The sequence below is a fragment of the Achroia grisella genome, unplaced genomic scaffold (assembly GCF_030625045.1).
Source record: "Achroia grisella isolate CSIRO2021 unplaced genomic scaffold, CSIRO_AGI_Agris_v1 utg821, whole genome shotgun sequence".
Taxonomy (NCBI): Eukaryota; Metazoa; Arthropoda; class Insecta; order Lepidoptera; family Pyralidae; genus Achroia; species Achroia grisella.
The window spans coordinates 1,787,174-1,859,262 of NW_026713035.1; the positions used below are offsets into that span (position 1 = coordinate 1,787,174).

Below are 72,089 nucleotides of genomic sequence, written 5' to 3' on the forward strand. Positions count from 1 at the left end.
CAATAATTATATAATTTATTTATACCAAGCTATTAAAAAATGCTCATGAAATGTCTCTATACATTATGGCAAAAAATAAAATAAAATTTTTATTTCCATACTTACATCTATTTTTTACAAGTGTTAGCCTAATACAATAGTGCAACTAACATTATTTTTTTTTAATTAATTAACTTTAATAAATAAAGCGATCTTCGTGAACTTAGTGACTTTTATAATAAATGCATGGTGGAATCTATCTTCCCAGAACAATTCAAACGAGCCAAGATTACGCCCATTCATAAAAAAGATTCAAAACTTGACACCAAAATGTATAGGCCTAATTCTCTCCTACTCAAATATTTTTGCAAGTGATGACTTGCAAAAATATTTTAATTTAATTATTAAAATCAAGATTAGTCACCCATTTAAATAATAACAAAGTTTTGAACCATAGACAGTATGGCTATCAGTTGAATGTCAGTACGTCGGAGGCTATTGACTCACTGATCCAGGACGTTACTAGTAAAATTAATAATAGGAAGACAGTGGCTGGCCTCTTCTTAGACTCAAGTTCTGCATTTGATATGGTAAGCCATGAATTGTTGCTAAAAAAAACTGCATCATTATGGTATAAGAGGCAGTTCATTGAAACTCTTCGAATCGTATCTCCATAATCGAAAAATGTTTGTACAGATCAAATCTTTGGATGACAGAATGATGGAAAAAGTGCATAAGTCAAAGTTGGTAAGTGTGAAGTCTGGTGTACCACAAGGAAGTACGCTAGGACCGATTTTCTTCACAATATTTATCAATGACTTAATTGACTTTATACGTAATAACCTAACCTAGATTAGGGGTTGTTAAACACAGTGCACGTTATCAGTCTGTAAAACTATTTAATAGATTGCCTAGTGATTTAAAAGATGCTATTTATAAAAACAATTAAAAATTAAACTTAAAAAATATTTATTAAAAAAATGTTTTTACTCCGTAGACGAATTTTTTGATGAATGACCGTTACTGTAGCTCATTTTGGAAATTATTATTGGTATTACTATTATTGATTTTATTGTTATTGGTATTATTATTTTGACATTGTTATTTTAGATTTACATTTAATTTTGTATTTTGAAATTCGACACAATAATTATTGTTATGAATAAATAAATAATAATAATTCTAAACTCATTCAGAGAATAAGAAAATAGATCTATTTGCTCCGTTATATGGTTTAATGTACGCAGTGCTCTTGTGACCGGTGCTTTGCCTAGTAAGTGCGTGGCTCCGCGCGGCACAGCCAGCTGTTGCGGTCGGCAACGACACCATACAATTTTTTCCGGAACACAGAACTCCAAACAACTCAACACCTGGCTATTGTTAATTTTATAATATAATTATAAAATAATATAATTATATAATAATTATAAAACAAATTGAATCGCTGAATGTGTTGGTAAGCGCTAATCTCGAGAACTACTGAACCGATTTCGATAATTCTTTTTTTAGAATATTCCTTGAGGTACTAGGATGGTTCTTACGGAGAGAAAAAATTGAAATTTTGCCTAAAATGCCTAAAAATTGTAGAATATATATTAATAATATATTACTACAAATCTCAAAAATTATATATAATAATATAATTTTTGAGATTTGTAGTAATATTATAGATGCACATCAATGAGACATTTACATTTCAAGTGACATATTATCACTGACAACGTTTTTGACTAATATTGACACATGCCTTCCCGGAACCTATCTACTTACACTTGAACTTTATGTATGGTATTAAAGTTCAAATTGACCTTTAAATATCATTACGAATCGTATGGATGGAATTCTTCCTGGAACCTCTCTACTAATATTTGAATTTTATGGTATGGTATTTGTTAATTTTATATATATTAGTGGTATTCGGTGGTAATAATTTCGTCACCTTTTCTTCACCCCGCGTTAAAGTCGCTGGTTCAGGGCGTTTACAAATATACCTCTGCCGATGCCTATTATCTAATCACTTTTGTGTACACGAAATAATAAATAAAATATAAAATTGTCCCTATACTCACCCCAAATACACCAAAAATCCGCCAATTTGCACCAAGTTTCTAATATGACCGCCGTAACCGCTGTTCGTTCCCGCGATCGAATGTGTCACTAGTGTTGCGCGCCGCGTCCGCCAGAGGGCAGGATTTTTTTCATATCCCCAACATTAAGACTTTATAGGGACGTATATATACATTTATAGTGTAGGTGTGTTGTGGTATGTTGAAGGTGTAGTGCCGCGAAAAATGACAATAATTGCAGGAAAATTACACAGTATTAAGGTTCAAATTTACTTTTAAGTATCATTACGAATCGCTTGTATGTGATTATAGAAAAGTACTGTTTTTAGGTATGTTTAGGCAATTTTTAAAATTTTTCTCTCCGTAAGAACCACCCTTGTACTTCAAGGAATATTCTAAAAAAAGAATTAGCGAAATCAATTCAGTAGACATCGAGATTTGCGCTTACTTACTTAATAGAATTAATTGAAACTAAGAGCTTAGCCTGCACCTGAAAGATGGATTGTCACCGTTAGAGTAGTGTAGCAGTTTTTATGTATCTGAAAAGATAAACTCCTTGACGACCAGCATGATGACTAGTGGACTAGTCACCTATAGACATGAACATACAAACGATATCACGCTTATAGTACCTTTCATCCGTTATCACTATGGAAGAATACTGTGCCATACCGTGATTTCACGGCTATTGTGGCTTGGCTGCTGAAAGACAGAGGTACTTATTACACTACCTCGGTGAGTCGTGGTACTGCTGAGGGTAGTTGTGTGGGTAGGGTTAGAATCCGATGTGTCTCACACACTCTACTATGAGATGATCTTTATAAAGTCTGTGTGTGAGAAACATCGGACTATAAAGGAATTAAAGAATCTCGTGATCGGCTTAACAGAATACAAATTGTTTTATTTAATTAACGTAGGATTAAAAATAACTGACAATAATACAATAAAAGAAATGCAATATTGAATACCAAAAGAATACAATTTTTTGCTATTTACTTAAAAGTAAGAAATGAGTAAGTTGGTAGTTGTTAAATTTATACAAAATGTAATATTGATGAACAGGTACTACAATACCAAGAATATTATATGAAGCATAATTCTGTCATCTCTATGGCCATACTTCGCTCCCCATATCCTACGTGCTTGATAAGAAAATCCGTTATGGGCAAACGATTAACAGTATCAACTATACTTATGTCAGTGTATCCCCACTTCGTAGAGTCAACAGATTCCTTGCAAAGAAAACGAAATCAAAATATAGTACAGTTATAGGTCATTAAAATGTTAAATGACAAATATCCTGTAACGTAAGAAATAATTATATTCTTTATCGTGTAAATATTATTAAAGTCTGATTTGTAAAGATGGATATTATCATTCAATGACTGGTTTGTAATATACAGACTAAAAGCTACAAAATACAGCTCAATCATCAATTTAATAGCAACATTTGTAAACCGAGTTATAAAGAGAAGTCAAAGTTAATTATTAATAAAGATATTGTTATTTTCTGTCAAATTATATAATTTCGCTGTTAAATACGATAATTTTAATTATTTAAACTGGTGCATTAAACTAAAACTATTTAAATTGAATAACCTAAACTCTAATACACATTTTGTAAAAATTTCATCCCATTTCCTTCATAGATTTTATGATTCTACAATATGTAAGGAAAAGAAGATAATAACTATAAATATAATATATATAAAGAAAAATATAAATAATTATACTATATTGAACAGTAATAAAATATGGAAAACATACCGAACAGCCATCATGTACTATAATGTAATGGGAAGGCGAATTTACTGTAGCTGAGGGCCCGATTAATTTATCATTCCAAGTTAATAAAGCCAATGCATCATCCGGTGCATCACGTGGCAATACCGGCGAATTTTTACAATGGTATCTTATCTTTTGATACACATACGACGACTGACTATTAAGCCATGCCAATTGTTGTAATGTTATCTGAAAGGAAAGAAAATATATTATTGTGCAAAACAATATGTTGTTATCACAATATGTTAACGTGATGCTCTTAATGTTAACATTTATATTTCTAAATAACTAAGATCTAATGACTTTTATATTTTAATTTCACTACCTAATCGCACCTTACATCTGAAACACACCTTAGAAGTTCCTTGAATATTGAAACAATTGAATACCGTACCCACGTAAATGACTTACTAGTAATGAACTAGGTAAAATCCAGTCCAATCCAGTAGAGATAATTCTATAACACAACATACACATAGACTGCCTGATTCACATATATGTTTACTTTGATCTGAAATAACCATACACCGACTCACTCAGAGCAGGACCTAGTTTGGTTTACAGACGAGTACAAAATAGGAGATGATGTAGGATGTGGAATATGCGGTGTAAAACCCAAAATCAGCAACTATATAGGCTTAGGTAAATACGCCTCAATCTTTCAGGCACAGACTTACGCCTTAATTAGATGTTTGGAAGTAATCCTAAACCTTAACTACATCAATCAGAACATATACATTTATTCGGACAGTCAAGCTGCTCTACTAGCACTTCACTCGTATGAAATCCGTTCTAAACTTATTAGAAACTATATCTTGCTACTAAATGAAGTAGGTAGCAAAAATAATATTATACTGAGATGGGTCCCCGGGCATTCAAATATCGAAGGCAATGAAAATGCCCGCCATCTAGCAAAGTTAGGGACAAAAACCGTCCTACTGGGCCCCGAACCCTTCTGTGGTGTGCCTCGTTGCCTAAAACTGGGACATCTCAAATTAATAACCAAACGAGAAGCACTGAATCCCTGGCAAGAAATGCCAGGATTAACATATCCAAAAGCCCTAATATCGGGTTACTCGAACAAATACTCCAATAGACTACTGGTATTGAGTAAAAACAACATATGCATGATGACTAGGGCCCTCACAGGACACTGCAAATTAAACAAGCATATGACTAAACTAGGCCTATGCACGACAAGAATCTGCAGATTCTGCCAAACTGAAGAGGAAACGCCGCTACACATCCTATGTGATTGTAGCCCATTCATGCATAAACGAAATATCTCCTTTGGAAAGTTTACACTCTTTCCCGAGGAGATAAAAACCATCGCTCCTAAGAATATCCTTCAATTTCTTGTCCCTGACGGGTCTAGGTAGCGAACTTTGAAAAAGGGCGAGCACATGTAGGTCGCAGTGCTACAGGTGCTACAAACAACTGACAACAGCCCAAACAACCCAATAAAAAAATAAAAATTACTTTGATCTCTCCTATTTTATTTCACGTATTTAACTCCAGTAATTACCTAATACTAATAAGTGTCAAAAAGTACTATAATTTTCAGATCTCCACTCAGCCAATATGCCAATATCCAGATTCTATCACTTCTTTAATCATAAAATTGATGGAGATATTCAGTGGATTACAGCATTGAATATAATTTATTCTTGATTTCATTATAATATGAACACATATTTTAAACGTGATAGGATTATACTTTTTATTCCACAATGAATGTGCGTAATGCGGTCCCTTAAACCTACATTTAATACACTTTACATCTAAATAATATACATAATATAAAACGATACATAAAAGAGTAACCAATAGTAGCAAAAAACATATCCAAAATATTTTTTGTCAAAATACTAATTATTAACTATAATTGAATTTATGAGTGGCAAAAGGTTACAACAACTATGCCTAGTATCGCAGGCGTTCATGTTTTGAAGTGCATTATTTGATACTTACATTATAATACTGATATATTTCATGATATTCGCTCAACCAAAATGGTTGTTTATTCTCTGTATAATCTATATAATTCAGATCACGCGATGGTGCTTTTAAGTCCTCTATTTTATTCAATATTAGACAAGTATGATGATCTTTCTTGCAGATAATTTTAAAGGGATCCAAAGGCATCACCGTCAAAATTCTGCCTGTAAAAATAATAAGGATTTGCATTACAACAAAAAATGTGAGTTTAGGATTCAGTAAGAAGATGTACAAACTAATACTTGTAGATAACTATTTCTAGTTACATTCAGTGCTATCTATATATTATAGTTTTTAGATTTATTATTAAATATTTTTATGAAATACAAATATATATTTTTATTATTGTTTAACATATAAATTTATCTTACCACAGTGTTTGTGTTTTGTTTCACAAAACTCCTCCGAAACAGTTTCACCGATTCTTATTACATTTTGTTAGTATTAGACATTAGGTCTATCAGTTTTATACCCCTAAGTAATAAGGGTCGTCCACCCCATAATTTATTTTATATTCATTGGACAATTTTGTTAATTTTGTCCAGAAAATGAAAATATATTTTAATGTCTTTTGAATTTTTTGTATTGTATTATTTTAATTCTTCAATAATTTTCATTAAAAAACACATACCACTCAAAATTTCGCCCTATTATCAACCCTTATTTTTTAATAGCGATATTAGTACTTTAATATTTTTGTTTCTTGGCGGTCAATAACTAAAAAGTTCAAATGATTACTACCCAACATCCAACGAAGTAGCCACAGGTCAGCTAGTATATATGTATATATATAAAAGAAATAGAAATATAGAAACAGAAATAGAAATAATCTTTATTCAAATAAACCTAATATAAGCACTTTTGACTTGAGTGTTGATCTTTTAAATAATAGTTGTTTTATGTGAATTTACATTAACAATGATTAGTCATGTGACAATCAACACAGAAACCGCTACGCACTTAGTCTCTTTTCAATCATATAGCATTGTCAGCGCTATGAATTTTTAGTTAGATATTTACTACACAAATATTATTATCATTTATATATTCTTCAATTTTATAATAAACTTTTTTACAAAGAAACTAACAGACTGACTGACTAGAAACACTACTTCTCTTCGACTAATACCTTAGTCGGAGATTTAGTTTGTCATACATATAAACATATCATGTTATAATAACTAAATGTAATAATAACTCAAAATAATATTCTCATTTATTGCAACAATAACTAAAGTAAACAAAATACCTTCACCGACACTTTTATAAGCTTTGCAAAGACCTGGCAATACAGTATTTCTCCTTCCTTCAGGTTTCTCTGTGAATGAAAATGAACAAAGGTATATAATAATAGTAATAACATAGTTAAAAATAATAATAGCCCAATTGTTACAGCGCCATGTAGGTACAAGCTAAGCTGTACCCGTCAGGCGGGAATTGGTCTTCAACCACTCCATAAGTCCTTCCATGGGGGTAATAATATATGGACTACCGTAAAATAACACCTAATTCGATTAAATATAAAGTAGTATTATTTATTACAAAGAACTGGCAACTGTATTCTTTGGTATTCAGTAAAAAATAACTGCGGTTCTTGAATAGTGGAATGTTAAGTAAACAAAAAAAAATACCATGATATTAGCGCTGTCTTTTGTCGTCATTGTATTTTTGTTTAACAACTATGAAGCCATTTTTCTCGAAGAAACTATATGGTTTCAGGGAAAGTTCTAGAACAAAAGTTCATTACCATGGTTACTATTATATACCCGTCCGACTATCCGTGACGATGTTTACCTTGTACCCTACCTCTTCTGTACTAAAAAGATATCAGTTGCCTAGTAAATAAACTTTATTTTAGATATTTGTTTTTAGGCTACATAGTTACTTTTGTATTATAATTTTAATATAACTTAGACATCATTATATTCAAATTTCAATTCAGTTCATAATAAAAACAAAAAATCGTCATACCATCTTCTAAATTATCGTCATTGGAGCAACGTTTTATGCAGACTCCTGGTGCGCCTGGAAGTCCAATAGGTCCCTGTAATGAAATTGTTGTCAGCAATATAAATATATATATATCGCCGTTAGAATAATTAAAATAAATATTATACACATACCTATTCTCTTTAGTTAAAAAGAAAATGCAAGTAGTATATAGAGCTTATTATGTTTACTAAACAACTGAAAGATTACTATCGTCTATGATTCTTCATCATACTATATATAGTATAATGAAGAATCATAGACGAAGTATACTTCATCTACACAAACTTTAATCCTTTATTTCACCTACTTCCATAATATTTTTTTAAGAAACAGTAGTCTATGTTCGTCGACTTGATAAAATCGTAGGTACTTTTATTTTATCGTTAGCTACCGACAGCATTAATTTGTATTTCCATACATTATTTACTTAATCGAGGTATAATGGTTTACTATACTGAATTACATCCAAGAGGTACACAGATAAAATCTTGTCGAAGCAAAAAAAAAATTGCTACAATTTATATTTCTGACATTCAATCTTTTAATAAAAGATGGATATGTGAATATCCATAAGATTTTTGTTCTAATTAAATTAGTCTTTAAATTTCAAAATTTATTTAATGATAATGAAACAGATAAGTAATAAGTATAAAAAAAATAACAACTTATTAGAAAGATACAGCATTTGTTAAGTGGTACAGATACGTAAAATCTTTTAACCTAATTTAACTAAATCTTCAGAGTTGAAAATTACAACAGTTTTATTTTATAACGTAAGATACCGAAATAAAGTATTTTTTTTTAATTTCAACTTCACGTCACTACGTGTGCAAAATTTTGGGCAGCAAATATTAGTTATAATAATATAGATACTGACCATAATTCCAGGCAATCCAAAGATACCTTGCTCGCCCTGAATAAAAATTAATTATTTTCCAGTAACAAATATTTAACATAGTTTAAATTAAAACATAATTTAAACAAAGTTTAAATATTTGTTAAGTCGACATTACATTATTGTGTTATTCCTTAGTAATGAAGTAAAGAAATAATTATATACCATTTTAAGTATTAGCTGCACACGACAGGCGAAATCGCATTGGAATAATGAATAAAAAAAATTCTTAAATCTTTTTTTTTATGAGAACCTACCCCTGACAGTAACAAGAACAACAAAAAAAATTATGAAATTTGGAACACATATTTATCTCGCAAGTCTCAATATATGAACCAAATTTGACAGGTTTATGTGAAAGAATTTTTGAGTTATGAGGGAGTCAAAAGTGGCTCCAAATGGTTCGGGTAAATATACACACGGTGCTGCTCGCCAGTTGTCTTACTTGAAACTCGGCTTGACACGCTACCACGTGTCTAGATAATTATTTGGCAATTCTTTTGTGGACTCCCGCGTTACAGGTTTGCCTAGTACAGATAGATAGATAGATAGATAGATAAGTTCTTTATTCAACCATTACAAACACATAGCATACATGAGATACATTTTATAAATAGAAATAAAGTTTACAGATTAAATAATACAGAAATATAATATTACAAAATAAAATAAAAATGGAGGTGGCTTTATGTGTCGCAATGATGAAGAGGCAACCAACTCAGCATGAAGCTACAGATAAGTCTGCAGCGCTGATATTCTGTTGGCTCCTATAATTAAATACATACTTACATACATATATACGTGAATGTTTATATATTACACTTCGAGCTCTTAAAAAATTATACTATTACAAAACATTATACAATATACAAATAGATTAAAAATGAAGTGGTGTGTTATGTATACATATATTGTTAACCTATAGATACATACTACGTACATAAATAATAGTTGTTGCATATACAAGGTCGCTGGCTAAACGCGCCGTGAGTCAGACATTATTGTTCCTGACCATGCTTACCGACTTCGGTCGTTGAAAAAAAGACTCCTCAGATAAAGGACCTCCTATTTAAAGTCAGTTGTTCAGACAATAAGTGTTTTTTTAAAAGGTTTTTAAAATTCACTTTAGTTTTTATATTACGAATAGGAGGAGGTAAGTTATTCCAACACTTGGAGGCCATATATCTGAAACTGCCTCTGAAGGCAGTAGTCCGATGTGCTGGAGTCACTAGTCGATACAACGAAGCCCTGGTTTTAAAAGCATGCTGATTGCCAGACCACACAAGTTTTCTATAAAGGTAATCAGGCATTTTGGATTCAATCACATCAAACAACAAAGTCGCAAAATAAAGGTTGTAACGTGAAGACATAACCAAAAATAAATAAAAATACTGTATATTTCAATTAATATTTAGTAGTTTAGCATTATTGAGATAAGGAGAGACATGACTACGCGGTGGTATACGGAAGCAAAAACGGGCGCATGCATTTTGTACACGTTGGATAAGCCGCCGTGATCTAGCTAGTGTACATGAACCGAAAACAGCTAAACCGTAACTCAGCTTGGACAATATCAGAGAATCGCACAGTCGAACACGTAGATCAGTTGAAAGATAATTTCGAATTTTGTATAATATCTTTAGTCTGTAGAAGCAATTCCCCACACAATCTAGGACATGGTTTTCGAATTTAAGACCAGAGTCCATTAGTAGACCCAGATTGCGCGTTTCAGTTACTTGCAACAGAGGTGTACCTTCTACTGTTATAACTGGTGTTTGATTTTTAATTTTTTGTACCTGCAATTTAGAACCCAATATCATGAATTTCGACTTAGCCGGATTCAAAACAAGAGAATTTTTATTACACCAGTTCGATATACGGAAAAGTGTTGAGTTCAATATTCTAACCGCCATGTTTGTATCTTGAGGATTTATAGACATGTAAACTTGTAAGTCATCCGCATATTGGTGATATAAACATCCTTCACAGTATCTAGCAATGTCAGCACTATACAGAATGAATAAGAGGGGACCCAGAATTGATCCCTGCGGGACTCCTCGCGTCAATAGTCTAGGTTTGGAATATAGTAGAGTGCCGTTGTTCTGTGTTACCTTTACGAGCTGATGACGATTACTGAGGTAACTATCAAACCAGAGTATTGTTTGCCCATCAAATCCATAGTATCTAAGTTTTGAAAGTAAGAGGTTTATATTTAAACATTCGAAAGCCCTCGAAAAATCGAGCAAAGTAAGCAAGGTACCATTTCCCTTATCCATAGCCGCCAAAACATTGTCCACAACATCCAATAATGCAGTGATCGTACCTCTTCGTTTTCTAAATCCAGATTGAAAAGGTGGTAATATGTTATTGGCTTCCAAGTAATAGGACACTTGTAGATGGACAATCCTTTCCAGGACTTTAGACAAAAAAGGTAATATGCTAATCGGTCGCAAATCTGATAAATTTAATGGGTTGGTAACCTTAGGGATAGGACATACCACCGCTGTTTTCCATATTGCAGGGAATGTTGAAGACTCTATAGACTTATTAAAATGAAAGTAATAATGTCCAGTGTCCTAGGGAGTGTTAAAAGCATCATATCTTTAGATATATTATCAATGCCCAAAGCATTTGATTTTATTTGTAGCATAATTTTACCCACTGTAAGTGAGTCAACAGGTTTTAAATTGAAAGTAGATGAACCACACCTATGATGCTCAAAGTAAGTCAGATCGGATATGCGAACTTCGTCAATACCTGGAGTTTTTAAAAAATGATCGTTAATTTTATCCGGATCGTTTACAGACAAGGGCAAGCTGTTCACCTTTGTATTAGGTAAAGCAGTCTTTTTTAAGTTTGACCATAAAGATTTGGAATCCTTAATTTTTTTATTAATGTTATATTCGAAATAAGCATTCTTTTCAAAATGCGTACCGACATTAACAAGATGTTTTAATCTTTTATATTCGTCCCGCAGTACCACATTGTCATGCTTTTTAGACTTTGCATGAGCTGAATTGTAATTTCATCATGAGCCGTACATTGCTTGTCAGCCACGGTTTATGTTTATCCCTACATAAGACTTTTTTTTACCGGAGCGTGGCAATTAAAGAGCTCAGTTACATATGCATTGAAGCAGGTCACCATATCAGTCACTGTATCTAAGTAGCGGATTGAATCCGATATGGAATTGCATCTAAATCTTTATTGAACGATGTCATATCTATATTTTTTATTGGCCTATATAACTTATAAAGTGGCGATTGTTTCTTTTTTGTTATTTTAAATTGCGCATAAACCATTGCATGGCCGCCGAGCTCAGGTATATGATCAATGCAGATATTTATAACAGGAGTATCAGTACAAATAAGGTCAATGAGAGACTCACTAGTCTGTGTAAAGTGTGTAGGCTGAGTGATGTAATTTTGTAAACCCAAGGATTGCAAAAAAGAGTTTAATTTATGCGAATTCTGTTCCGAGTTATTCAGCAAGTTGATATTAAAATCTCCCAATAACGCAATGTGATCATAGCTTGAGATGGATGATATACTCTCAGTTAACGCATCGAAAAACAAGTCGACATCCAGCCACGGGGGTCGATAAGCCGTTCCAATGATTATCCGTAAGGATTTGATCGTTAGGGATAGCCACATTTGTTCCACTGAGGGTGTATATTTACATTGCGGAGCACTCTGACATTTACTCCCTGACGCACATAAAAACCAACACCACCACCACGGCCTCGGATTGTTCTGGGACGGGGAACATGACGTAAAGTGTACCCAGGTAATGACGGAGCACGTCCCTCTTCTCCGGGCCGAAGCCACGTCTCGTTTATAGCTAATATATCAGGGGAATGTCGCCCTACTGCAACCTCTATCTCGTCATGCTTTGTACCCAAGGATCCGGCATTAAAGAGACCAATCTTTGAGGTATCTTTGTTTAAACACGTTGAAGATAAACATAATGTATAAATAAATATATGTTTTGATTGTATGATGTGATGCCCAAGAATAGAAATATTAATTTATAAATACTATTGAGGCGAACTAACAAAGTATGTCTTGCAAAATAATTAGCATTGGATATTTGATCTCGATTGATGTATGTTTGTGTTACGTGTCGTGATGAAAAACTAATGTAAAAGACCGATAAATTATGTGATAAGTATATGGACATAAAACTTAAGTAAATTAGTTCAGTTAATTTAAATTCACACAAACTAACAGAGAGACACAAAGCCACCCAAGGAACAAGTACAAAATTAAGAAGTCTGTAAAAAATAGAGATGCAATGTAATGATGAAGAACACAATTCATTTAAAACATTATTGAATGTATACAGGTGAGGCATCGGTACTAAAAATGCGATCTATATCTGCCTGCTGACGAATCGTGTGAACAGGAGAAAGTACATCGCGCCTAACATATACCCGGCCATTCCTGGTCCAGACAAATCGCCATCTCTGTCGCCTGGTAGCCTCGCGCGCCCTCCCAAATAAGCTGCGGTTTGTTTTTGTAAGTCGTTCATTGACATATAGGCGCTGCGGTTCATGCTGGGGCAAACCCATATCAGCAGTAGACGCATGTCTGCACCCGTGCGGCTCGCAGGTGCTGATCTCGAAGGAGACGTCGTGTTAGTCTGACGGCAAGCGGGCGCGCCGCGTGGCACCCTTCAGTTGCGTCACCGCCGGTAGATGTACCCCGTCGTAGACCCACGCGCGAGGCACTGACGATGTCACGCTCGTCCATGCTTATACCCAATTTGGCAGCCACCGTGATGATAATATGTTCCACCGACTAAGCTTCGAATTAGGGACCCCAGATATTTCTATATATTGAGATATATCGCTTCTTTCTTTTTCAGCAATCTCTTCCTGTAACTGTACTATAGTACTCTGTAAACCAGTCATATCGATAACAGCTGTCTCTCCACTCTTTTCTCCAAACTCAGAACCCTGGCTTCGATAGAATCCATTCTGCTATTACATTGGCTAATAGTGTTCTTCAATTCAGTAATTTCCTGTCGAAGTACCTGCATCTCCGATCTCGCAGCTTGCATCTCTGTACGGAACAATCTAAATTCAAGTGCCCATTCCTGAGTTGTAAACTCCTCTGTAATATTGTGAGCGGTGTCGTCTAGTGACATATTGTGTGATAGCAGGTCATCACTTCTCGACGTGCAATCCGCATGTATACCACGTACAGGGGTGGCCAGATTACTTTGTCTCGGCTCCTTAGCTTTACATTCTGGACAAACCCAGGTAAGCGCCACCTGTCCGACGGCAGGCAAACCCACGCATGCGCGGTGGTGAATAGCAGAGCACCTGTGACACGCAACGCTATCTGAAGTAGCCATGAATTTGCCACAAGCAGCGCACTTGACCATGTTGAAATAGTATTCTGAATAACCACTAGAGGGCTCACGTTTGAGTACCTGCTATTCGCCGTGAGATGTCGCTGTAGTGATCCAGATCAATACTTTGCCAACAGTGTCTACGATTTTCATATACCCTCTTCCACGAAAAAGAGTATGGTAATTCACAGTTTATAAAAGTTAAATTAATCGAAATTTCGCGAGCACTTGTTTACACCAACAACACCGGACACGAAGACGATCACACTAAACACTTTAAAGCGCTAGCAAACTTTGAACAGTAGGTTTTTATAGGTTAAAACGAAAAATAACTGAGAGCTCGATGTGTACGTTGGAAGTTATTACTATATATCAATATACAGGGTCCAATGTTTAATCAATATTGTAATATTTGTATGTTTGAAAATGAATAAATAAATAAAATAAAATAATAAAGGAAGAATAATTACAATATATGAGAATGTCTACAATTTTTTTGGTAGTATTTAAATTTATTAATGTTAATAACAACTTATTAGTTACAGAATCTGGTTTAGCACTAGTAATAAACCATTCACCAATGATCTCTCTATGGTCTAAAGTTAGACGTTTCAGTGGTCTAAATGAGTCTTAGTTGCCTTATGTAAACTCTGTATGTTTCTTGTTAAGAAGTGGTATATTTATATAAAATATTCTATACTGACTTAATATAAACGCACAAGCAAAATAACTAAATCTTTAGAGTTGGAACTTAGAACAGTTTTATTTTGTTACGTAAGATATCGTAATATATATATTTTTTTAATTTCAACTTCACGTCACTACGTGTGCAATTTTTGGGCAGCAATTATTAGTTATAATAATATAGATACTCACAGAAGATCCTGGTGGTCCAGGTAATCCTCTTACACCTTTATTTCCCTGAATAGAAATTTAAAAATTTTCAATAACATAAACTTTTACACATTAGTCGATATTGCATTATGAAATGATTCGTATATAATACAGCAGAGAAAGAATATACTAGCTGATACGACAAATGTTAGCCTGACTTCAATACATGTTGAAATCTCATTGGTTATAACATTGCACTTACTTGACATTTATTATTGGATGTTAAATAATATATTTTTAAATTATTGCCTATATGTTATTCTGATGTACTAGCTGTAAAGTTTCATCAAAATCCGTTCAGTAGTTTTTGTGAAAGAGTAACAAACAAAAATCCATCCATACTCAGAAACTTTCGCGTTTATAATATGGTAATAAAGTAAGATAAAATATGACTATATTATACTAAGTTATTAATATACAATAATAATTTATTTGGGATTTACTTACTTTCTCTCCTGCCATACCTGGGAAACCCTGGACCAATAGGAAATAATTAATTAGTATTGAGGAATCAAACATCAAATTTCTTAATTTCTAAGTAATTAATATACAATAACAATTTATTTGGCATTTACTTACTTTCTCTCCTGGCATACCTGGGAAACCCTAAACCAATAGGAAATAATTAATTAGTATTGAGGAATCAAACATCAAATTTCTTAATTTCTAAGTAATTAATATACAATAACAATTTATTTGGCATTTACTTACTTTCTCTCCTGGCATACCTGGGAAACCCTAAACCAATAGGAAATAATTAATTAGTATTGAGGAATCAAACATCAAATTTCTTAATTTCTAAGTAATTAATATAAAATAACAATTTATTTGGCATTTACTTACATTCTCTCCTGGCGATCCTCGCATACCTGGGAAACCCTAGACCAATAGGGAATAATTAATTAGTATTGAGGAATCAACCATCAAATTTCTTAATTGTATACATATAATTTTTTTATTTCGTTTTATTTTCTAAAAAGTCGTTTGTATGGCGCCTTATGCTCATCGATTTCTGTTTTATAACTCATGGAGATCAGAGATAAAATATATCGGCTAATTTATATTATTTTTATTGTGACGAATTCAATTAATGGGTTGCGATATGCAGCTAAAACTCACTAGCGTTCCTTGTAAACCTGCTGCGCCTGTATTCCCCATATATTAAATAGAATAGCATAGAAAATTCTTTACTCATATAATTATTTGAATAGTCATACTTATTTTTTTTATCTACCACTTATTCGGAAAGCTATATCACAATCATCACAAGAAGAATGAGCAAGAAAGTTTTGACGCTCTCTAAATATAGTAACGTAATTAAACAAAACAAAATATTCTACCCAACGAAAACAGGAATCAAAACGTAAAAGTCTTGAAATTATCAAAAAACCTCTAACTATTTACAATTTATTTCATTTTTAATTAAAATTTACATATTAAAACAATATTTTACTCACAGTTTTAAAAGAACCTTGACCTGAAAGGAAATATTACACAGTTTTAATATATAGTGTATGTATAAGTTTAAGATAATTATTGTAATTAGTATAACAAAATAGCGAATCATTAAGACCTGCATTTAGTTGTTTAAGTTAAGTTAAGGTTGTGATTAAGTTGTGATTGGCTAATCACAACTTAAGAACTTTGGTTTCTAGTAAATATTTATGAAAGACCAAATCTATCTCTGGATCTTATAACTATAATAAATAAATGCCACCAAGTCTTGCAAATGGTATTTTTTTATTAAGTTGTACTTCTCAGAAATTAATGCTGAAAGAGCCCTTGAAATTTGCGTTTAATTTCTAAGGCTATTAATGTAACTGAAAAAGTCAACCTTAAACTTGGCCTGTACCAGGTACCTGTAATTCTATTAGTATTTCTATATTTCAGCAACATATCATCGTATTACAACAACCTTATTAAAAAGAAGAAAGAAAGAAGAAACTGAAATCAAAACTGTCTCCGGTTATTTTACTTGTATCAATATTTATATTGTTTACTTACTTAATTTTACAGTACATGTATCCTTATCCAATTCAGCAGTCTACAAAACATAAATTTTAATATGTAATTAGAAATACTAATGACGAAAGTAACATTTTTATATAATTGGAATCCTGACTTAAGATTGATCGAAATATCGCGTATATACATGAATAACTACGTACGTTTAATCACGTTATCATATGACACTCTTGAAACCACAAATGCGTTGACATTCCAGAACTCCTATAATTTCACTGCCTAATCTACACCCAATTTCGATCATGAGTAGGTAAAAAGTAGTAGTAGTAGTTTATATATACAACTGATATTATACATACATTATTGTTCATTAGTGTCCGGTATTATTATTATTATTATTTACGTACCGTGAACACAGGTCCCACATAGTCGCTTGATATTGTATCTGAAACTGAAACCGAAAATTAAAATAATAAATTAAACCACTTAGCAGTAGATAGTCGTTTATAAATTAAGTAGGTGTGTTTCTTTACTAGAAAAAAAATAATATTTTTTCTAATGTGTAAACAACAACTTCTACCAACTCTTACCAGTAACCAATAAAGTAAGAAGCATTTTATAGTACAAATATTTTTATGCAACTGTAATAACATATCTACAGATTGTTGGCTCACCTTGTGGTAACCGTGTGGTATACATCACTAATAACATAATAATGCCTTTTTGTATGTACAATAATATTACAAAATTAAAAAAAGGCAATATCAAATGGTAGAAAGTTGCGAAATATAATATGAGAACCCTAATAACAGAGTCTCCATAGTACATCTATAGGTATCAGTACTCTCTTATAGCATGTACCTTAAATAATATCTGTAAGTTGTGTCGAAATAGATATTTAAGTAAAGTGTAATTAAATTAGAATATGGATTCGTGAATATATATGAGAAATATGAATATTGTTTTAAATAATAAGTGCTAGATGTATGTAATAGGTGACCAAGTGACTTCCGCGTGATACCGCACATACGTCACTATTGACTTATTAATTTTATCCTGTAATTTCATTACCACTTCTAATCCTATAATCAAAACACATCTTAAAAAAAAGGCATTTCAACTGAAAAAGACTGAGGTAGTAGAAAGAGGTAGTTACATTTTTACAGTCTATCTTTGTCCATATATATCCATAATTTATCTACACAGTAGGTATTATAAATAGAAAAGATTTAATTGTTTGAATATTTTTAATGAACACGCATTAACTAAACTCAAGAAGTACTCGACAGATTTGAAAAAATCTTCTACCTTTAGAAAGTTAAATTATAATTATTAGCGTGAGACATATTAGGTATATTGTATTCTTATTATTTAAAACTATATTAACTGTAACTTGGGTATATTAAACGTTGCAATAACTGCAGTGAATTAAAAGATTAGACAATTTGTTAAATATTTCGAAGGTAGTACATAAATAATATGTTGAATTTAAAATTAAAATAATAAAATGTACATACCCACGTAAATTAAAATTAAAATTAACAGTTTTAATGCTTTATCTGCCATTATGTCAGAGGACGTGCGATATATAAAGTATAATATTGTATTATGTTTAATTTACTAATGTATACAAGTAATTATTATTTACATCTATATATTTTTAGTCTCAATTTCCTCATATATTTATATTAATCTTAAGGACACGACACATGAGACTTGAGGAAAATTAATAATTAATACCACTAAATGTTATTGAAATTACGGGCCACTGTCCCTTAAACAATCACTTGTACACAATAGATGCTACAGACAGTCCACTTAGTCGGCGATGCTTTAAAGCCAAAGAAACTGCCGCTCACGTAATTCTGAAGAGCTTGCAGTGGCCACGCAACGATAACAAACCTCAGAATGGTGAGGGTGCTCCATGAAACCTGTGAAAATACCTCCATCACCAGGTTCTGCGCTTCTGGGAGGAGCTCGGCTGGCTACTTTGGTAATTTCTGGTCTACACGCGCAACGGCACAGAGGAGAGGTTTAATGCGGAGAATAGTACACATTATATTACATTGTATTGCCTTACCTACATGGCATTACGTTGCAATATATTGCATTATATTGCGTTATATTGCATTATATTGCATTATATTGCGTTATATTGCATTATATTGCATTATATTGCATTATATTACATTACATTGCATTCTATTATATTACATTGCATTGTATAACATTACATGGTTTATTATTGGTGGTATTGGAGCTACCTGGCCTAACTTCGTCAGAATATCGCCCTCGACTGTTTTCTAATTTCAATAAATAACGTGTGTTTATAAATACGATGAATATAATGTACCTATCTACTACAATTTACTGAATAATAACAAACCAAGCTGCCACCTACTTGCAAAAATAAGCGCTATATACATTAACAGTACCATGGACACACGTCATCATATGAGGATTTCACATTTTCATCACATTAGGAATATACAAGATGATAATAATAATAATAATTGGTAGGTATGGCATTATTTTAAACACAAAAGGATATATGATAAGGAACAGTGTTGTGACTACATGTTGCCAATTAGTGTATAGAATAATTAAGGAATGTAATATTGAATAAAGTAAACATCTAAATTTATAAACAGGCAAAATTAGCCGATTTTAAAATTCTTTTATTATAAACTATATAAACTTATATAGCTGCATGATAATTTAAAATTCTTTAATATAGTCCACAACCAAGGCAACTACTGCAGTCATTCACTAGAACGTCATCACCTATTTCAGATGACAAACAGCTTGCTTTGTCTTGGTTGTAGGGTGCGGTTAGGCAATCAAATTACAACATGCATGAGAGGTCCTTTTGAATGACAACAGGTGATTAGTATCGTTTGTGTAACATTATAATGTAATGTTTGCAGTGCTGTTCATGTTTTATATAGACGATGATTACACGTTACCACACAGGTGGCCGTCAGCATCATTGACATACCTTTATAAAATATATTTAATGAAGGAAATTTAAAGAAATATTATAATTTATCTTTTAATAGCAGAATGATTGACAATGAATACTTTTTATTTTAATTAATCAACCAAAACTAAAGCATGTGTGACTTTCATAACGTTTGAAGTTAAAATGTAGTGAATAATTAGTCTGTTCAATTTTTAGTCAATGTCAACTTTTGCTATTAATTTCTTTTAAATTAAATTATTTATTGGCGAGTACTTATTTATTATTTAATTAACATTTATTAGACGCGAAAACGTGTTCTTGTGGTAATATTTATATAAAAATATCGCGTTATCATTATACCCTGCGTTGTCATTCCGGAAGACTGAGATGTCTAGCTTCTTATATCACTTTACAATAGATACACACCTTAGTATGATAGCTGCTTGACGATTGAGGTAGGCGATACTAAAGTACTTGCGCAGACGACTTTTTACAAAGTTCACATATACCTAAACTGGCTATTCGCTCCGACTTCGCCCGAGTGTATATGTTTTATGCATATAAACAATCCTCTTGAATCACTCTGTCTATTAAAGAAAACCGCTTCAAAATCCATTGCATAGTTTTAAAGATTTAAGCATACATAGGGAAGGACAGACAGCGACAGCGACTTTATTTTATACTACGTACTGATACACCTAAAAATAATGTCAGATATTATAAAGCTTTTATTATCAGTCACCTAACACAATAACTCTCGTCTGTTTGTGAAATTTAATTGAATAATCACTTCCCATAAACAATGGTCTTATATGCGATTAATCTGACAAGCACACACCTAATGAAAACAAATGAATATCGTACGCCACTCGTTTCATTTACGAGAACTCTTTTATTCCAATAAATGCCCAGGGGACTGGGGTACACGATGTTTCGAATATGATCCGTAACCTTGTAGCTCATGAAGTATCAATCAGTAAACGAAATTAAAAGGAAACGTAATAGAAATAATAGTGTAGTAGGACCTAGCAAACCTACCTGGTTAGCTTCATAAATAGAAGTGTTAAGGACATTTTTAAGGTATTAAACAATTTTTTTTATATAATTCGAATAGCAAAAAAGCTGGATACCAATCTGATGGTAAACGGTAACCAACACTTCTATGGATGATATTACGTTATCATATGACACCCGTGAAATTATTCATATGGTCCCCTCCGATCGATCCCCCGTCCAATTCAAACGGGGATCGACATTACGGCGCCCTGAGCCGAGGTTCGAACCCCTAGTGGAGCCCTCAGACTAAAGTCATATCCGTCAGACAGGAGTTGGCCTTCAGCCGCACCATAAATCATTTCGCGGGTTTGGAGTGCCATCTGCACTCGTCCCCTAACGCCCGGTGAAGCTGTAAAGGCCAGCTGCGGCAAACAGCATTAGAGTAGTCCGAAAAATGAAAAAAAAAAGAAATCATTCATACGTTTCCATTTCAGAGGATGAAAATCATGCCCCTTATCCCGTAATTTCACGATCTAATCACACCTACAACCGAAACACACTTTACATGGTAAGTTGTTTGGCGGCTGAATTAAGAGAAACTGTGTTATCCACGTAGGCGATTTAAAACTCATTGCTCGTTCACTTGAGTTTTCATTGTGTAAACGGAGAAAGTATATAAAGAGTGCTGTATTGCTGTATGATGTCTATAGTCACAGAATTATAACGGATAACCTCTTACATTGCAGCAATCCATATAACTATTTGGAATAGAATTAATTGAAACTAGGAGCTTAGTCTGCACCTGAAAGATGGATAGTCATCGGTATAGTAGTATAATATTTTTTATGTATCTGGAAAGATAAACTCCTTGATGACCAGCATGATGACTAGTGTATTAGTAGTTGTGTAGTAGTTGTACCTTTCATCCGTTATCACTATGGAAGAATACTGTGCCATACCGTGATTTCACTGCTATTATGGCTTGGCTGCTGAGGTACACATTACAGAGGTACTTATTATACTACCACCGTGAGTCGTGGTACTGCAGAGGGTAGTTGTGTGGGTAGGGTTAGAATCCGATGTGTCTCACACACTCTACTATGAGATGATCTCGATAAAATCTGTGTGTGAGAAACATCGGAATATAAAGGAATTAAAGAATCTCGTGATCGCCTTAACAGAATACAACTTGTTTTGCTTAATTAACGTAGGATTAAAAATAATTTATATTAATACAATTTTTAATACAAAATGAATACAATTTTTTTGCTTAAAAGTAAAAAATGGGTAACTTGGTAGTTGTTATATGAAGCATAATTCTGTCATCTCTATGGCCATACTTTGATTCCCATCTCGTATGTGCTTGATAAGGAAATCCGTTATGGGCAAACGATTAACGGTATCAACTATACTTATGTCAGTGTATCCCCACTCTGTAGAGTCACCAGGTTCCTTGCAAAGAAAAAGAAATCAAAATATGGTACAGTTACAGGTCATTAAACTATTAAATGACAAATATCCTGTAATGTAAGAAATAATTATATTATTTATCGTGTAAATATTATTAAAGTCTAATTTGTAAAGATGGATATTATCATTCAATGACCGGTTTTGAGCGAAATGTAGTATACAGACTAAAAGCTACAAAATACAGCTCAATCATCAATTTAATAGCAACATTTGTAAACCGAGTTATAAAGAGAAGTCAAAGTTAATTATTAATTAAGATGTTATTATTTTCTGTGAAATTATATAATTTCGCTGTTAAATATGATAATTTTAATTATTTAAACTGGTGCATTAAACTAAAACTATTTAAATTGAATAACCTAAACTCTAATACATATTTTGTAAAAATTTCATCCCATTTCCTTCATAGATTTTATGATTCTATAATATGTAAGGAAAAGAAGATAATAACTATAAAGATAATATATATAAAGAAAAATATAAATAATTATACTATATTGAACAGTAATAAAATATGGAAAACATACCGAACATCCATCATGTACTATAGTGTAATGGGAAGGCGAATTTACTGTAGCTGAGGGCCCGATTAATTTATCATTCCAAGTTAATAAAGCCAATGCATCATCCGGTGCATCACGTGGCAATACCGGCGAATTTTTACAATGGTATCTTATCTTTTGATACACATACGACGACTGACTATTAAGCCATGCCAATTGTTGTAATGTTATCTGAAAGGAAAGAAAATATATTACTGTGCAAAACAATATCTGGCAAAGTTAGGGGCAAAAACCGGCCAACTGGGCCCCGAGCCCTTCTGTGGTGTGCCTAAAACTGGGACATCTCAAATTAATGACCAAACGAGAAGCACTGAATCACTGGCTAGAAATGCCACGATTAACACATTAGACTATTGCTATTGAGTAAAAACAACATATGCATGATGACTAGGGCCCTCACAGGACACTGCATATTAAACAAGCATATGGCTAAACTAGGCCTATGCACGACAAGAATCTGCAGATTCTGCCAAACTGAAGAGGAAACGCCGCTACACATCCTATGTGGTTGTAACCCACTCATGCATAAACGAAATATCTCGTTTGGAAAGTTTACACTCTTTCCCGAGGAGAATAAAAACCATCGCTCCTAAGAATATCCTTCAATTCTTGTCCCTGACGGGTCTAGGTGGCGAATTTTGAAAAAGGGCGAGCACAATAGATCTATGTACGTCGCAGTGCTACAGGTGCTACAAACATCCTATAAATTGCTATAAACATAGGTGCTAAAAACAAAAAAAATACCATGATATTAGAGCCGTCTTTTGTTGTTATTGTATTTTTGTTGAACAACTTTGAAGCCATTTTTCTCGAAGAAACTATATGGTCTAGCGAACTTTGAAAAGGGGCGAGCACAATAGATCTATGTAGGTCGCAGTGATACAGGTGCTACAAACATCTGACAATAGCCCAAACAACCTAATAAAAAAATAAAAATTACTTTGATCTCTCCTTTTTTATCTCATGTATTAACTCCAGTAATTATTACTTAATACTAATAAGTTTCAAAAAGTACAATAATTTTCAGTTCTCCACTCAGCCAATATGTGCGTCATTGATTACAATGCGCTTGTTATCATTACCTCTAGGTAATTGTACATTTAGACTACAAACCATTCATAATTCATTAACATATTAAATAAGTAACAATAGTTGGTGTTTCTTTAGTGGGTATGTACAGATTCTATCACTTCATTAATCATAAAATTGATGGAGATATTCAGTGGATTTATTTATTTATTTATTAGCATACAAAACAGATTACAGTCATACATACATAATATAAAACGATACATAAAAGAGTAACCAATAGTAGCAAAAAACACATCCAAAATATTTTTTGTCAAAATACTAATTATTAACTATAATAGAACTTATGAGTGGCAAAAGGTTACAACAACTATGCCTAGTATCGCAGGCGTTCATGTTTTGAAGTGCATTATTTGATACTTACATTATAATACTGATATATTTCATGATATTCGCTCAACCAAAATGGTTGTTTATTCTCTGTATAATCTATATAATTCAGATCACGAGATGGTGCTTTTAAGTCCTCTGTTTTATTCAATATTAGACAAGTACGATGCTCTTTCTCACAGATAATTTTAAAGGGATCCAAAGGCATCACTTCTATAGTCCTGCCTGTAAAAATAATAAGGATTTGCATTACAACACAAAATGTGAGTTTAGCTTTCAGTAAGAAGATGTACAAACTAATACTTGTAGATAACTGTTTCTAGTTACAATTAGATATCTATATGATATCTATATATTGTAGTTTTTACATTCATTAATTAATATTTTTATGAAATACAAATATATATTTTTATTATTGTTTAATACATAAATTTATCGTATCACAGTGATTGTAACAATACTCCTCCGAAACCGTTTCACCGATTCTTATTCAATATATCTAGGTCTGAGTATAGGATGTAAATTATTTTTCATACCCCAAAGTAATAAGGGTGGTCTACCCCATAATTTATTTTATATTCAATGGACAAAATTTTGTCCAGATAATATATTTTAATTTTTTGTATTGTAGATATTTTATACGCAAACATTATTATCATTTATAAATTCTTCAATTTTAAAGTAAGCTTTTTTATAAAGACTGTAACAGAACTGATTTGAAACACTACTTCTCTTCGACTAATACCTTAGTCGAAGGTTTAGTTTGTCATACATATAAACATATAATGTTATAATAATTAAATGTAATAATAAATCAAAATAATTCTCATTTATAGCAACAATAACTGAAGTAAGCAAAATACCTTCACCGATACTTTTGTAACTTTTGCAAAGACCTGGCAATACAGTATCTTTCCTTCCTTCAGGTTCCTCTGTGAATGAAAATAAACAAAGGTACAGTTAAGAATAATAATAACCCAATTGTTACTAAGCGCCATTTACATTTAGGAGATAAAAACTCTCCTTCTAAAAATCTCCTTCTCTTTCAATTCTTGTCCCTAACGAGTCTAGGTGGCGAATTTTGAAAAAGGGCGAGCACAATAGATCTATGTACGTCGCAGTGCTACAGGTGCTACAAACATCCTATAAATTGCTATAAACATAGGTGCTAAAAACAAAAAAAATACCATGATATTAGAGCTGTCTTTTGTTGTTATTGTATTTTTGTTGAACAACTTTGAAGCCATTTTTCTCGAAGAAACTATATGGTTTCAGGGAAAGTTCTAGAACAAAAGTTCGTTACCATGGTTACTCTCATATACCCATTCCGACTAACCGTGACGAAGTTTACCTTGTACGAGAGGTACAAGGTACCTCTTCTGTACTAAAAAGATATCAGTTGCCTAGTAAAAAAATATTATTTTAGATATTTATTTTTAGACTACTTAGTTACTTTGGTATAATAATTTTAATATAACTTAGACATTATTATATTCAAATTTCAATTCAATTCTTTATAAAAACAAAGAATCGTCATACCATCGTCTAAATCATCGTCGTTGGAACAAGATTTTATGCAGACTCCTGGTACGCCTGGAGGTCCTCTAGGTCCCTATAATTAAATTGTTGTTAGCAACATGAAAATATATATATCCCCTTTAAATAATTAAAAAAAAATGTTATACACAGACCGTACTTTAGTACAAAAGAAAATGCAAGTAGTATATAGAGCTTATTATATTCACTAAATAACTGATAGATTACTATCGTCTATGATTCTTCATCATACTATATACTTCATCTACATACACTTTAAACCTTTATTTCACCTACTTCCATAATATTTTTTAAGATACAGTAGTCTATCTCCGTCGACTTAATGTAGGTACTTTGAATTTTTTTAATGAATTGTAGGTATATATACAATATTCATTTGTAAATTATTATTGTATATATACATATATTACTTACTTAATCGAGAGAGAAAGCGACGTGGTATAAAGATTTACTATACTGAATTACATCTAAGAGGTACTCAGATAAAATCTTGTCGAAGCAAAAAAACTTGTTACAAATCATATTTCTAATTGACTCCCCTGATGACACCAATATTAAACCAAAAATCAAAATCCGAGGAATCTCATGTAGGATAACAGTCGGTAGTTTATGTTTATTCTTAGTATTTGACATTTTAATTATACTTCTAACGTGCACTATTATTACTCAATACTTTCTATTCCACACACTATTATGTTGACAATTGACATGAGATATTAATAACCCAATGTAATGTAACAAACGCGTCCACATTTGCTATACCGTTTCTAATTATTATTATTATTTTTTAGTTTAATAAATTATAATAAATTAATAATAAATAAATAATACCTTTTTGCCATCTCTGCCATCTCTGCCAGGTTTCTGAAATTGTAAATAATTATTTTGTATATTGGCATACTGCTCGAAATCTTGTACTTAACCCCTCTCCAATACAAGGAGGGGGACATGATTATTAGTAACCTGGGTAAATGACCTCATTGCCAGCAATATACCATATCAGCTTGACGTGCTGCTTTTTCCATTGTAAACCATCATGATATTTTTTTCTATATTTATTTATAACCTCGTATTTCGTATATAAACATTTTGTGTGACGATGTGTGTCCGAGACAAACTCACAAACCACCTAATCAATTTCTGTTAGGTTTCATCCACTGCGTTTAAATGGGTGTAACTTAAAAGATAGCACTCATTTATGGTCCTCGTGGTTCGATTAAAGAGTGAGTTAAATATAGGGTTATAGGCTTGACTTCTTAGTCCTCTGAAATGTTAATACAAATGCGGTATCACAGACGTTACACGTGTTAATAACATGATGTCCGTGATGCTGTTCTTTTCATTCAAGCCGACAGCTTGTTTACTATTTTAATAATAAAAATTAGAACAACTGAGCTGATTCTACTGTTTATATTCGTACAATAAATGCTTTCTGAACTAAGAATGTAATTTATATAATAAAAATTCATATACTTACACCAGCTACGCCTTCTGATCCTGGAGGGCCCTATAAACATAAGTTATTGACAATATCTATATGTGAAATGCTTATGACATTCAATCTTTTAATAAAAGAAAGATATATGAATAATTATAATTTTTGCGTTGTAAATTAGTCTTTAAATTTCAGAGTTTATTTAATGTTAATAAAACAGATAAGTAATAGGTATAAAAGAAATAACAACTTATTAGAAAGAGATAGCGTCTTAGTTGCATTTAAAATCTGTAGGTAGGTATTTGTTAAGAAGTGGTATATATCGTAAAATCTTTTATAACCTTTCATAACTAAGTCTTCAGAGTAGAAAATTACAAGTTTTATTTTATGATGTAAGTTTCAATTTCACATCACTTTTTTTTTATTTAAGAGCTACGCTCTTGTCGGTGGAGCTCTTGCCACTAAAAATTCACATCACTACGTGTGCAAAATTTTGGACAGCAATTATTATAATTAATAATTACTGTCCATAATAATATCTGTATATACTCACCTCAACTCCTGGTAGTCCACTTTCACCTTGATTTCCCTGAATAAAACAATATTGTGTTCCAGTAACATAAATATTAAAACATCCGTCGGCATTGCATTATCGATAAATCTTCTTTTCATGAGAACCTACCCCTGACGATACTGATAATAACAGTCAGTAGTTTATGTTTATTCTTAGTATTTGACATTTTAATTATACTTCTAACGTGCACTATTATTACTCAATACTTTCTATTCCACACACTATTATGTTGACAATTGACATGAGATATTAATAACCCAATGTAATGTAATAAACGCGTCCACTTTTACTATACCGTTTCTAATTACTATTATTATTTTTTAGTTCAATAAAGAATATAATTATACCTTTTTGCCATCTGTGCCATCTCTGCCAGGTTTCTGAAATTGTAAATAATTATTTTGTTTTGGTATATTGGCATACCGTTCGAAATCTTGTACTTAACACCTCTCCAATACAGGGAGGGGGACACGATTATCAGTAACTTGGATAAATGACCTCATTGCTAGCAATATACTATATCAGCTTGACGTGCTGCTTTTTCCATTGTAAACCATCATTATATATTTTTTTATATTTATTTATAACCTTGTATTTTCTATATAAAAATTCGTGTGACGATGTGTGTCCCAGACAAACTCACAAACTACCTTATCAGTTTCTGTTAGATTTCATCCACTGCGACTTAAAAGATAGATTTGACAGCCTCGGTGGTCTAGTAGTTTAGCACACCGCTTTACTATCCGATGGTCGTGGGTTCGATTTCTCGCACGGTACAAAAATTAGTATTCATGAGTATGATTGTTTGTATCGGTCTGGGAGTTTTCTATGTATAATATGTATTTATTTCCAAAAAAAATTGTAGCCATGTATTTATATCAGCTGTCTAGTACACATAACACAAGCTCTGCTTAGCTTGGGGCTAGACGACACTGTGTGAATTATCCTGAGAAATTATTAATTATTATTTATTATAGATAGCTCACATTTATGATCCTAGTGGTTCGATTAAAGAGTGAGTTAAATATAGGATTATAGGCCTGAATTCTAAGACCACTAGAATGTTAATACAAGTGCGGTATCACAGACGTTACATGTATTAATAACAAGATGTCTCTAATGCTGTTACCTTCATCAAGCTGACAGCTTGTTTACCATTTTGATAATAAAAATTAGAACAACTGAGCCGATTCTACTATTTATATTCGTACAATACGTTTTGAACTAAGAATGTAATTTATATAATAAAAATTCATATACTTACACCAGCTACACCTTCTGATCCTGGAGGGCCCTATAAACATAAATTTTTGACATCGTCAGATTGTATGAAAATACCCATAAAAGTTGGACTCGTGTCATATTAATATTTAATGAGAAAGACATGAGAAATGGCATGAGCCCCATCAACAAAACATCGGCTCTAAAATTCTGACCGAAGCAGGACAGACAGGCAGGAAGTTCTACTTAAGTCAGCAATGGATAAACTACGGAAAATTGTTGCAATATTTATATTTTTTATTTTTTTTTGTGAAATGTTGATGACATTCAATCTTTTAATAAAAGAAAGATATGTGAATAGTTATAATTTTTGCGTTGTAAATTAGTCTTTCAAATTTCAGAGATTACTTAATATTAATAAAACAGATAAGTAATAGGTACAAAAGAAATAACCACTTATTAGAAAGAGACAGTATCTTAGTTGCATTTAAAATCTGTAGGTAGATATTTGACTTTTAACTTTATATAACTAAGTCCCCAGAGTTGAAAATTACAACAGTTTTATTTTATGACGTATGCGTCACTTAGTAATAAGGTATTTTTTAAAATTTAAAATTCACGTTACAAATTTTGCACATGTAAATTTTGGGCAGCAAATATTAGTTATAATAATATAGATACTCACCATAATACCTTGTATTCCAGGCAATCCATCGTAACCTGGATATCCCTGAATAAAAATGAATTAATTTCCAGTAACATAAATATTTAAACATCAGTCACCATTGCATTATCGTATTATTCCTATGTAATGAAGCAAAGAGGGTACATATTAAGTACTAGCTGACACGACAGGCGAACTCGTATTGGAATAATGAATAAAAAAATATTTCTTAAATTTACTTTTCATGAGAACCTACCCCTGACAGTAACATAAACAACAAGAAAGGAATTTATCAAATGATAAAAAGACATAGTATTATTTTTTATATATACTAGTGGTCTCCTAGTGGTTGAAACTCGACCATAATAAAAAAATCAAAAAGATCTTTGAACCAGTAATAACAATTAAAAAAAAAAAGCTTATATATGCGTGTGTCTAATACATTGTACTGTTTTTATTTTATTTTTTACTGATTCATTGTATTTTTTTTATTTGCATAAATTAAAAAATAATATTAGAATTCTATACTCCTTATTTACATAAACTATAAGGAGTCACAAGACAAGAGTTGAAGAATATACCCACAATACATCTTTCAACTGTTGTCTTGTGACTTCTGTCGGGTCTAGGTAGCGAACAGCTACAGGTCTAAGAACCTGATCAACCCCTTCAAGAAAAAAAAAACTCCAGACAAGTACAAATATAACCGAGACCATAAATAAATAAAAATATTTTAAATTTCAATTAATATTTCTGATGGAATCTCCGATACTGGAAATCATTTGATTTGACTTACTAAATGCATAAGTAAAACAATTAAGTGTTTAGCGATGAATATTAGAATAGTTTTACGTTAGAACGTAAGCGTCCATAATAAATATACTTTATTAAATTTCAATTCCGTGTACCAATTTGCGGGTAACAATTAGTAGTTACAATCATACAGATACTCACCCTATCTCCTTTTTTTCCAGCATGTCCAGACTCACCTCTATCTCCCTGAATAAAAAATAAATATTTTTCACCAAAATAAACATTTAAACATCAGTCGATATTGCATTATGAAATGATTCCTATATAATACAGCAAAAAAGAATATACTAGCTGACACGATAGACTTAAATAAATACGAATACTGAAATCTCATTGGTATAATTAATTAAAATAATATTGTTTACTAATTTAATTTTTTTCATAAGAACTTTCTCTTGACAGTGACATACACAGCAAAAAATAATTTGCCGGTCTAGCCGTTCAGGTATGATTCTCACTTTGTGGTTGCATTATTTTTGAGTACTTGGAATAGCAAACAAACTGACGATTCATCTACTGGCAAGCGGCAACCGTTGCCTATACAAATAAGGAAATGAAGAGCAATGTGGACATAACTAAGTAAATTTAGTCCTATTAGTGCATGAATGATACTTAAGATTGTATTGATTCATGTTTTATGTTAATATATTTGCCATAGTGGAAAATAAATAACGAATTGTAATAATAAATAAGAATAAACTCACCAGCCATTCAAAAACTAGATGACTTTAACATCATTGTTTTTTTTTAAACTTTTGTAAATACGTTGCACAAAATTTATTATATAATCGGAATGGTAAATTGTCTGTCTATTGTCGTCTATTACATAAATGGACATATGGCAGGGTAATAAACATAGTGACCACTAAGTTTACTATCCTGATTTAATCTGAGATTTCTTTTAATTTCGTGTCGGATATACATATTCAAAAAGTAATTCCACATTCCACACCACTTCGTTTGCATCGCACTTACTTGATATTTATTATTGGCTCTGAAATAATATCTTTTTAAATTATTGCCTATGTGTTGTATATATGTATAAGCTGTAAATTTTCTTCAAAATCCGTTCAGTAGTTTTTGTGTGAAAGAGTAACCGATATCCATCCATCCATACTCACAAACTTTCGCGTTTATAATGTAGTACATACTACATATATTATTCTAAGTAATTAATATACAATAATAATTTATTTGGCATTTACTTACTTTCTCTCCTGGCAATCCCCGCATACCTGGGATACCCTGGACCAATAGGAAACAATTAATTACTATTGGGTATACACATAATTCTTTTATATAATCTTACCTAGGTAGACTTTCTAAAAAGTCGTCTGTATGGCACCTTAGTCTCATCGATTTCTATTTTATAACTCATGGAGGCCAGAGATTTAATATATTGGCTAATCTATATGAGTTGTGTTGTGAGGAATTCAATTAATAGGTTGCGATATATATCTATAACTAGTGAGTTATAATAGTAATCCTTGTAAACCTTTCCTATTTTCCATATATTAAATAGAAAAGCATAGAAAATTATTTAGTCATATAAATATTTGAATAGTCATACTTATTTTTTTTATCTACCACTCATTCGGAAAGCTATATCACAATCATCACAAGAAGAATGAACAAGAACATTGCTTGACGCTCTCTAAATATAGTAACGTAATTAAACAAAACAATATCTTCTACCAAACGAATACAGGAATCAAAACATTACCTTTTGATATTAAAAGTATTGGTTTTAAAACAAACAAAACAGAAAACCTCTAACTATTTATAATTTATTTCATTTTTGACCGTAAGTACAAAAAAAATTTACGAAAACCTTATATATTAAAAAAACATTTTACTCACAGTTTTAAAAGTACATTGACCTGAAAGATAAATACTAGTTTTAATATATAGTGTACATATAACTTTAAGATAATTTTTGCAATTATTATAACAAAATAGCGAATCATTAACACCTGCATTTCCTTAGTTGTGATTAGTCATGATTTCTCGAAAATATGTATAGGAGACCAAATCTATATCTGGATCTTATAACTATAATAAATAAATGCCACCAAGTCTTGCATATGGTATTTTTTAAGTTGTACCTCTCAGAAATTAATGCAATTCTAAAGGAGCCCTTGAAATTTGCGTTTAATTTCCAAGGCTGTAATTGAAATGGTCAGATACAGACTCAACGTAGTTTTTTTGGCGTAGAATAATTCCGTAGTCTACTTTAAAAATATAATATCCGAGAAGTGTAAATCTATTTTTTTGGAGTTATAGAAGTTTATTTTTAAACTTTAAACATATTATTACATTATATTATATATTTTAGCTACATATCATCGTATTACAACAACCCTATTAAAAAGAAGAAAGAAAGAAGAAACTGAAATCAAAACTGTCTCCGGTTATTTTACTTGTATCAATATTTATATTGTTTACTTACTTAGTTTTACAACACATGTATCCTTTTCCAATTCAGCAGTCTACAAAACATAAATTTTAATCTGTAATTAAAAATATCAATAACGAATGTATTTTTTTATGTTATTGGAATCCTGACTTATGATTGAACGAGACGTCGTGTACATACATGAATAACTACGTACGTTTAATGACGTTATCATGTGACACTCTTGAAACCACAAATGCGTTGACATTCCAGAACTCCTATAATTTCACTGCCTAATCTACACCCAATCTCTATCCTGAGTAGGTAAAAAGCATCGCTCCTAAGAATATCCGTCAATTCTTGTTGACAATTCTTGACAAAGGTAAGTTGAAAACTTTAAAATATAAGTATTACATAATGTATATTTATAAGTATTTATATCAGTTGTTTAAGCTCATTACTTATTTCAGCTGCTTAGCTTGGGACTTTATGTGAAATGTCCGGTATTATTATTATTATTATTTACGTACCATGGATACAGGTTCCACAAAGTCGCTTGATATAATACCTGAAAAAAAAAAAACCGAAAATAATAATTTAAATCAGTTAGTACTACCTAGTCGTTTGTAAATTAAGTGGGTGTAAACAAGTAACCAATAAAGTAAGAAGCATTTTATAGTACAAATATTATTATGCAACGGGAATGACATACAGATTGACGGCCCACCTTATGGTAACCGTGTGATATACATCACTAACAACATAATAATGCCTTTTTTGTATATACAATAATATTACAAAATTTTAAAAAGCAATATGATAATTGTAGTTAGTTCGATATAATTAAATAGTAGAAAGTTGCGTAATACAATATGACGACCCTGATAACAGGGTATCCATGGTAACCCTAGGTTACATCTATAGGTATCAGTGCTGTCTTAGTGCTGTTGTATTTTAAATAACATCTGAAAGTTATTTTGGTATAGATATTTAAGTAAATTAGAACATGGATCCGTGAATTTAATAAAATGAATGTATGAGTATTGTTTTAAATAATAAGTACTAGATGTATGTAATAGGTGACCATGTGACTTCCGCGTGATACCGCACATGCGTCAGTGTTGACTTATTAATTTTATTCTGTAATTTCATGACCATTTATAATCCTATAACCAAAACACAACTGAGGTTGTTGGTATATATATATCCATATCTACAGAGCATTATAAATATAAAAGATTTAATTGTGTCAATATTTTTAACTAAAGCAAAGCATTAACTAAACTCAAGAAGTACTTGACAGATTAAAATCTTCTAACTTTAGAAAGTTAAATTATAATTACTAGCGTGACACATATTAGGTACATTGTATTTATATTATTTAAAACTATACTAATTGTAACTTGGGTATATTAAACGTTGCAATATCTGCAGTGAAATAAGAGATTTGATAATTTGTTAAATATTTCGATGGTAGTATGCAAATAATATGTTTAATTTAAAATTAAAATAACAAAATGTACATACCCATATTAATAAAAATTAAAAATAACAATTTTAATACTTTATCTGCCATCATGTCAGAGGACGTGCGATATATAAAGTATAATATTGTATTATGTTTAATTTACTAATGTATGTACTAGTAATTATTATTTACATCTATACATTTTTAGTCTCAATTTCCTCATCTATTTATGTTAATGAGGAAATTGAGACTTGAGGAAAATTAATAATTAATTCCAATAAATCTTACTGTAATAACGGGTTACTGTCTCTCAAATAAACACAATGATGCTACAGACAGTCCACTTTGTCGGCGATGCTGTAAAGCCAAAGAAACGTAAGCCTGGAGAGCTTGCAGTGGCCACATAACGATAATAACAAAATCTCGCAACAGTGAGGGCTCTCCGTGAAGCCTGTCAAGACACCCCCACCACCAGGTCCTGCGCTTCTGGGAGGAGCTTGGCTGGCTACTTTGGTAGTTTCTGGGTGTGTACACTACCAACCTACCAAAATAGCCTGCAATTGCAATGTATTACCTTACATTGTATTGCATTACATGGTTTATTACTGGGTGAATTCGCCATGATGAGCTAACTGACATAACTTCATCATCATATCACTCTCTACTGATGCGCCACCAGCTTATAATACCTTACCGTGAGATACCTTTACTGCAGGCACGAAAATATTCCATATTTATTTAGAAATCCCTACTTACCTGTTTATTTTTAAGAGGAATTTTACTCAACGCATTGGAAACTTTAAATTCCTATGTAATTTTATTAACGCACATATAATTAAATGTATTGAATAATAAATCTATTTTTGTAATATACAAGGAAAATAAAGAAATACGAATAGGTATATACGTATGTAGGTATATACGATTTCAGTTACAAAACAAATTGCTTTGACAGATTTCAGTAAAATGGTGAGATACGATGTTAAAATGATATTGTACCCGCGACTTCGTTCGCATGGAATAATGATTTTGGATAGCATTTTTAATTATTTACGGTAATTATTTTACAAATAAGACATCCAAGACATCGGTCTAGCTTTAATAATGCCGAATTGCCATAAAAACTTTCATCCCCTTAAGGATATTTTTTTAACAAACTGTGAATGTCATATTTATTACTATTTAATCAACTGCCTAAAATATAATAAGTTTCAAGCCTTTTTTCGGATTAAAGAGCAGCCTATGTCCTTTCTTAGAATATAAACTATATGTGTACCAAATTTTATTTAAATCGTTTAGTTAGTAGTTTTAGCGTGAAAACGAGACAGTCAGAGATACTTTCGCAGTTATGACATTAGCAAGAATACAGGCATTTGTGTTTGCCGAAAGAGCTATGTCTGAGTTGTACGGTTCATGTGCACCATTTACCGTAGACTTATTTATTTTTTCATAATAGTAAAAATAGTCGAAGTCAGAAATAGATCAATAGATCAATGAACATATGTCGCCAATAAGCCTTTTAAATAAATGTTGTTATTTTTAACATTTATTTAAAAAGCTTATTGGCGACATCTGTTTATAAACTGCCGAACTACTTCCTGAACATTTCAGGTCAGCAACCGAGAGTCGTGGCCTAGTCAACGTATCTCGCTACACGGTCTCAAATGTACTGAGTTTGATTCTAATCACAGATAACATAATATTACATACAGATACCCCATCCCATACAAGAAAATGGTTCCTTCCTAACTCGGGCTATTCTTCGGGCTATTTTATTTCGCCGCCGTAGCCGCTAGATGTCGCTAGATCTGAAGCAGTTCGGATTACTAGTGGGTGCTTAGTAACAAAGCATGAAAATAGATGGCAGTCAATTCAGCTACATGACATCTGTTTTGCAAAGATATGTATATAATAGATATGTAGGTTACTGTATCGTGTACATCATTAGGGACGATTCAAGATTCAATGTAAATGTGTAGGTATAATATCGTTAGCCGACACTGCAGATATGGCTTATGTGCCAATGTATATACCTATTATGTTATGGTTTATTTTACATTCCATGCCTATTTTTTTGATATGTTGTAACGCGTCTGCGCTATACGTATAGCCTGATTTTGATACGTTTATACTCGTACGTATCAAAATCGGGCTATACGTTTTTTTATTTCAATCGTTATATGTATGAGACTGATTTTAGCTACAATTAATTTACTGGTATATACCTCATGTATTCTACGATGTACCCTCTTTTACCTAATGAGAATTCCGCTATATCTTATATTGTTGGATCGTCATAAAAATAATTAAAATAAGTTGTAAGACTATTGCGCTGCGTGCGGTATTCAACGACCAACTGCCGCCGGCCTCCCGTTACCCAACCGCTACCGAGGTATCTGTTGCTTAGCAACGAGCCAACAGCGCGAGGCTACCGGCGGGTGCGCCGCTATATATATATATCTACTTAGAGGTAGTGTATTACAATATATAAATTTTGTATCACAGTGTTAGTTGCCATATTTCTCCCATGATGAAAATTGATATGTATACTTGCCAGGTCTGAGGTAGGGTTGTTATCTATTTTTTATACCCCAAGTCATAGGGGTGGCCTACCCCGAAAAAATATTTTTTTGTATTATGGACAATTTTTTTTTTATTTATAATGTTACATTGAAAATACATACACGCCTAAATTTTCACCCGTCTTTCACCAACCCCTATTTTTAATAGCGATATTCTTAAAAATATTATAAATGCTAAAGTAACTCAGTCTGTCTATTTGTCTCGCTTTCACGCCAAACATTCTGAATTACTCGTATATCTTTATGTACTACTACTAGTATTGTTAGTGAGGGATAAAGTTGATGAACAAAAATAAAACAATATTCGTATTAAAAATATATTCATCTAATATTTTTGGCATTATTTTTAAGTTTCTTCCAAATACAAGGGGTCTGACATGGGGTGTTATGTACCTACATTAAAAGATACTTTTTGACATGTATGAAATGTATGAAAGAAATGTATGTACCTACATTAAAATATAATTTTTGAAATGTATGAAAGTAATGTATGTACCTACATTAAAAGATAATTTTTGACATGTATGAAATGTATGTACCTACATTAAAATATAATTTTTGAAATGTATGAAATGTATGAAAGAAATGTATGTATGTACCTACATTAGAAGATTATTTTTGACATTTATGAAATGTATGTACCTACATTAAAATATAATTTTTGAAATGTATGAGATGTATGAAAAAAATGTATGTACCTACATAAAAAGTTCATTTTTGAAATGTATGAAATGTATGAAAGAAATGTATGTACCTACATTAAAAGATAATTTTTGCCATGTATGAAATGTATGAAAGAAATGTATGTACCTACATTAAAAGATAATTTTTGACATATATGAAATGTATGAAAGAAATGTATGTACCTACATTAAAATATAATTTTTGAAATGTATGAAAGTAATGTATGTACCTACATTAAAAGATAATTTTTGACATGTATGAAATGTATGTACCTACATTAAAATATAATTTTTGAAATGTATGAAATGTATGAAAGAAATGTATGTATGTACCTACATTAGAAGATTATTTTTGACATTTATGAAATGTATGTACCTACATTAAAATATAATTTTTGAAATGTATGAGATGTATGAAAAAAATGTATGTACCTACATAAAAAGTTCATTTTTGAAATGTATGAAATGTATGAAAGAAATGTATGTACCTACATTAAAAGATAATTTTTGACATGTATGAAATGTATGAAAGAAATGTATGTACCTACATTAAAAGATAATTTTTGACATATATGAAATGTATGAAAGAAATGTATGTACCTACATTAAAATATAATTTTTGAAATGTATGAAAGTAATGTATGTACCTACATTACAATATAATTTTTGAAATGTATGCACCGTACAATAACAATACACGTTAAACATCATACCACAGAGTCATACGCAAGTTAAAAACAAACTGCTATGATATTAATGAGAAAGGAAAATCAACTTTATGATATTCGAATTAGGATCGATTTCTCTCTTTTTTTTTAATACTAATTTAATCTTACCAGTTGCCAGTATTCGAAGACAACTACGATTCGTACTCGATATTTTAAATTATTATGTAATCGATTTTTCAGTACAAATGCAAATAACCAACGACACTAATAATGTACTACTATATTCCGTTCTTTGAAACGGAACACTGCATAATACAAAATAATGAAAAATTACTGTTCACAACGACTCATTAAAAGCATCATCGAATAATGCGTAATAAAATCCTGTTATCGATTATTAAAAAAAATCGATAATACATGTATTTATTTATAATATGACAACACTTCATACATAAGTATTATTGGAAATATTATTACTTGCTTGTTCGGCTATTTTTAATTTACTTAAAAAATTTTTATATGTTTAATTTACAATAATAATATATTAAGTGCTTATTATTGGAAAATATAAAAAAGACATTTAATTAGGCCGATACAAATGACGACAATGCCATCTATGAAAGCATTTTGAAAACATTGAGCCCCATATTAGCACTGATTAAAGTGTAATTAAGTACTGGAAAATAACAAAATGAGTAAATATATGAAAATTACTTTTCTAAACGCATTATTTCATTTTAACATGTATATATAACTTTTTAAAAATTGATTAAACATTTTTGAAAACACAGTTTTGTTTTTTAAAACGTTTGCAAAACTATGAAGAATTCCATCGATACCAATCACGCCATCTATATGCAACTTTTAGCAATAATAATGGCTACTTCCTCATTGAGTGCCACTGATTCTAATCGACACTAAAAACTTTTTGACATTTTGTATTTCAGATTAACTGTCCGGTGGTTAAAATATCGATATCTAACTGAACGAATTCGAGAGACAACGATAGACCTTCCGTCCTACGTTGGACTTAATTATATCAGTGAAATGTAACTATTCAAGTCAAGTGTGATATGTCGATAAATGGCAATGTATTTAATTATTACATCTCTGATAAGTTGATAACATTTAAGAATATGTTATCAAAAAGTGGATCTGCGACATCTATTTCAAATTCGTGTAAACTACTTCTTAAAGATTACAGTACTGAAGCTGCTTTTATAAATGCTCACTGAATTTGCTAAAGCTTCCTGAAAAAGTTTCTGAAATACTTAGATAGGTGGCGTTAAATACGAATAACTTTATAACACGATAATTTAAGTATAAAATATAAATATATAACTCAAAGGTGACTGACATAGTGATCTATCAACGCACAGCCCAAACCATTGGTCGGTTCGGTCAAAAATTTTTTTTTAATAACAGGGGACAAACGAGCATACGGCTCACCTGATGGTAAGTGATTACCGCCGCCCATGAGCACCCGCAACACCTGGGAATTGCAAGTACGTTGTCGGCCTTTTAAAATTTGGCATGCAGGTAGATGTTATAACGTAGGCATCCGCTAAGAAAGGATTTTGATAAATTCCCCTAAGGGTAAAATAGGAGATGAAAGTTTGTATAAATCTTCTTAGATTTTCGACTAAGGGATGATGCAGGATGTAAATGTAATAGTTTGAACCTATCAGTACCTAATGGGACGAATAAATTAAGACGAACAAAATAATTTTTAGTTCTTTAAGCTTCTTTTAGAAAAATAATTTTAAGTTCCACGCGGACGAAGTCGCGGGAACAGCTAGTTTAAGTATAAAAACTAACTAACAAAACTGTGCACCCAATATTTTCTTTAACTTGTATATTTTAAATAACAGAACATGCTATTTATCCAACCGCCAAAATTGTATTTAGTAATTTACATCTTGATTTACTTGTATTCATTATTACTACTTCCATTCAGCCTTGGAATTATTAAGGTGATTTATATAGCTACAGAAAAATGTCGTATCATATTCAAATTTTATATTTAATATTTTCTTTAGCCGCTTCAGAACTTGTGGCCTTGTGGTGTACCTACACCCCAAGGGCCGTGACTTTGAATCTGTTGATCGCTTATAAGTAGAGATCTGTTGATCGCTTATAGATATATATTTATTTATATTTCCAACGAACTTTTATATAACACTAGATGATAGATAACGGCAAACTCCTAGTATAGGTATTCTTTTTATTTTTAAATGTATATCTACTTTTGTATAATTTTTTGCTTGGATTCGTAATTGTCACGTTATATTACAAAAGTATATGTAAAATTCTACTTGTTTTCATCAGTTCTAGACGACGATTGATTCGTTAAGTCAGTCAAAACTAAAAATTGCTTCCGCCAACTCGTTATTTGAGTGGTTGTTAAAACTCGTTATCTTACCCCTCCAATAAAGATTACTTGTAAAGTAATGTACTGGTGAAGTGAAAATAAGTTCGAAAAAGTGACCTCCCACGGGAAGAGGGTAGATGCGTTAAAAGGATTTACTTTTAAAATATAACACGGTCCATTTGACACAGACCGTGCTCACAAGAGCACTTAGCGCATATTGAATCGTTTCGAATGACTTAGTAATATTTATTTATTTATTTATTTATTCTTTATTGAAAAAAAAAAAAAATTTTGTACAACAGGCGAGCTTAATGCCGTATGGCATTCTCTCCCAGCTAACCTTAGGGTATAAACAGAAAGCGTAATGGGGTATTAGCGAGAGCTGTTTTAAATTTGTTAATACATATAAATAACTATGCAAGATATATATATACATATATATATTATATAAATATACAGTAAACAAAATTATTATATACATGTAAGAATAAGTAAGATATATATTGAATTAATAAAATAATAAATACATACATACACGTTAAATATAGATAAATATACTAAAACTAATGCAATGCACAATAGTTAAAGCTAATTCTGCTGATTCTGAGTACTCAATAAGTATTTAAATAATTTATCTTTATAAAGTGGCTTAGATCGTGTTTTACGTAGGTTTACAGGCAATTGGTTCCAAAGGCTAATCGCAGTAACTGTAAATGAGTTGGACATAAAGCCTGAAAGATGTGAGGGAGTTGAGAGAAGGAGGTTATGGGATGAGCGAAGATCACGGGAATGGGAATCTCTGATAAACTGAAATCTATTTTTCAAATAAGTGGGAGAGAGAGGGTCATTAATGATAGAGAAGAGTGCGCATAGGATACGGAAGTCTCTGCGGTTACGGATGGTCAACCATTTAAGTTGTGAGCGAAAATTGGAAACGTGGTCATACTTCCGTAGTCCGAAGATGAACCGAATGCAGTTGTTAAGCAGACGCTCCAACTTATTCAGCTGATCTTGCGAAAGGTTAGTAAGACACACGTCAGCATAGTCGAAATGCGGAAGAATTAAGGATTGGACTAGAAGTAATTTAGTCGAAGGTGGGAGAAAGAATTTAAAGCGATATAACACACGCAATATACCTGTAACCCTACGACACACCTCGGTCACCTGCATATGCCACCTAAGTGTTGGATCAATGATCAAGCCGAGATTCTTAACCTGGGGACAGAATGAAATAATATTGTTCTCAAAACGCAGACACAGATTTTCCGTGTTTAATTTGGATAGCAGTTTAGAGCTACCGACAATTATAGCCTGGCATTTTTGAGGGTTAACTGATAAACCGAAGCGATAAGACCATCGGGATATATTGTTAAGGTCAGCATTCAGTAGATCTACAGCTGCAGAAATACCATTGGGATCGGCTTGAGAATAAAGCTGTAAATCATCTGCATAGAGATGGTAAGAGCATCTGAGGTGAGGTACGATGAGATTAATGAATAGTGAAAATAAAAATGGAGAGAGAATACCGCCTTGTGGAACGCCAGCAATCAATTCACACCAGTCAGACAGATTTTGTCCAGAACGAACGGCCTGCTGGCGACCACGAAGATAAGAGGAGAACCATTCCAGTACTGACGGGGAGAAGTTAAGATATGAAAGTAGCTCCAAAAGTAAATCATGGTCGACACAGTTAAAGGCATTAGAAAAGTCTATTAGTGCTAATATAGTAAGACGGGTGTTTTCCATGCCATCACGAATGTCTTCAGTTACATTAAGTAACGCAGTGGTAGTACTGTGTCCAGGACGAAAACCAGACTGAAAGGGACTAAGAAAGTTAGTGTTAGCTATAAATGACGAAACTTGTCTATGAGTAATAATTTCAAGAACTTTTGAGAGATATGGTAATATTGAAATAGGTCTATAATGACTTGGAAGAGTGGGATTAGTGATTTTGGGAAGTGGAATAACGCATGCTTTTAGCCATAAATTCGGAAAGCAGCCAGTTAATAGGGAGAAATTGACAATGTGAGTAAGAATTGGGAGAATTGTGTCTAATAAAAGAAGGATCATAGTTCTACTCACATTGTCTTGACCTTTAGCATTAGATTTAATAGAAGAAATAGCTTTGCGTATATCATCGTCAGTAACTGGAGAAAATGTGAATGAGGTAGAAGTAAGTGCAGGCATGGATTTGATTTCCTGTAAAGTTGATTCTTTCGTGGTACTATTGAGAGGTGTCACAGACGAGAAGTGTTTATTGAGAATATTTGGTGGAATATTTGAATTGGAGACGGCTGGAGCTTTCCCAAAGCCAAGAGAGTTCAAAAATTTCCATACATCTGCTGAAGGAGTATTTAAAATATTATTGTGGATATGTCGGCGTTTTGCTACTCTTACCATCTGATTGCAGCGATTCCTAGCTCGTTTAAAAAGTTGAAAGCTGACAGGACTTCTTTCTTTCTTATAGGATCGAAAGGCCTTATCCCTTCTCGCCATTGCCTTACGAACATCTTCTGTAATCCACGGTGCAGGTGGGCGACGCAATTTTACAGCACGGACGGGAGCGTGTTTGTCAAATAACTGTAAAATGTGTGTATTAAACAGTGAAATTTTGACATTAATATCGGTAGAATTCAACAGTGGCTTCCAGTCAATTAATGTAGCATCGCGGTTCAATAAGGTGGTATCAATTTTATTAAAATTACGTACGTTAGCAATGATCGGCTTTATCTTAAGAGGTTTGATCCTATAAGAAAGAAGCAGAAGGTCATGACGTGAAAAGGCCGGTGCCGAGTATTGATTATAGTCAATGACATAATCTTTGGAGGATGTGCAAATAATATCCAGCCAGGAATCGTCTGTGTCAGGGTTCTGATGAGTCGGTCGTAATGGTAATATAGAGAGATCCGCTGTGACCATGTAAGTGTAGTAAGTATGCGCCGATTGTAGATTTTGTACTCGTCTATGGGAAAACTTTATTCAAGGCGACAAAGTTATATTAACTTGTACAAGTTAAGGTTCATATTAAAACTGTAACGACTTATGAACTGATAGATTACTATAAAGGGGAGACCAAAAACACTGTGACGATTATAATAATAATTTTGTAATTTCTGATAAACTCCTATGGTACCACACAAAAACCTGGTCTGACGCAATTAGGAATGAACCATGCTCGATTCTACATCATGAAAAACCGCAAGAGTAAGCATTTTTGTAATCAACTAAAGTAATTTTAAAAAGTAATAAGAGCACAGCCCGCGCCGTCACCCTTGCTGAAAATATGATTTCAATAATTCTGGACACTGCAACTTTTATATTTAATCAATGAACATATCTAGATGTAGAATATTCGAGTTATTTTCGAATTTTTGCAACGGTACAATAATTATATGTAAGCGACATGTGCCAATTACCAATATCTGCAGTCTCAGCTTGTTTGTCATTTCAGTTACTATTATTTTTATAGAAATAGAAATAGAAATAGAAATAATCTTTATTCAAATAAACTCATTACAAGCACTTTTGAATAGTCATATTTTGATTCTACCACTCATTCGGAATGCAGATTCATCACAAGAAGAATGAGCAAGAAACTTGTGTGTTGCTCTTTTTAATAGATGTTTTTTTTTTATATAAATAATTACAGTATAACAAGTAAGAGGCATGCGATAATCAACATAGAAGTCGCTACGCACTCATTATTAATGTAATCAGATAATATTGTCAGTGCTATAGATTTAAAGTTTTTCTATAAAAACATTATTATCGTTAACGAATTCTTCAATTTTATAGTAAGCTTTTTTGCAAAGGAACTGTTTTATTTGACATTTAAATCTTTTTTCTGGCAGATTTATAACAGACTCTGGTATTTTATTGTAAAACCTTACGCAATTGCCATAAAACGAATTACTAACTTTAGCCAAACGACATTTAGGTAAAATCAGTTTGTTATTGTTACGTAAGCTTTTATTAGTGCAATCACTAACTCTTTTGAAACTGTCTATATTCCTTCTGGTATAGATGATATAATAAATAAAATAATAATAAATATATATTGAAATAAAATATTTAAAATATTAAATATTTAATTAATAATAAATAATAGCCCTAGACAACTTACACGGCGCCATCTAGTCCCACGGTAAGCAGAGCTTGTGTTGTGAGTACTAGCTCATATAAATACTTAATATAATTTCTTTATAAATACATACATTACGTACATAGAAAACAGCCACACCGATACAAACAATCATACTTATGAATACAAATTAATTCACCGAGTGAGGAATCGAACCTATGACCATCGGAAGTAAAGTATGTATACTAAACCGCTAGATCATCGAGGCCGTCAAGTATATGTATTTATATCATATAATGAATTAGCGAGTTAGGTATCTAAAACTTTAAATTATCTAATATGTTAAGTACAAGTGGCATCTGCTTCAGAAATATCACAACTTGGAAATTAATCATTGTTTTAAAACTTGTCAAGATCAAATTAAGTTGGAGCTACTGTCATTGGCACTCAGAATGACTGGGGAATATTTATTAGAAGGTGAATAGGCCGAGGAGGCACCGTCAAGTTCCTTAGGAAATAAAGGGTGGAACGAAATTTCCAATATAAATTAAAAGAGCCTGCCGCGATGTTAGCAATGGTTTGTGAAAATTAGTGTTCGACTTTTTTCGTTTAGAATCACGGCTATAACTGCTCTATTTTGAATAATAATATTTTCTGTTCAACCGATTTCGTAAATATGAAGAATTTATTTCATCGCCATATTCTTATTGCACCAAATATATTACAGGAATGAAAATTAATATAGTAACAACCCCATTTCTTTATAAGCGATATCGTTTATGCAATCTCTTTTAGACTTATTTTAGTTGGTGCTAGAATAGAATAGTAAAACAACATTATATACCTACATTACTTATACGTACACCATAATATGTACATACATAACAATTATACAATATAAAATATTATAATTAACTGGGTCACGCGATTAAAAACGATAAGACGAAGTACGACAAATAGACCTAAGAATATCGTTCCGTGTATATAGCTTCATAGCTTCTAGATGAAATGTCTATAAGAATAATATACATAATTACAGATTTATTTCATTTATTTGTGTCATATATTTCATCAAAATTGATTGCGCCGTTAAGTTGCTATAAAAATATCTGGAAAAAATATATTATTCACGATCACTGAAATATACCTAATCAACGTCCTTTGGAACGAATTTATCATCAGATGATAAATAATGCTGATGATGACGATGAAGCAGGATGCTTTTTGATGCGGGATGATTATTTTGTTTATTATCGGTGTATTAATTATCATAAAATAAGTTCAAAATGTAAATAGACACCTACAAATTTTTGTGTCAGTCAAATGGGATCATAGGACTTTTTGATGTTCATCAGGGTAGTAATATGGCCATGACAAATATGTATATACTACAATTAGAAAAAATTACGGGATCTTACCGCGTTTTATTCACTTTTATTGAGTTCCCGATAATTCGGCAGTGTTTCAATGGACATGATCACGCTAAAATGAAGAGCAGCGGGTAGATGGTAAAGAAATTCTTTTAGGGACTTATTATATTTGTCTATTATAATATTTTCTTATTATATTCTGTATTCATGCATCGTCGTCTATTGAAACTCGCTCGATACTCAAACTAAACTCTCAGTATTTTCCCGTATATTAGTACACTTTCTAATCTCGTTTTTTGTTTTTTTTTTAATCCAATCACTGGATTCCAGGCCTTAGAGAGCTCATTACTATCTTCCCAATTGAAATTTTTATATTTATGTGTTTCGATGGTCTCTCTGACTTTCTGAGGTTTCTCTTGACTTTTTTCTTAATCGTTTATATAAATAATGACCGCGTCAAATTTAAAACAGTCTATAAGTATATACTGTTGATATTCAGAACTCATTAGAAAGTCTCATTTTCTATATGACTAGCTACGAAAGCAACGCGTGCATGTGGCATTTTCCATCCGCAAGCAGTTCAAAAGTTTACTTTTGACTGTGAATAGAAACTTGTTAAATTTACAACGTTGGTAGTTAATGTTATTAATAATGTTTGTGATGTTTATGAAGCTTTAGTAATATTATAAAAATATAGTAAATATTCATAATATCAGTTTGTTTATTTATTTAATATATGATTTAGTGTATAATTATTAACGACAGTTAAGTCTATAACTATATATAGTTCAATTTAAATAATATAAATTTTATCAGAGGACAAATAATAATACTAGAACAATTTTAACATTGAATAAAAACAATATGAAAATATTGTATACTAGCTGTGCCCGTGGTTTCCCCCGCATGACATTTACGGCCTGTGTGTTAGTCTGACGTATAAGCTATATCACTGTAAAGTTTCAATAAAATCAATTTATTCAATTGCATGTTCAATATTTTGCATGAACACACAGTAAAAAACATCTATCCATACTAACAAACTTTCGCATTTATAATATTAATAATGAGATATTTATTTTTAATTGTCTGTTTATTCATATTGATTACTTTTAATACCATACTGTACTTAAAATTAATGGATCTAATCTATGAACGGAAATAAGGCAATGTAAGTCTATGACAAAACGTAGAGTTAGCAAATAAATATTAAGCAGTTAAGTGCTTGCTATAACGGAAATTAAACGCTAAAAACATTTATATAGTGTTATAATAAAAATGTTTCCTACTATTTATTTTCTTTTCCAATAACTGAAATGGCGAACTCTCTTACATAGCGTTGGTCATATGACGACGGTGGTATCTATTATATAATGCCGTTCTGAACTATTCCTGAAAGGAGGGAAGAGGATTGTTAGTAATGTGGACTCATGACCCGATTACTAGCAATGTACTATATCAGGTTGACCTCCACGCGGTTCCCCCTGGAAACCATCGTGATAAATTCCTGGTGAATTTGTCACCATGGGCTAACTGATCTGAACTCATGTCTCTCAACCATCTTCCACTGGTGCCCCGCCAGCGAAAACCATTAGCGCAGACGGGTGCACCATTGCATTATCATTCTTTAAAAAAAACTATTCCTGAGAAGTAAAGTGTCATGCCTTCTCACTTTATAATTTTAATGTCTTATACTTCAAGTTGAAACGTAACTTAAAAGTCTACCTCGCTAAAATTTACTTACATACAAAAATGTGCTCTAATGTAAGACACATTATAGCACACTTTTAGTTAGACAATATACACAGTAAATCAACTGTCATCTGTTTTTTATTACAATAATATTAACAAGAATAATATTAAAAATTACCGTACAGACTAATTAGAATATTACTTTTTCATATTGTTTATTTTTTGAGACAAAATAACAACTGTCTTTTTCATAATGACACATTTCCACTAAATAATTTTGCACTGCAAAGGTGTAAATTGAAATAATTTAATTCCAAATAGCAGCACTAATTCAATATTCAACCGGAAAATGGTCGAAGCGGAGTAACAACCCAACGTAACGAATGAAAATTTACTGTAGCCCGAAAAGTTCACTTGAACTGTGGTATATATCGGACAAGGGTGAGAAATTATACCAGTATTCGTCATAAAGTTCTTTTATATGGAGTAATAGATTGATAACCTTCTATGATATGTCACGATTGATGTAGACCTTTCTAAAGTGCCGGGGATAAATGATCGCACTAAAACTGGTTATTGGCAAGTTTTATAGATATACTAGGTGTGCCCGCGGTTTCATCCGCGTTAAATTTTAATAGAAAATATAGCCTATGTGTTATTCTGATGCATAATCTATATCACTATGAAGTTTCGTCACAATCTGTTCAGTAGTATTTGCGTAAAAGGGTAACAAACATTCATACATACAAACTTTCGTGTAGATAATATTATTAAGATTCTATGAAATTTTGGCAATGAAATGGGGAATAATTTTATTTTTCAGTCTTATTTTTAGACTATTGCTAACTAAAATGTACTCACTAATTAATATTAGACCTTGTGGGTACCTATTCTCTTTATTCAGTATAAAGAACTTGCTTTGTATGATTTGTTTCGGTTGAAGGGCAGTAAGTCCGAAGGGATGACATCTTTGTACTCCCTCTTCCTCTAGAATCTAGCAAATTAGTGATGTTACATGATAACGTTATGTCCGCGATACTCTTCATCTATATATACTACGGTTACCTCTTACTATCAGGAGTGCCCTGAGTTTGTATGTTATAGTTATATAAAAAAATTTATACCTTATATAATTAACATTCAAAATTAATAAGCATTATTTGTCTCCCCATTATTATCTGATTAAATGAAATTAAATAACACAAAGAAACTTTTGCGAGAATCTCAAAATACGACGCGGAAGAATAAGAAAGAACTTGTACAAAGAGTACTAAATAAAACCCAACGTAATCCTAAGGGTATGTCAAACAGTATACTGTTTGATATGTGACTATTTGACTTAAAGATTTGACGCCCTCGGGCAAACATTGTAACTATATAAAATAGTAGACAGGACGTTGAAGGCGATATACGATAGTCTATAGTCGGTAAGAACGTCTTGCGTTTACGATCTGCTCAGTATCTATTATAGAAATGTTAAGAAATTATAAGATATATAAGTTAAATAAATTAATAGAAATAGTGAAATTAAAAGTTGATTTGAAAACTACATTAGTTTAAATGGTTTAAAAACTGTACAGTCAATACTTTGAACCCATCCATAAATGTAGGTTATTGATATATTTGTTCCATATTAGTCCACTTCTCTTACTTATTTTAACATATGTTGCATATAATCGGTTAAGAAAGATTTCATATTTTATTCTCAAGTTAAGATAATCGTGCTTATCTACGTCTTCCTGCTTGAAACACGCGCCACTGAAACTCTAAAATTGATAAAGCAATATCCGGTTTCCAGTAAGAATATATTATATTATAATAAGTACCGTTTTCACCAATAATAATATTAAAGCAGTGCTAAATAAGAATATTGTTTTATATAAAAACCAGAGAAGGTAAAGGAAAGAAATTTGATATATGTAGTATACTTATTAAAATGTGATGATTTATAGGTAAATTAATCAATTATTTGATTATGCACTGTAAAATAGAAATTTAAATCAGATCAGAGAATTTAAAAAATAAAATTATGTCACTGAAATAACATTGAAGGCATGGGTAAATGTTATATTACGTAACTTACTAATTATATCATATTAATCATACATATATTATTATTATTATATTTGTATGTATGAAAGTAAGAAACTAGCGTCTTGGCCCCTTGTCACGGTACATGCTGAGCGGAGACCTATTTGGTACTACAATTAATGATCCAAATTGTACCTAATTGTATTTCTTTGTTGTATATTTTATGTATTTCTTTCTAATGCTTCTAATCTGCTCCGACTTCTAATAACTCTGACCACTATATTAGTTTTTATAACAGTTATATAATTTACTAGCTACTCACCCTGGCTTTGCATGGATGTACGTGTATTATATATATAAATTTTCCTCCAGAATCACTCTATCTATTCAAAAAACTGCTTCAAAATCCGTTACGTAGTTTTAAAGATTTAAGCATACATAGGGACAGAAAGCGACAGCGACTTTATTTTATACTATGTAATTATAAGCTAGTTGCAACCAGTAAGACAAGTAGGTATGAAAAAAGGGCGGGTAAATAAATATTTTCTTAATTTTATTATATTGTTAACAGCAATTATATTAACCCTCCATACTTTATCAGGTCATCAGTCCGAAAACAACTGTTTACGATATAAACAGTTGTTCGGATTGATGACCTCATAGCTATCAATGTACATATGTATATGCCTGGTCAGATTTTATACTCATCCTACCATTGTTATTCTATATCTTTTCTAATATAACATATTTCCATAATATGGCTCCCGGCGTTTTCTCGCTTGTTTGTCTCACGTATGTTTCCAATATGTACAGTACGACTTCGGGTTCAAACTTTGAGACACGACAGTGACATCATAGGCTACACTGACCTGCTGATTCCATTAGATTCGCAAGTTTACACTGTAACTTCTTGTACAGTGCATACTTGTTTATTTGATCTATCAACAAGATTAGACTATGATTTCAATTATTATTATTAGCAGCTAGAGCTGGTTTGTATCATTAACGCAATTAAGTACATACTATTTCCATAGCAAACAAATTTATTAAGAAGATTTTTATCCTTATATATTTTTTAGTATCCTAAAGTAGTGATGACTAATGCTTCGATTTGAAAAATTCTTTTAAAATTACATAGTTCATTAATTAAGGATGGCCAATATAGGCCATGTAGATTATAAACCAGTGTAATTAGTAGCGGAAATCCTCGATGAAAATAAATGTTACAAGAACGGGGAAAATATGATATAGATGCAGATCAGAATAGCATATTGTTCAACGTTTACACCTTCTATATTAATAATTTCGTCAAGGGGTACGGTAGACTCGAACGAAACCTTATGTGAATAACAAAACATAAAAAAATATTGATTTTGAATCGACAACACATATCCGGAAAATTCGGATTATGGAGTATTTCGTTAAATTCTAATGACACTGATAAACAAACCGCAGTCGCCATCTTTTCATTTCACTAGCATTTTCTTCGGTCGTTGACGTTTCGCGAAAATATTGTTTTTGATATATATAGTATTTTTTCTTTAAACCTGAAATTGGCCGATTGCGAGACAAATTTGACAATTTTTTTTATTAATTTGTTTTACGGCTCTAAGGACTACGGATACAAGTTCTTTTTAGCCCAACATAAAGTTTTACAAAAAAATTAAAATTATTTGTATAAAAACTCTTGCACTTTTTATTTACTATATTTATTCTTATTATTTATGCCAAAAAGAATAATCGAAAGGTATAATTTTTATTACAAACGACAGTTTGTTCATTTTCTTTGTAGAAATAAGATATTTAAGATTAAATGTAAGAAAGTTTAGAGTATATGGCTTTTTACACTTAATCTTATAATCACAAACTAAGCGAAGCTTGTACTATGGACAATCATATGAAACTAATAAATTCGATTCAAAAGTTTAATAAGTGATTGTATGTTTTTTTAATGACTCACTATTACTACCACTTTTTTATCATTACTTTCAAAAGCCAATAGTAGTTGGAGAGAGATTGCTTAGCGATAAGACTACCTTTTGTATCTGTTTATCAAAACTTCTTATTTTAATTATTTTCCGTATCTAGTAAACAATAAAGCGTAAATAAAAACATTTGAATCTTCGATCAACTAATCATTAAAAATAGTATTTATTTGATAAAGTACATAGGCATTGTGTTAAGTTTATTTAATGTTAAAGCTCGTTAAAAAGAAACACGATACAATGGATTAAGTAGACACAATTAAATTTTATTTTAACACGCCCCAGTTAGATAAAACGGGAATAATTCACCGTCGAGCATTGCAGGTGAGACATGACAAACAACATTTTAACTTCGCCACGAAATATATTTCGCGATCCATTAAGGCCCATTTACATTCGCACTTCTTGGAGAAAACCGTGAAAGCCACGGTTATCGGATGACTGTTCCCGTGGTTGCGGGAGTGTGGAGGGTGTTCGCGTCATTGCGGGTGAGTAGCAGTGTTAATAAGGTTACATATATTTCGCTAAAATATAATATTAATACGACGAAATAAAAAGTATTTGACGAGCTTTCTAGTCTAGGTATTTAGCACATCGCTTTACTTCCGATGGTCGCGGGTTCGATTCCTCGTACGGTTCCGACATTTGTATTCAAGAGTGTAATTATTTGTATCGATTTGGGTGTTCTCTATATATATTATGTATGTCTAATACACATAACACAATTGAGGCTAGATGGACCTATATGAATTGTCCAGGGATATTATATTTTATACGAGTATAACTAGAGTACATATAAACCTTCACTCTACGTTTCGCTATTTAAAATCCTTTGCGTAGTTTAAAAGATCTAAGTGTACAGACAGCGGCGTGGCGGCAACATTATTTTATAAAGATTATTTTTTTGTAAGCTACGTAATCAGCTATTAGCATATGCTATATTTCAAGCGAGTGGCACTCTGATAAGCAGCTAGTCATAAATAAATTAACACTGCAATAGTCTTTTGTTATATATTATTTCTGGAAGTAAAATAATCATTAACAGACAAGAAGTAAACAGTTTATTTTTAAAGCTTGAAAATAATAGCACATTACATGCTAGTATTAACACCTTTAAATACATGAAATAAAATAAGATAAAAACTTTCATTGTCATCAGGAAGCCACAAGGAAACTAGAAAACGGAGGTAAACTTTATGCTTCCCAGCTAAAGTCTTCACTATACGTAATTTTAAAGAGTCATTCTGAACTTGGACAGTAACAAACAGTTTAATTGGACATGACCACAGACTAGACCCTTGGCAATTCAGTGAATTAGAGCATATCAATTAAGTTCTGATAGCTATCTTATACTACAAATTACAGTACACTGGTTTGCGTCACTCGGATTTCAGTTTATGCCTAAATACTATAATTGTTCTTAATTATAAAATAAATAAAAACCTTGTTCCTAAAAAAGAACTACATATTCAGTACAATTATAAACAATCCTACTCATTCTTTAATAATAATACAATAATACAATTTCTAAAAAAAAACAATATATAAAGTCGTATAAAATGAATATTTATTATAAGTTTAAAATTATTATTAACTATATAATCCTGGTTTGTACGTGTGGTATTCGAAATAACAGTAATAATAATAATGATAACCCAGGTGGTTCTCAGTGCCAACTAGTCTCAAGTTAAGCAGTCTATGAATCTAGTGTTATGAATACTAGATAAATAATTTGTCAATCATTTATCATACTTAAATACAGTTTTTTTTGTAAATATATACATAATACATATTAAAAATAAATAAAAATACACACAGATAAATAAAAATTATTATCCCTATGAATACAATTATCGGCATCATTTAATGAATCGGAGCCGTCGGGAGTAAACTGGTGAGTTAACCGCTAGACCACCGACGTCGACATATTTGTTTATTGACTAATTCAAATAAACCAAACATTCAATGATGCGAAAATTTTGCTTCATTATACTGTGTAACTCTCTTTCAAATAGGCTGTCTCTTCTGAGATATGGTGCACAAACTAACAAATAGACAAAAAGATACAAAAGAACTAAAGTAATACAATCTTTCAGTCTTAGTTTAGTTTTAAGAAACACAGATATGGCTCGTTTATTATTATAGTTTATTTTGTATAAAAAGATGATGGTGTAAAAAAAATAAAGAGACCACTTCTTTTCTTTTCCAGAACATCGTAAAATGAATTTCGAAAATTATTTCGGAGAAGGAGAGTCCTAAATAAAATTCCAAACCAACCTAAGCGTAACTATCTCTGTATATAAATAAACACAACTTTTCTTATGTATTACTTCAGTCTTATATTGTTTTAATAAAGATAACAACTGTTAATTACGTCTACAAAACGTTAGTTATAAAATGTAATAAATAATTCATTAATAAAAGCTTGTTGCGTTCATAATAAAATTGAAATAATTATTGTCTCTTGGAAAATCAACAATGCTTGTCTGTTTTATTTATTTTTCGGTCCATACAAAGCGTTTAATTACATTCTGTAAAATGCAATTATTTGTGTGGTAATATAACGCTTTCTAGTGGATGCTTTGTCGACCAAAGGCAGCTGCGTTCGTTTAGCACAAAGGTAGTTAAATAATATGTATTTAGAATTTAACTTTACTAAATCTGATACCTGCTACTAATATATATAATAAGAGTAGCCCTGGACAATTTCCAATTCACGTATCCAACCTAAGCAAAGCTTATCTGATGGGTACTAGATTACAAATAGAATAAGGATGAAGGCAATTATTAGTTGTTAGTAATTTGGACTGTTGACCCCATTGATAGTAATGTAACATGTCAAGTTGTTTACGCAGTCTACGCAGTTCCCCCTAGAAAATTATTCACCAGGAATTTATCATAACAAATTCCTGGTAAATTTGTCAGGATGGGCCAAGTAACCTAACTTCATGCTTATCTTATCATCTTCCACATGGTGCGCCGTCAGCGTAAACCGTAAGCACAGGCGTGAGCACCTATCTATTATCATCCTTAAAAAAACGGATACAATTACTTTTTTTTATAAATATATAAAATACACCCAGATAAATATAAAGCACATACTCGTATACGCATATTATAAATAAAAAAACTATTAACAAAGTAATTTTTAAGGATATTTAGTTCGTTAGTTAATAAGATTCGTTAAGACGTAATGTATGTAAATTAATTTAATTACCCAGGCGAAGTCAGGACGGGCCGCTAGTAAATATTATACTAAGTGTTAAAAATTAATACTTAATTGGAATATTTTCTAGTTAGTTTGAATATTTTGTACTCCTAAAAAAATATTAAATTATTTTACTAGTACTGATTTATCCAGATTTGATAAGTGCTAATAACTTGCATCCATATATTAACGAAATACATAAATTACGTCATTCAGGAATAATTTATCTTTAAAATATTGAAAGTTTTTCTCAAATCAGTGTAGTAAGTGCTCACTTTACTTTCTTTATTACAAAATCTGCTCTCTTTCTCTCATTATATAAAATGAAATTTTATATTAAGCACTTTATATCTTGTTTCTTTTAATATAAGCTCTGTTTTATATTATATCTCTAAATTAAAATATAATTTTCTGTATTCTTTAATTGGTGGATTATTTAATTAGCTACAATAATTAAACCGCAGCGGAATATGAAAGCAGCGTACCTAATTGAAAATATAACGTTTTGGGCCACGTCTGTTTTGTTTCTTCAAGAAGGTGGAACACAAACGTCAGTTGGGATGAAGAGATTGCTGTGACAAATGGATGCTTCCAGAAACCGAGGACGGCAACATGGACACAGAGCTACGAAATTTGTATTTTTTTATCTTTATTCCTAACATTTATTACAGATACTTATGATAAGTCAAATTTACCATCAGTTCGCAATGTAAACGAGCCGAGAAACCTGAAAAGATATTGTACTATTAATCTTGTTAAATGATGCCGTATATAATTACAAAAACGCATACTAAAGCATAGCTTATAGTATATACAATGCACACCACCATAGTAAATAATTTTTATAACTATTATAACTATTGTAATGTGTAATAATAATGTATGGATTATTTAGTTTTTTTTTATACGACTTGACAAGCAAATAAATTAACGGTCATCTACGCAATACCGTAGGTTGTTACTGTTATCTATATAAATACAGAAACTGTACCGTAGACAGAAAGAATAGGAGGATATTTTAAAACAATACAAATTCCAATTCAAAAAATTTATTGACATATGTATCTTAATGACAGGGCATGTTCATCAAGATACACAAGGTAAGAAATTTTTTGAATTGTAATTTGTTAATATTATTTATGTCCATATTCAGATACATTTTTTGCGACTCAGCACTTCATTAGGGTGCTTAATACATTTGAGTTGCTAATAACTTTGTTACATTGCGAATGCAGATATTCGACGAAAGAGGAGACAGCGCTGTTTGTTATCTCTCATATAATTACATTTATTTATTTACAAATAGTGTACCGCCACTCCATGAACGTCGTAAGTGGTGTTTCGGGACCCGGTATATAGGTCCAGAAGAAAGTCCAAAAACGAGAAAAATCCAGAGTTCTCGACCAATATGTAGAAATTAGAAAAATATTATTGTTATTGTTACGAATGTAATAATTTAATTTGTAAGAATAAAAACATGCAACTATAAAAAACTAAATATATATATTATATATTTATTATTATTTTAAGCATATATATAAATCCTTATATAATTTATTTGAACTTCATATAAACAAAATATATAACTTTGGAGTTAAATAAATATACATTGAAGTTTGATATGTAGCTTTATTTCATTGTTAAATTATAGTCCAAAGAAAACAATATTAGAAGCTTTACAACCGTCAAACTGTAAAACATTTTAAGGAGAACTGTATGAGCTAAGACTAATATCGTTCTCCACCAGTTTTATTACTCGAGTTTTGAAGCCGCAGAACTGTCATATTCCAACAAAGCTATTTTACTTTGTTTCTCGTTTGTTACGACTTTCTTCTAAAATCTGTAAAGCAACTGCCATGTTAGTTATTTACTGCCAATTTATTCCAATTTAAAATATTACTTTAGAAATAAAGTAACTTGACAATAATAATTAAGTCGAAGATAATCGTGTTAAATCAAATCAAATCAAAATATCTTTTGTTCATGTAGGTCTATTACAGACTCTTATGTGTCTAATCTACCGTTATTTCGGAGTGCTTTGGAGTCGAGAAGAACTGACAAGAAACTGAGCTCGTATTCTTTTCAAATATTGTTTACGATATAATTATATGTGTATACAACAAATGGATAAATATATATAATTAAACGTTGAATATTTACATGTTATTCTTATGAGTCACATGTCATTAGATATCAATCTACTTCAATATATATATATAATATTAATAATAATTAATAATATTTTTGTAAAGTGAAGTGCACTCTTTACAAAATTATAAATGCGTTGTATTTATTACTGAAAAGCGAAGTTAGGAATCTTACCTGAGGAAATTTAGTGTACAGGTTCCTGAGAGATGTTCTAAATAGCTATTGTGAGTTGTTGTTCGGCGGCTTATTAATATTTCTGTCCAATGTCCATGACCATTGGAGTCCCTAGACAGTGTCAGGCCCCTTGATTCTGTCATAGCTATTTGTTACATCCAAAGTCATTAATCTTCGCTTCCTTCTCAGTTTTAACGAGAAATTCAAGAAATTATTCGTACCTGTCCGATTCAAACGTAATTAAACGATTTTACTTACTCTATATGAAACCCAGTATTTTTGTAACCAGGAAAAAACATTTTTTAGGATAGAGATAAAACTTATTATTTTTACCATCACATTCATTGTTCTGCTTAGCTCATAGCGCCTCTCACATGTTCATATTTTTGGACACAATAGCTTTGTATTCGAAAGTGTACTAGACATTTTACCCTTCAGACTGGACTATAGGAAATTGAATTATCTTAGTATCTTTCCGAGCAGCTGTATCTTACGATATTTACTCTATTATTTCCCCAACAAACTTTATTGCAATCAAAAGACGCGGTATCTCACATTTGCCCTATAAATTCTGCTAGACGGCCATATATCTTATGGGGATTAGTAATGCCGTCGAAAGCAATATTTCATAGAGGCATCGGGTGTTGTGAAACAAAGAAAAATACCCAGGTTTCTTAGACTAACAAGTTGAAATAAAACGGATTGCGTAAAACTTCTAAAATTTATAGGTCTGTTATTGCTTAGTTATCTAAGGAAGTGGTTATCTAAAGGTATTTTTTTATTAAGACGTTGAAATATTGATAATAAAGTTATTCAATATTAGTTTAATACTAAAAATCTAAAAAAAATCACTCGCCAAGCCGATCACATATTATTAAATTGATATGGCGTAAGAAAATTGTACTATTTGTCTTTACAAATAGATAATGCAACCTGGTTTTGCTGAACTAATGACAACCAACATAATTAGATCAAAACCGAACAACGTCTATAGCTCCGATATTCCATAATTTTATTATTTCATAGTCCTTATTAAAATTTGAAAGTTTCTTATTACTGCATCATCCAGTAATAGATAGGAGAAGGAGCATACTCCAAACTATAGTTTACTTTGCATTCACAAAACTTCTTGAGAACTAAATTAACTAAACGCCTAAATTCACCAACTTATAGCTAAACCGAATCGATTACAATAGCGCTGTGATGGATTGGAACTGAAATGTAAGTTTAGATAATGTTATAAGTAGTACTACTTACGTACCTACTCAGAGTAACTATTACTTTCGTGACTGAGATCACTCAATTTAATGCACAGCTTTCGTGCCCTCACTAGTTCATTATTTTAGTTTGATCCTCGAGTCAGAAAAAAACAGTAACCTAATCAATCTAGTTTACTTAGTAGTTATAAGTATTATTTTTGCAAATATGTGTTTTTTTAGCAAGACTGCATTTCATCTAACAGACTGTATAATATGTACATATAATGAATATAAAGCATCTGCTACTTGGTTCGTGTAGATCAGCTTTGGCAGCCCTCTTCCGAACAACTCACTCACTAGTTCATTCGTCCAAAAGGTGCTATAAAATACAAATTGATACAAAAGTAAGAGACATACTATAGTATTTTAAATTATGCGATCCAATCAGAATATAGCGAATAACCAAAAAATAGGATTCTAATAACAAACAAAAATTAAAATACAAACAAAATGAATGAAGATGGGCATTGTACAAAACGTCAGTTAAAGTGTCTGTGACGATGTCCGGTAAAGATGTCTGGTTGTATGGATAGCAAGTTATAACTTACAAAATATGTAATGGTAATAGAACTTATTGCAAAAGTAATGAGTTTTTATACAACAGTTAAAATAGTTGCTCCTCAACAGTAGACATCACCTCAATTTAGAATACGTTTCAACTATTAATGGTTGAAAAGTATTCTTAATTTCTCCTGAATTACTTTTTTTATGAATACATGCATAATTTACATAGAAAATACCTAGATGGATACAAATAATCATATTCATGTATAGGTACAACTGTTTATACCATGCGAGGAATTAAACCGACAATTTGCGACTATCGAGGCTGTCTAAAAGTTGTTATAAAGTTATATAATAAGTAAATTATATATGAAATATATACAAGACCATAACAGTTTTTTTTTTACGTAATTGGAATTGCAAACAATCTGACAGTGGTATATGGCAACATGCATATTATTTCATACTGTGACCCCTATAGTCATTGCCATTCCGGAATATTAAGGTTTTATGTCTTCGCACCTGTAATTTCATTGTATTTCATCCTCAAACAACAAAGTCTGCCTCTGGTAAATACAGTTTCAATAACCACTATCATCCTCATATAGGAGCAAAGCGAAAAACACACTCAAAAATAATAAAGATTATTATTTTTGCGAACGTTGTACGCGACAACGTTTTAATATACTCGTAAAGTTTTTAGACTAGTTTTAACTGGATTTTTAGGTGAAAACGCGGCTATTTATTTACCTCGCCCCCGGTTTCCGTTCCGTGTTTTTATTTAAAGTTTTTACTGCACACTCCGCGGATGTGTCCACGAGTTAATGGTACCCAGTTTTTAAACGTCATAACGAGTATGTGCAGGTTCTGAAAACATTGTATTTATTTAATTTAATAGAGATGGAGTAAATGTGATCTTCTTTATCTAACATCTCTTTTTTATTCTTTAGACATAATACCTGTAGTAAATTATGACGTATTACAAAATGTATGGTCATTTGTTTTTGTGGTAAGTTTTTCACAGAATATATTGTCACAGTACGGGTCAACATATATACATATGTATAGTCTAAAGATAGCTGTGAATTAATTATTAATTAATTTGTATATAGGTATTTTTATACGCCATGTAATATTTTATGAACTACTAAAATAATAAAGAAATAAATAAAATACAAACAAATCTATATTGTTACAGTTGACGGCACAACTAGTTTTAATTTAATGTATTAGTAAAAGTAGTTGTTATCAGAGAGTGTAATTAATTCTATGGATGATATAACATGTAAAAAATAAAATTTCTTAGACAAATTTATCTATATAGTCTTCCCAGGAAACATAATATAGTTTTTTCTACAACACTGCGTTGATAATATGTCGTTCTTCGTTCGTCAATTTCTTTTTTATCCGCCATATAAGGGTAACCCTTGTACTAATTATAAATACACCATTAATTCTCAATTCGTTTCACTTTGTAAGATTAACTATCTAGGTGAAATATATTAGGTAAGAACTCTCCTCGGTCTTTCAATGCTGAGTTACTCACAGTTCATTAAAGGCGGACATTAAAAACAACTTGAGTAACTTTATATCGGGGCTAGAAAACGTTTCTTGTTTTATTGTCGATTTTAATGGTCGTAGATCTCGGCATCTGTTATGTTGTAGGTTATAGTAATATTTCCTTGTTTATTTACGAACTAGTAATGAGATTTTAATATTTATTTTAGTTCTCAATCGATTTATTAAATTTGTAAAATTGCAAACAAATGTACAATTTAAAGTCACAGTTATTTCCTATTTTGACATAGAATGTATTTGTAATCATCAAAACCAATGTTATAAAGAGTAAAGGCTTAACTTATATTAAATTGATAAAAACTTAGTAATAAAAAAGCCAATATCAGTGATTAACATGATATGCACTTCTTTAAAAAACTTTTAAGAGATCCCTACCATAACTTCACTTATCCGAAGCTGAGGCAAGTAGATAGTTTTTTTATATGTTGCAGAGTTTTCAAATGTAGTGCAGAAGGCGCATAACATTACCATAGACAGATTACAGGGCCGTCGCATCTCTTCTCAAAAAGGTAAAATGTAAAGGAATCTAAGATCCTATACGGTAGAGCTCCGATGACCTAGAGAAGACGAGAATTATAGGTGTATACGTCATCCATCTTAAACGTGATAGTAAAACAAATATATGTATGTTACATACTTAATTCCGAATGCTTATATTTAAGTATTTAAGAATTGTTTGATAATTAGTTAATTGGTGAAATATATGGAATAATGACCCATATTTGTACTCCGGAATCGTCATGTGACATTCCTAGTACCCCCTGATGCGTTATCACATAAGGGGTACTAGGAATATCACATGACGCTCCTCCTTTATGCAGACTACTGCCAGTTGCCATCAGCTTGTATGCCATTCTATCTACATATAAAATGAAGCATACTAATTTTGCTTCAAAATATAGTGATATTTAGAAAAATTCACACACCAGCTATCTATATATATAGGTAATCATACAATAATTACAGAATTATTTGTATATAATATAAATTTTAGATTTTACTCCAAAAAAGTATGTTATAAGAATTGCAAATTTAATTATTTCGCGTTATTTTATTTAACTAAAACCGTGACGCCACGATTTATTACTTACAACCTCAGTACGCAAAAACATGGGAATAGATTTAAATCATTCCAAGCTTTTGTACAAAATAGGTGGCTTTGATAAATATGAAATACGCAAATAATTCTGAAAGGGATAGTATATAATTAAAATGGTTTAGGGCTTTAGGAACTTACTCGTATTTCAATATCAAATATTAACGTGGATTTCTGAACTGTTATTGTGTACATGTAAATTCTAGGTGAATAAAAAGATATAATTGTGAAATAAAATCATAACTGATAAAAGAACCACGTAATATGCATAAAATATATTAGTATATTGCTGAAATGAAGAACATTATAATATAAAAATCTTTTGTGAATCTTTAATGTATAAGTCGGTTTTCTAATAAAAGTTTAATGAGTTTATTACAATTGATATTAATAGAACGATATGCGTAACATCTTCATAGCTATATAAAATAATTAGAGCTAATATTGTACATACTAATCCTGTATAGACAATTTGTAGTACTATGATGTATTACTGCTGACTGACCAAGCGCTAAATAGAGAAGGTTTGAAATGTGAGGCCTTTGCCCCAGCAATTGAACATAAATTAGGCTATGAAAATACTAAACTTTCTCTAACGCCCTTCTTTCTGATTACAGTAGAGATTTGTTTTTCATTTATTTCTAAGGTAGGTATCAACGAAGATATTCAGTGAAGATGACAGTCATTAAACTTGAGTAGTTGTAAATGGATCTGATATATTTTCACTCAGACAAGAGCATTTCTCGCCCGTAAACTGTAATTTCCTCCATCTTATAGAGCACAGTCGAATGATGCTACCTTTCGACTTCGGATTTATAAAAAAATATATAACAAATGCGGTTTGATTTTCACTCCTGTCAATGACAATTTATTGTTTTATTTCTTTATCTCCTACCTTTTATCTAATAATTTAGTACGTTGATGTTTAGAAGCTGATGAATTACACAAATATGTATATAGTTGCTGTTGTAGTTTCTTATGTTACTAGAATGTCGAAAGATCTAATGTTTTTTATTGTTAAATTGTTTGTATTGGGTTTTTCCATGTACCGTTTTCTATGAGGTGAGCATCCAGTTTGTTTGGAATTTCCTTTACATTTAATATTATATATTTATAATATTAATAGCAGCAAAAACGTTACATCATCGTGTGGCGCCTTCTCATGAGTTGCCATTCCTAAAAACTACGATGTCATGCCTCCGATCTGGACTGCTTGAGTTGGTACTAGACGACTCTATGTGATATAAGCGCCGTATTATTTATTGTTATTTACCATTATATTAAAGATATTCCACCTTACCCCATATTTAATTTAATAGACTTTCAATTATTTGTTTAAATTATTTTCGTTCGTGTTCGTTTAATAAAAATAAATCCATTATTAGATATACATAGTCTGTTATATTATAGCGAGTGTTCAAAGGTGGAAGATGATTGTGGGTATGGATTTATTATTGTTGTATACTTATATTTTCTGTAATCCACAACAGCCTTAAAAGAAAACAAGAGTTTGACGCCCATCAGTCTCGACATTATCGCAAATGGTACATTTCTTTTGTTGCCGATTGTCTTATTACGGGCAATTTCCTTAAGTGGCACCCATTTCGGATCTTTGTACCGTTTTCTCGCCTCCCAAGAAATCCTCCGTCTGTTCTGAATAGATTAGACATATTTGCGAATTAATTGCTGCTTTTGTATTGCCGTGATTGTGGGTATGTTATGTTGCACAGATAACTTATTTATTTAATTCATTCATTTAAAGAAGGTTATTGATAAAATATACGGTCCTTCTGATTTTAATTGGTAACCTGTATACTTTGGCGGTATAACTGTATCTAGCGGTTTAGCACCGCTTTACTTTCGATGCTTGCGTTGATGGTTTTATGAAAAAGAGTAGTTAATTACATGTACGTGCTGTAAAAAATATTTTTGTGAGGCAAACTTATTTATTAGTATATACATAATATAATACATAGACGAGCTCCATACGAAAAAGACAATAATATACATTAATACATATTGTACGAGAATCAAAACTGCTGCTATTAGAAGTAAGGGGGAGTTCCATACCATTACACCACCGAGGCCGTTATACATATTTTTTTTTAATATATACATATAAAACTGTTGAAATGTAATAATTAAAATATTGTACCTTATACCTATTATTATAAGTTTATTATTTGATGTACCTTCCGCAAATTGAAACCGTGGAATACTTAACTTGTATACTTTGAGTCTGCGATATTCACAGTGGCATTATTATGAGAGGGTTCACTTACAAAATCCCAACATCTGATAAACCCTTCATTATATCACACAAAAGAGACGGAAAGTTGTATAATGGAAAGGAAATTAGCAATTCTCGTTAAACAATAAGTTAAGGGACTCCGTCCTAATGAAGAGATTAAGACACCTGTTGTTGGGGAGCTGTTATTTTGGAGCGTGACTTGGATGAAGCGAATGTCTAGGTAATTAAAGTTTTAGGACAGTCTTACTTTGTTGTCTCTAAAAAGCAGGTAAGTGTGAAGTATCACTTATAAACTTATGTGAAAACTTAAGCATGCCGTGTGGAATGTCGTGCCTGTGATACTCGCTAATATCGTTTTAATCAGTTTATTCCAGTCATTTATAACTTAAGAACGGCTTCCTGTAAAGGAAGATATTTTGATATTCATAAACATAATCGAGTCGAAATGTAGTAAATAAAAATATTGAGAACAAATGGGAATAGTTAATGTCAAATAGATTATTCCAGACTGTTCCAGATCAGTCACTCAATCAGTCTTCCTGTCAGTTTTTAAATTACGAAAATAAGACATTGCATTGCTGTTAGGCAAAACGAAGTCCACAGAGTCTTTCTGTGTTATCCAGTTATAGTAAAAAGAAACCTACAACCTCTTTATAATTTCTTAATAATAATATCTTCAAAATGTTTATAATAAATAATAATCTCTATTTATTGTTAGTATAGAAAAGTAAAATTAAAAAAAACATCGTAAAAAACGTTTTTATTATTGCAGTGTTTCCTCGCTATCTTTCTTATAAATAAAGTACATATCAAAAGAGCAGGACAAAATACTTTATTAGCTACAATAGATTTATGAAGCGTCGACCATTTTATAAAAACAGAAACTGACTTTTTCTCATTCTGTGTTATATATTTTCTGTTCTGTTCAGCAGTGGTACATACAATATATAATATTGTAATGACTTCGTATATATTTTCTGTTATTTTCTAAACATTGAAGTTAATATTTCAATTATAACTCTCCACTTTCAGAGAAAATATATTTACATAAGAATCATGAAATGTATTAAAATTCGAAACGTTGTCGGATTTGCTGAATAAATCGTCGATATTTAGGAACGATTTTTACAAGTACCTAATATTGAAACTTGAATTCATTTTTCATTTCAAGAGTTACCCTTGACCTGTGATAGAATGAGCAAAAATTCGATTTAGCCATCACTCGATAACGATGATAAATGTTTGTTTGCTTGACATAAAAATGAGGTACCGCGAAGGTTTAGAAAATTTATTATTTTTTCACATTGTATGACTTCGTAAACCTGGTACTGAACATTTTTGTTGAACCTAATCAGATATGAACGAAAATGGCAGACAGTTTATGAAACCTGTACTACTGGAATACCTGTAGACAGATATATTTTTAATGTTATAATTTTTACCATTATCCATTAATAGCCATTTAATTCTATAATATTATATAATCATTGTTAACAATTTATATTAGTTCAATTAAATATAATGTCAAAATATTTCGTCAATATTATATTATATAATAATTCATTTCATGCAACATTATTTGTATTTTTATTAAACACTTCTAAACGATAAAATGTTCCAATTTGTTCCAATTTGTTCCTACTGTCAATTACTAAAATTATTATATTGAAGTTAATTTATATATTATTCCATTATGAATGTATTTTTATCTATTTATACTATACAGATTGTTACAGTTATATTAAAGTACCTTAGCTCTACCCCTATAACATGAAATACAGCAATTAAATAAAATAATATCTGCCTGGTACGTAATATAACTATGAATTTTCTGCATTCTGATATATCACATTTCAATACTATTTTAAAAATCAATCTATATTTAGGTATGTGTAGTATTTTTACAGTAGCAAGATATATTTAATTTTTACCTGAATTTAACCATATCTAAGCTAAAGTGTAATAAAATAAGTATGAAATCATGTAATATGCATAAATGACAATGACTCATCTTTCGTTAACTGCAATAGTCAAATGATAGGTTAAAAATGACTAATGAGTAACATATTTAAATATCTACAACTGCTGTATACGGTATAAGCTCTGAATCTCTGATGAGGCCGAAATGTTGACCTATGGAAATGATATGCGTTATGTACGTTGAATACGCATACGTAATCTGTTGTTCTCTTTGTTATCCCTTGTCACAGCCATACCGAAGGACAAGCATAATGAAAACAATATAAATTTCCACTCAGTCTACTAGTCGTACTATGTAGTTTTAAAGTGGCCCCAATAACGGACAAATTTACCGAAAGCCATCTCACATGGTATGGCAATATAATGCAAAGTGATTAGGATGATGTGGTCAAAAAACCCTGAAGACTATCCGAACGTAATAAGAGTTTTTTTTTCAATTATCATATTTTTATAACTCTTTTAACTTTTACATTAGCGCTTTCGGGTTACGCTCTCTTTAGCAGAGAAGTCTTTTGTTTGTTTAGTCTATATATACATTTGTTGATACCAATAGTTATGTTATTATTTGTAGTTTAGATGTTTTGTTTGTTGTATTTGTAGTGTGTATATACATATGTATGTTACTATATTGATAGTACAGCAGAGTAGAGAGTATTAGGAGAGCCGATCCTGCATAACGTGGGACAGTACTAAGAGGAAGAAAAAGGTGTACTAGTCGATATATATATCATTTCCTCAGCGATGAAAATAACTCACCAATGTTGTGTGGCATCGACTATATAATTTGTCATTTGTAGACAAGCTTACTAGCAAAACAAAAAATAATCTTACAATTTTATATAAAAAACATGTGCCAAAAAAAAATAAACGAGCGATAGACCTCTTCTTATAAAGAAGAAGACTGTCGCCATCACGTACTATATAATTTTTTTAATACACCCTTCCGTTATCGCAGATGATAATGAAATGGTGCACTCACCATTTCATTATTTGAATTTCAACATTTCATTTCCAATTTTGTCAATATGTACAAATTACACACACAAGAATATACATACCTTTAAACTACATTTACAATCGAGAGTATAATGTAGGTATTGTGTAGAGATCGAAATTGCAATCATTAAAGGATTAGCGGGCTGTTAAAATATAGTAATTAAATTTCACAAATGAATTTGATTGTGACGAATATGTACTTGTAAATCCTATTGAGTGAAAATACACACATCAATCGGCGTAGAATTAGTGAAGATATTTCTTATATATCTAACTGGAATGGGAAAGAACCCGAGTCTTAGACGACGGTAAGTGGTAATCGTCGCACATCAAGAGAACAACGAACATCACGTCATTACAAATAATATAACGTAATATATGAAAAATACTATTGTAGTCATAAGTTTTACCTTTGAAAGTCGCTAAAAATAAAGGTTTAACTAACAATTGCATGCGTATACTAATAAAAAAAGCAATATTGGAAAAGCCGGTAAAAGTTACTATAGAAATATTACTTCGGATGCATCGTTAAAACTTCAATCGCATATAGAACTCAAAAGTTATTTCCAGTTCGATGCTCGCTATAAAACTATGTTTAGTTGGTTGCACAAGTTAATAATAAAATCTAACCAGCGCTTATACACGTGAAAAAGTATTATATATAGTATATTCATCCGCAAAAAATTGGGTTATTGCAAAATTATTTATGATTAGTTGATTTATCATCCTTCCTTAATTTTTTTTTTATTCTTTATGTAAATGAATTGCCAACGAACCGACGCGACGGCCGATCTAATAGTACGCTGTAACCGACATAATAAGTAAATAAAAATAAATAAATTATATTTATATATATGTATACGATTCATGCGCTTGCCATCATCCAGAGGACTTGTTACATAGTAACAGATACAGAACAAGACAAAGCGGCAAATTATTCTGAAATTTCACTACGTAGTCTCCCTTTAACTAAAACATATATTTCAAATTAAACTGCTTAGGTTCTGAAATAGGTGAGACTGCGGTACTCATATAAAAGACCGAGTCCAGCTCACTAAGTAAGTAACAAACAGACATCTCCATAGTTTGATGGCGTCGGTGGTACCTATAACGATTAGCAGACTACTTTGCTTTTTATGTCGCAGGGTTAATTCTCCTACAATACAATTATTTGTATTCATGAATATTATTCTGGATGTTTGCTATATATATATTTATAAAAAAAAATTAAGAATTTTAGTCAGTTACTTACCATAGCTACACCAAGCGTCTGAGCGCAGCCGATGGCGACAGCTGGTCGACAAGACATGTAGAATCGCGATCCTCAGCAGTGAAGGAACAATCAAGAAGTTAAGTACTTATAGCACAAGTTCTGCTTCTTTTCGGACTAGTTCATGCTGTGTAACACTGTCCTAGATTATAATCATTATCATTAAAAATTGTAACTAATATTAAAAATTCGAAAGTGAGTTTATTTGTTCTTACGTTTTAAATTAGTAAGTGCGATGATGTAATGCCCGTTCAATTTTTAAGTACCTATAGAAAAAGAGAAAATCCTACTTAAAAAATCGGAAACCTTTCAAAGTTTTATCTGTGTAACAGTTTACTTAATAAATCTCTTAATACTTTGAAATCTTCCAGGACAGGAGTTTAAATATACTATTGGAGGAAAGATAAAGGACTCTCAGTATAAACTTTTAAATACAACGTAAGAAAGGGTGATTGAAATTTTCCGTGGAAACTGGAGATTGTAGCAATAAAATCCACAAAACTAAAAAAAAAGATTTTTAGGTGGTATGTTAAGGGATTTTATATTTAATTAGAGTGGCGTCTAGCTTGTCTAAGCTGTTGGCTAACCTGATTCAAAAATAGTAAACATCGTCCAATTGCGAATATATGAACTACATTCTCGCATATAGACTATGTTTATTTTTGTGATGGTCTTGTGATTTAGCACACCGCTTTACTTCCAATGGGCGCAGGTTCGATTCCTCACACGGTACAAACATTTGTATTCATGAGTATGATTGTTTGTATCGGTCTGGGTATTTTATATATATATAAATATTACATAGAACATACAGCTTGTATTAAATATGTATTTAAAAAAAAAGTATATAGGTATGTATGCTGTGTAGCTCTGTTTAGCTTGGGACTAGATGTCACTGTGTGAATTTTACAATGAAGGAAGGAAGCATAAGACTAATATATATTGCCTTCATAGCTTGTAAGATTACTTAAACATTTTAAAATCACAAATACATTCTTCATATACCACTTGCAAAAGTAGCTGCTGCATTAAGTAGATTCGGTTGCATGCCATGACTTTTTATAAAGTCACCCTTTGATGGATTTAAAATAGAATAGATTCTCTTCTATTTTTACAAATATCCTCCAAAAGCAAGTAACTAAAATATGTGTTAAGAAACACACAATGTTATCATAATGAACATAAAACGTGGTCACAAAATACTCTATCGACAATCCATATATTTCGTAAACCACTGGCGAGTACTATAGGGAATTCTTAAATAAAACTTCTATAAAACTTTATTTCACTCACGTACAAAAAGAGAATGTGGAACATATGAGCACGCTTTGGCATCGCGGTCACGGATATATCCAGAGGCACAGGTGAAAATATCCTTTTCAGCAAAAACATACGGTCTAAATTCCCACACCTGACCGCTATGTCGAAAGGTCATTGTAGCAGTGGTTATAATCCCCGTAATCTCTAGTCATTAATGTTTCAGTTCATTGGCGATGAAAAAATGTTGAAAGATACGAGGCTGGATAAATATTTTATTGCGCAGTTCCAAAGACCGTACGCGTAAATAAACACTAATAATGCGAGTAAAGACAGCTGAATATTATTTGGTAGCTTGTTATTACTTTTTATTTTGTACACAAATTACTCTATGGAGTGTTTTGTGTGCTTTGACGCCTTTATGAATAAATTTATAGGAAAGCTACTCACTATCAACATCTGCTTTTATGAAGACATAAAGCGGTGGTCTATCAGTGCTACTGTGGCAGACTAATGTCATCTGTGCCGGAACCATTATTATTATTATATTATTTTATACATCGGTTTATTTTTATGAATAAATCCAAAATTTTATCATTCATATTTATCAGATCTCAAATCAGATTAGAACATCTATAACATATATAGAATATATATGCTAGTTTTTACGCTTATTAATAGCACATGTACTTAAATATAAAAATTTACGTAACTTTGCTGTTCGAGATGAAAAAGTGAAATACTGACGTATGTTTTTTGCCTACCTCATTCTTATACTTGACAAAACATCCCACGATTCCATACACGTATTATTCTCTCGTTTGTATTGACATTTTGTGTTGTGATCCTTGCCACCTCTCCAAGGTAAATTCGTATTTATAGCTTTAACACAGGTATCCAGTGATTTTTGTTTGGGTCTGATAGACCGGAACAATTTTTGTTATAATAAGGAAATAAACTATTAATCCGAGTATAACAAAAAATTGTAATGCATTCGTTGTATTACTATATATTTTATTACTATATTCCTACTATATTAGAAAGATTTTAAAAGTATTTTTGAGTTGGTTTTCAAACTACAAAAAATAAAATCCTTTTTCTACAATTTTACTTTAGATAGAACTACTATTGGACTCAATATTATTCATTTAAGATATTATATTTAAGATTAATTTAAAACTAAAACTATCGGTTGCGTATCAGAATATACAAACTACATATATATATATGCATTGAATCATAAAATTTGTATTCTCTTTTTATAACATAGTATGGATAGTTACAGACACATTATTATATATAGACAACTAACTGACCTAAATAAAGAAAAGATTTTCACTTCTACGGTTATTTTTTTTGCGTAGATTGTAACACGATATCATCACCCTTTGTGAATAAATTTTAATGATTATTATTTTCATTAAGGGTTACTTTTAGGCTGGTAATTTGTTGAAATTGTAGTAGTTGAATTTCTCTCATGTTTCTGCTGTTACCAACGTCCATAGACTATTATCATCATATCCATATGGTATAGATAGCAAATAAGCATAATATCCACTTTATGTTTTTTTGCTATATATGCTATCTTTAATGGTAACAAAAGAATTATGTTAATTTTAATAAAGTCAGTAATTACCATACCCAAACATGACTGGGCATGACTATTACTTTACCAGATAGCATGGCATAAAGTTTTATTTAGAGATGTCCTTCTCAGCATTTATGTACTGCCGTTTCAAAAACACGATATAGTAAAGTCGTATTTTTTTCTCTTATTCGGTTGTAATACTATTCAAGTTTAACACTCCCCTAAGGTACTTTGACAGAGATCCTGCGAATTTCCAACCAAGAAATCTCGGCATGCCATACCACTCGGCAACATAAATTCTCAAATGAAATACCACTTAAAATAAATGCCAAACTTGTACTGAATTAAATTGTACAACTACACCACTACGGACTAAAGCGTAGCTGTAAATCTTTTAAACAGTCGGGCTACGGGCCAAATCACCTTTGTTACAGCCTGCTAACTTTGCAATAGATAAGAATAAAAAGTTCGCAAGTTTATTGGTCATCGTCATCTCGGTTTGCATCTATCTACTAATGAAAGGTTCCCCAATTCTTTCTGCTATATTTAAGTGAAATTAATTGCCACCGTTTCTCAAGTTGCTACATTATGTAGTTTTTCAAGAATGGTGTGTTAAAATACGTGAACGTAACATCACTGATGTTGGTATCTATAGGCTACGGTAAACATTTACCAACAGAAGGGCCGTTTGCTTGTTTATTATCAATGTGCATATATATGTGGCTATATACATATTGAACGTATTTTCTTCGGTTGAATATATTGTCAATGTTCAATACATTGTCTTGCTTGATCCTTATTATATCTTAGCAGCTGTGCACGCGACTTTGTATTCGTTCGAGGTGGTATTA

At 31.4% G+C, this 72,089-nt stretch overlaps 2 protein-coding genes across 5 annotated transcripts; both read right to left on the minus strand.

Annotated features, from left to right (window-relative positions):
- Nucleotides 1-2,969: 2,969 nt before the first annotated feature.
- Nucleotides 2,970-18,530, minus strand: LOC131852054 (collagen alpha chain-like). 4 transcript variants are annotated; one of them, XM_059202642.1, is made up of 15 exons: nucleotides 18,447-18,530; nucleotides 17,337-17,380; nucleotides 16,969-17,008; nucleotides 16,422-16,441; nucleotides 15,808-15,843; nucleotides 15,676-15,702; nucleotides 15,544-15,570; nucleotides 15,412-15,438; nucleotides 14,947-14,991; nucleotides 8,698-8,733; nucleotides 7,800-7,872; nucleotides 7,078-7,146; nucleotides 5,802-5,992; nucleotides 3,813-4,019; nucleotides 2,970-3,277 (listed from the first exon to the last, which is right to left on the minus strand). In XM_059202642.1, the coding sequence occupies exons 1-15, from the start codon at nucleotides 18,493-18,495 to the stop codon at nucleotides 3,128-3,130; spliced, it is 1,041 nt and encodes a 346-aa protein (XP_059058625.1). In that variant the 5' UTR covers nucleotides 18,496-18,530; the 3' UTR covers nucleotides 2,970-3,127. The 4 variants fall into 4 exon arrangements, with proteins under 4 accessions (XP_059058625.1, XP_059058626.1, XP_059058627.1 ...); XM_059202643.1 differs by lacking the exon at nucleotides 15,676-15,702; XM_059202644.1 differs by lacking the exon at nucleotides 15,544-15,570.
- A 3,632-nt stretch (nucleotides 18,531-22,162) lies between these two features.
- On the minus strand, nucleotides 22,163-34,606 carry LOC131852025 (collagen alpha-1(II) chain-like). The gene is made up of 17 exons (XM_059202596.1): nucleotides 34,526-34,606; nucleotides 33,529-33,566; nucleotides 33,053-33,092; nucleotides 32,464-32,483; nucleotides 31,813-31,848; nucleotides 30,745-30,789; nucleotides 29,812-29,856; nucleotides 29,170-29,199; nucleotides 28,253-28,285; nucleotides 27,885-27,920; nucleotides 27,374-27,403; nucleotides 26,728-26,760; nucleotides 25,879-25,951; nucleotides 25,203-25,271; nucleotides 24,374-24,564; nucleotides 22,885-23,091; nucleotides 22,163-22,339 (listed from the first exon to the last, which is right to left on the minus strand). Exons 1-17 carry the CDS (start codon nucleotides 34,575-34,577, stop codon nucleotides 22,190-22,192), a joined length of 1,128 nt encoding a protein of 375 aa, XP_059058579.1. The 5' UTR covers nucleotides 34,578-34,606; the 3' UTR covers nucleotides 22,163-22,189.
- Nucleotides 34,607-72,089: the final 37,483 nt, after the last annotated feature.

Coding starts and splice junctions, on each gene's coding strand:
- LOC131852054 (XM_059202642.1), bottom strand. CDS start 18,495: ATGGCAGATAAAGCATTAAAACTGTTAATTTTAATTTTAATTTACGTG. Junction 16,442..16,968: donor TACATGTACTGTAAAATTAA/GTAAGTAAACAA, acceptor ATTTCCTTTCAG/GTCAAGGTTCTTTTAAAACT. Junction 15,703..15,807: donor GAGGATCGCCAGGAGAGAAT/GTAAGTAAATGC, acceptor CTATTGGTTTAG/GGTTTCCCAGGTATGCCAGG.
- LOC131852025 (XM_059202596.1), bottom strand. CDS start 34,577: ATGATGGCAGATAAAGTATTAAAATTGTTATTTTTAATTTTTATTAAT. Junction 29,857..30,744: donor CTGGAAAAAAAGGAGATAGG/GTGAGTATCTGT, acceptor ATTTTTATTCAG/GGATATCCAGGTTACGATGG. Junction 28,286..29,169: donor GATCAGAAGGTGTAGCTGGT/GTAAGTATATGA, acceptor TTACAATTTCAG/AAACCTGGCAGAGATGGCAC.